Here is a 72,089-nt window from a genome sequence, read left to right as displayed (position 1 = left end):
GAAAGTCTCGAAAATTAATTCACAAAAATTCTCTAACTGAAAAAAAAAAAAAAAAACACACCCTAAGGATAGATTGTAATTCAGATATTGAACCTCCAAAGCAACTTGTAACCCTCGAGGCCGAGAGAGACTGATAAAAGGAAAGCTTCATTCTTGATGTCCCTCTGAGTAGTGAATCTTGCATCTGGAGTATCATAAAGAACTTCAATAGTGCTTGTAGAAAAATTTTCTTGGAATGATTTGGAAAAGAAACCCGTGTCTTGGTCCCCCACCCCACCCCAACCCCAACCAAAAAAAAAGAAAAAACTGAAGCCAAATCCTGGACTTATGCCCATAGAAAACGAAATTCTTTCCTGGTTCACATCCTGAAAAGAATTAGAAAATATCTCAGCTTGCAAAGCTTTAAGGTCAAGCTCTTTGGCTATTCACTCTATCAGGTATGAATCCATAATGCTCTTTATCAAACTTTTTCTAATCGAGCTCTAAGGCCATAAGTGTTTTACTGAGAACAAAGATAGGACACCACAGTAACTCCTAAGCTTTAAGCTTTCTGAACAACACCATCACATGAAGAATGCTCTGTCCAGAAGTAAACAAATTTGTAAGGCTTCTCGATAACTTCTTGAGTTGGACAAAGTTGCATGAGTCCAGCAATATGATCAGAAGTAATGCCAGGAGAGAGGATCTCCACCATGACATTTGGAAACTGAGAAAGCCAGGAATGAGATATCGAAATTCTATCTAGTGATCGAGCAACAAATCCGTCCTCCCTTTGATTGGACCACGCAAACAAGTTCGGGGCTATATGGATGATCAAACCATTCAGCACCCTCCTAAAGCAAACTACATTCATGCATATCAGCACTAGAAGAACCACCAGCATTACTTGTCTCAGCAGGGGTTCGAATAGATTAAAGTCAGCTGCAATTATCCAAGCCAAATTCCTCATTAGAGGAGGAAAGAGTGAACAATCTCTTGCCCAGACCTACTTTAAATCTCAGTACCTCCACCGTTGTTCTCTTTGTAGTTCAGTTTGCCATGTAAGTTAGAAAGTAGAAAGAAATCCAACCCTAATTCAATTTTTTTTTAAAAATGAAAAACCTCTTCATTTGCCTCAGCCTCGCTCTCCTGGTGGCTTGCCTTTTTTTTTCTTTTTTTTCACCCGCCTCTCTTTGCTTGCCTTACCGCTTGACTTTATCTGCTCGCCTCTAGCCTCTCCTTGCTTGCCTCACACGTTTGGCTTTTATAGTTTGTTGCTTTTAGCACGTGTGATATTTCTATGGTTAATTTATCTCACACTTATATATATGATATATACTGGTGTTCATAATTTGGTTGTTCAATGTCGCATGATTGATGGATATGTAATTTGCAATTTGTTCTTCAAAAAATACAAAAGTGGAATAACAAATAATTGATTTGTCCCGAATCGACCCTAGAACCGGACCAAACCCATAGGGTTGGTCTGGTTTTTGGTTTCAAGCTCAATAAGGTTAGTTCTCGTTCCCAAAATTGGTCCTTGGGGTAGGTGCTAAACCAGCCCAACCCGGACCATATAAGGGAGAGCCATAATGCTGGATACAAGTACATCCAAGAAGGAACTTAGCCTGAATAGCAGTAACATGACTCTGTCTGACTCTAGTTTCCATTCCAGCAGACATATAGCGTATTAGTGTTCCACTTACGCACCATACTTCTAACATCACTCTGCCTTGGGGTGTTATTAAAACTCCATTGTATGCCAAAGAAAATTCAACTAGTTAGAGCTTGCAACAGTGGAAGAACCCACCCTTACATTACTAGATGAAATGTTGAGCAAGTTCTTTGCATTTCGATTGTTCTGAGAACAACCGTCCAAGATATCGTTCGCAGTAACTGCAGCAGCCCTAGGGTTCTTAACATTCGAGCTATTGGAGGACCCCTCTTGGCAGAAACTTCTAGAGAAGCAACATCCTTACCAAAATCATCTGTTCCCAAGCAAATTAAGGAGACAAAAGAGTCCCTCACAGGTAAAACATCAGGCAGAGAAGCTTCATTAATCTCACAAGAAGTCATCACAAGAGAGTCAACCATTAGCTCCTGAGCAACCATTTCACATGTTTCACCGTGAAACACACGCCAACTCTATCTGGAACCATGGCAACTCCACGCTTCTTCCATCGATTTTGCAGGTTGAATTGGTTGACTTCTTTACTAGCATTCGAGAAGTTGCATGAGTCTTTCAGTGCATTCCAGAGAGGGTCTAGCGTGCAGTGCTGAATTCATTGTCCATAGTGTGTTATCGACCCGTTGCCTAGAAAATTAATTTCCTATAAGGAAATTTGAGAGTAAGTAGAAAGTAAGCATAGAGAAAATAACCAGGAAAAGAGTAAACCAAGGAACAACGGTATAAGTTACCCTTATCTCTTCTGGGCATTTCTTCAGCTCTACCGCTATCCTCTGGATCCAGTTTTCGGCAACAAGCAAGCCCTGTGGACCACCGAAACCTCGGAATGCTGTGTTACTAGGCAAATTAGTGAAGCAAACCCTTCCAATGACCATAATGTTGGGTATCTCATAGACATTATCAGAATGAAACATGGCATGATCAAGGACGGCGAGAGACAGGTCGAGAGAATTCCCAGCATTATTATAAAGTTCGAGATCCAGTGCCAGCACCTTTCCCTCCTTCGTAAATCCTACCTGTATCAAGTAATTTAACTGGTCACTGTGCTGTGCGTGCAGAGCAGAGATACATTTTTCCCTAAGCACACTTTTTTTTTTTCAGTCCTACTCTATGCCTACTCTACACTCACTCGCAGACTTGTGTCCTGCCTCTTGCAAGGCGTGGGAGTCGCAACCCACTCTCGAAACTTACGCGTCCCTACCCCTCATCCCCTGACAAAGTGAGGATTTGAACCCTAAGCACACTTAACATGCCGTAATGCAACAAGCCATGATGCTAATATCTAGATTTAGAATGTAAAAACAGCAATTTCCGATCGAAATTGATCAAAATGACTAAATTGGCAAATGCTAATCTTAGGCTATCCTCACTTTCTTCCATCCACCAGTCCCTTTCTCTAATACATCCTGCAAACACAACAAAAGAGTCAGGTCCTAGCCTGACGGACATTTTAGAAGGAAAGAACAGAAGATTACGCGCGAGAATGTTTTTTGAGACACTAATACGTTCCTCGAAATCTCTATGGTAGATGGAGAAGGGCCCAAAGCTTAGAGCACCCATGCTCGAATCCACACAGCAAATTAGGAGGGAGGGAGAAAAGCGAAAGCGAGAAATTACCTGGACGTTGGAGAGGACGACCGCGGACTCGAGGGAGGAGGTCGGGCGAGCGACCGGCGGGATCGTGATGCGGGCGGAACTGGAGATCGGCAGGCCGGTGGGAGAGAGGGGGTCAGGCGCGACCGTTCCACCGTATATGACGAGCCGGCGCCGGATCCAGAGCCGGAGGGGCGGCACGGTGGTTCGCCGTCGAAGAGAGGGAGGGCAGAGAGAGACGCGAGGAGAGAGAAAGAGCAAGGGATGGACGAGCAGGTCGGAGAGAGAGAGGGGCGCGAAGGAAGAGACTCACGGAAGAAAATTTTCCAAAATGGCGTCTGATTTTGGGCCCCAATCTGTCCAGAGTTTGGGTCCCACGAGAGGACACGTGTCGTCTTCTACAACCTTCTTATTTGTCACGCGCTGGAGCCTGGAACGTGAGGCTAGCCACTTCGCACTTCCTAGTGTGCATTGTCCGACGTTCGCGATTTTCGTCCTCGAAATGGCCGATTTCCCCCGGAGGAGAAAACGAGGCCGTCACCCACCACATTCCCATTCCCCTTCCCACCCCCCTTTTAATTCTCCTTCTCTTCGCAAACCTAAGCAACGCCGCCAGTCGCGATTTCCTCCTTCCCTCGCTTCTCGCTTCCGCTGTCCCATGGCTTCGTCTGGTATGTGTTCTTTTTGTTCCTCGTTCACAGAGAGAGAGAGAGAGAGAGAGAGATCGCATATGCGCTTTGTGTTTCTTCTCCATGACTGATTCTTATCTTACTGAGTTTTACATTATTTTTGTGAGTGAATTTGATGTTCTTGTGTCTTACTATTTCAAATCTGTCAAAAGTATTTCTTTGAAATTATAGTTTTGATATGTGCAAGTGTATTTGTGTAATGGACAAGGTAGTTTCACTAGTTGATAGAAATGATTCTGGAGGAGGTGTTGCTGGAGGAGTAGGGTATGGAGTTTATTCTTGACTCTCCACACTCGCACAAGAATGAGTACTAGCTATATCTATAGAGCCACCCCCCCGACTCTAGAAGTTTTACTGGCACTGAATAGTTTCCCGCTCAAATCTCAGCCATCGATTCTATCCATCAACCTTTTAGTTTCTCAAATAGTTAACCACTTAAATACTCAGAGCAATATCGTGTATCTCAAAATACCAAACCTCTAAAACCATAATGTGAATCCTTAATTAGCTCCAAGAGGACTAGGACTAGTTTGGCGCATTTCATATGTTCCAACATGGAAGTTTTGTGACTTTATTTATCATCTGAAGGGGCTCCTTCTGATATTAAATTTAACTCCCTTTCTCAGCCGCAACTTAATTCTCTCTCTTTTTATTCGTTGTTAAGTTGGCGTGTGCTCACATCTTATTCTTTAACACCACCAATGGAATTCTGTTTGGAGCCGCCTCTTCTGTGCTGGCATTTCACCAAGAAGTCACAGAACTTTGTAGTTACTATATTTTGGATAGAAAAAAGGTAATATTATCAGCTGCATCCGGAGCAGATAGGACCAATGCATGTGACCGTTGGTTTTATAGAAGAAATGACATGACAGTTTTCTCCCAAGTCTTTTTGACAATATCCTGTATTCACGTTGTCCACCAATTCCTAGAATTCATTATGAAATTTCCACAATTCAATTGGCTCTAAGTATAAACAAATTGTGCGTGGACACCTTTTTGTCATGATAATTTCACATGAAGTAGGTGTTGCCTAGACATTACAAACAACTTGCATGAGATGAGATTCTAGTTTCTGCTGTCGTACTAAGTACTTGTGGTTTTATCTACATTATCTTCTTTTGTTGGTCCACTCTTGTGGGAATTTGTTCATGAACGTATTGCACCATTAGAATATGTCTCATGTATTTATTCAGAATGTGAGGAGACAAAAGTGATAGGATTGTTGACAGATCTTTTACATGTGACATGAAACAGAGTGTTTGATCGGGAACGGCTCTTGTTCTCCCATATTACTGCTAGCCGAGAAGAGACGTGATGGCTGTGCTCCTTCCGAGGGCAGGCCCATAGAGGAACTGCGGCGAGTAATCCCACCGGGAAGTTCCATCAGTATAAAGTGTGGCGAGTACAACCTCAATGGAAAAAGCTGCAACGCGCAGATAGTGATATTTTTTGTTGCTGCTGGTGCTGATGTGGCAACAGCGGGACTGGCCTGTCTTCATAATAAACTGAAGGCCAAGGGTCAAATCTACCTTAGTTGTGCGGAAGGAGGGATGGTCACGGAGGTCACTGACGATGCCAGCATCGAAAAGATCAAAATGACCATAAACCAGAATACGAAAATGAAAGGGAGGTTTCCCTTTTCAGGTAATTAGTTTAAAAATCTGAAATGCCTTCTTGTCTTTTTTCATCTCTGCTGTTGCCATTTGAAAAGACCAGTTGCTGTTTTGACTGACTACCATAGTTCCCAGTCGATTCATCTGCGAATGAGTGGACAAGGAGGTTATTTATGGCAAGCTGTGGAGACTTCTTCACTGTATGCAAATAACTCAAGTACATTGTTAAACCTGAAAATCAAACTGATCCTTAGCTACAATATTTACCTCTCTGTGTATCGGTTTTGAGGTCCTACATATAGGTATTTAGAAATTATTAGTCAGCTGTTGACAGAATATGTTTTAGGTGGTATCTGATGAGAAGCTAAGGATCGAGATGTACGTCCACCCGGTGCATGTTTTTTCTGTAATGGTACCTGTATTTCGACTATTAGGTTTCTATTCCGATAGCATTCTAACAGCTTTGGAAATTTCTAGGCGTTGCTGGCCTTCCCCATTAACCACAAAAAAATTCTTAATTTTGATAAATATGTAGAACAACGATTCCAGATTTTGAGATTGATATGCTCAACAATTTATCAATACTCCGGAATATTATGTAGTATAGTCCTAGTCAAATTGCTTGGTGCTTTATTTACACTGTTTATTGTATGCTTGAGCGTTGGTTGGACAGTTTATTGAAGTGTTAACGCATCTAATGTTTCATATACGGCAAGTATTACACAACATTAGCTTATTTTCTTTTTTTTCTCTCTTTTTTTTTTCTCTTTTTTTTTTTTCAGGTCTGGTTGGCTTCTTGTTGAGGACGTTCTTCTGGCAATTTCTACTGGGCACGTTTCCGGCATTTTAGGTTGTAATTCATTTTTTCATAAGTTTGTTGAAAGATGATAGAACTATATATCCGTATCTTTTGTTTGCATGACCTTCTCGGCATTTTGAAGTTGTTCCTTTTACAAGAGATGATTAGTTCTTTACACGAATCAATGAGTTGGATCTCCCTATTTTTCGGTGATAATTGAATAGAAGATGATAGAACGATAAAAGTGAAAGTAGGCTTATTTATTTATTTTTAGTTTCGTTTTATACGACTTTCTCTGCATATGGTTGCGTATGACCATAAACATAGTCATGGCATGAGCCTTAGTACCTACACGGTTCTTTTGTTGGATCAATATTATGGCTCTGTCCTCTTCGGAAGTCAGCTATTCCCCTTCTGCCTTAAATTATACAAAACCGTGGTTGGTTCTGGCCTTAATCTAGAAGCGATGAGATAGTAGAATTACAAATGAATTCGCATTGAAGAATTTGTACCTTTTGGGGGCTATTGAACCGTAAATGCGGAATATAATATTTGTTTCCTGCTGATTGTTTTCATGAGGCAAATCCAAAAGGGCTTGCAGTGGAAAACTAACCCCCTTGTGGGCATTCCAAGTTGTGATCTGATTTGGTTGTATCACAGGAGCGCTTGTAGTGAGATCAGTCCTGCTTGTATGGATAGTATCATGCTTGCAACTTCTCCCAATTAGATAGATGTGCGGTTGGAAAAAGGCTTACGAAACTTTGAGACTAGATATTCTATGTTGAAGGCAGCCTTGCTTGATTGAGTGTTAGCACAACATTGTTTGCTCTCGCGACTTTAATACGCATCCTGCTAGTTTAAGAGTGCATGAGACTTATTTATCAGTGCGATAACTCAAACTCATGCCTCAGGGAATCAAAAAAGACGTTTTTGAAATCCAAAAGAAATCATGTGTTGACGGTCTCAAAAGAAGTGGATACATGTTTGTTTATTGATCATCGGTCGATCTCTTTTGCGCAACAAGTCCTACACATTACATGTATTGTTGAGAACAGTAAATCTGTGCGATGTAAGTAAATATTGTTGAGAATAGTAAATCTCGTTTCAAAGCGCGCTTCGAGAGGTAATTCGTTTAACTCCCTTTTGATATTTAGATTTTTGATTAAAACGCACGAACAACGCCTAAGGAAAATCATGTGTAATATTTATCTTTGTTTCCGCTGCGTTTATTCTGTTGATTTTTCTTATACATGATTCATGAAAACCCAACAGTGGTATCAGAGCCAACCTTAGGCGTTTTCGTGCGTTTAATTGATTTATAGTTCAAATATATTTTTGCGTTCTAATGGCCAATTTACTTTTGTTAAGAGAATCGGTTCTCTTGCTCTTATGTGGCCTATAGAAGTTGATTGATTTATGTGATAAATTTAATCAACTAAGCAAAAATTAGAACTAAATCAATTTTGAATAAAAAATCCATAACTTGTTGTACTTCGTGTTTATATTCTACAAATGATATGCATAATTTTATGCATGCCTTCCAAACTTTAAATTTTGAATTTATGGCTTGTAAGGAAGGGTGGTGATCATGGAAAAATCCTAATTGTTGTGATTGTTGTATGGATAAATGTATGATGATTACGGTATTCTTTTTGGGGATGTAATTATTAAATGGAGGCTGCGTCCTTCTTTTTATTTTACTTTAATTTTCTTGATATGTAATTTTTAGTATAGTTTAGTATTTCAATTGTTGATGTAAATACTACAAGAGAGGAGGAGCCATTGGAGGAGCCATTAAACCGGTGAGCTCTTTGGGCTCGGTCTTTGAAGAGTTCAAAGATTGAAGAAAAAGTGAAGAGCAGGTCCATATTATTAAAATATTAAAATGGCTAAATGGGTCTCTTTGGCTCGAGACCCATTGAACCATAATTCCATGATCACCACATAGGATAGATATTATGTGATATCTATTTATTTATTGTGTTTATGGTATCGTGCATGTTAAACCGGTTAATGTGCAAAGTGAGACCGTTAATAACGACCAAAATCTCCTTACAAAGAATATTAAGTCAAAACAGGTTTCGGACTCGTGGCCTTCCATCGTCGTGGTTTGATCCAATATTATAGTGGTTAACTAACCGGTTATGGATACATAGGGGTTAATTACCATTTATAATATTGGACCACTCCATTATGCACATGATGTTGTGGGGTTGGAGCCAAATGATTTCCAATAATTGTTAGGTGAGGGAATTATTTGTGTTTTCAATACTTGCATGAGACGATGGGCTAGACTTAACTATGATCATGATGCCAATAACTGTTAGGTGAGGCTTTCATGGTCTAGAGGCCGAAGTTATGATTGGGACTCGCATATGATGCGTTGAACAAGCTGGTTCACTCACTAAGTTCATAGGACACCAATAACTGTTAGGTGAGGTGGACTTTGGACTAGTGGGACTCCAATCCCCACTAGTAATCTTTACCCAACGAAGATTACCGCTTCCCATCTTAAGGAGTATGGGATTCGAATATAAATTTAGTGGGAGGATCTATTTCATTTAAAGGCCAAAATGAAATAGTTACTTTGAAAGATACAACGGCTAACAATTTATTTTCTGCAACAGATATATTATTACTCTGAAAAATGGTGACCACAAACCCACTCGCTTCTATACTTGACAAGAATTGTTTGATTTGGACCCAATTTCACCGATTTGGTGAGGAATTTGAGAATTGTTCTCAATTCAGAAAAAATTGGGTATGTGCTTGATGAAAAGATGCCAACCTCCTTTCCCCGAGGGTGGGACCCAAGATGAGCGTGTTACTTATGATAAGTGGCGTGATGATGACTTAAAAGTTAGGTCATATATGCTTGCTTCTATGAATAATGAATTACGAAGAAGTATGAATCTATGGAAGATGCTGGGTCGATCATTTTGCACTTAAAGGAATACTTTGATGAGAATGGTCAAACCTCTAGATATGAGATATCTAAGGCATTGTACCTTATGAGGATGGCTGAAGGATCATCTGTTAATGATCATGCTTTGAAAATGATCTGGCACATTGAAGAATTGGCTAGGCTGAATCTCGTTATGGACAATGAGTTAGCTATGGATTTGATCCTCCAATCTTTACCCGATTCCTTCTCTGGTTTTGTCCAAAACTTTCACATGCATAAGATAGAGAAAACTCTTGCTGAGTTACATAGCATGTTGGTAGTTTATGAGAAGGAAATGCATAACACGAGGCCAAATGTAGTGGCTATGGCTAAGGCTTCTTCTTCAGAGGGTAAGACCATTTTAAAGAAAAATAAATGGAAGAGGCCTGCCAAACCTGTTGTGCAACCAAAACCCATGATTGATAAAGGGAAATGTCATTACTGTGGTGTCAAAGGGCACTAGAGGAGGAACTGCAAGAGGTACCTCGCGAGCTTGAAGGTCAAGCCCAAGAACCGACCTTATGAAGGTATGGTGTCTATGCTTATTGAAACCAATCTTATGGTTTGTGCTGAATCCAGCTCATGGGTTCTAGATTCTGCTGCAACTTCACATATTTGTATGTCTTTGCAGAATTTGGAAATAAGCAGGATGCTAGGGCGAAATGAGATTGTCCTGACGTTTGCCAATGGAGCAAGAGTTGCTGCATTAGCTATAGGGACTTTTCGTTTATGTTTCCCTTAGGACATGTAATGGTTTTAAAGAACTGTTTGCATTATAAGAATGCTGTTAGGAACATCATCTCTGTACCTCGTTTGGGTAAAGAGAATTATGAATTTTCTTTTGCTGATGATGTATGTTCTATTTATCATAATAGAATATGTGTTGGTTCTAGCTTATTAACCAACAATCTTTATACCATTACAATGTTCAGTAATGCGATTACCAATGTCAATAAGCAAAATAGAATTGATATAAATGTCATAACTAATAAACGCCCTAGAGACGGTCCAAATAAAAAGTATGTTTGGCATCTCCGATTAGGTCATATTGGAGAAGACAGAATTAACAAGTTGAGTAATGATGGATACATTGATCCTTCAAATTTTGAGTCATACTCGACTTGTGAGGCATGTCTTCTAGGAAAAATGACCAAAGCGCCTTTTGTGAGACAAAGTGCGCGTCTGCGACATATTAGAATTAATACATACAGATGTATGTGGACCAATTAATGAAATTGCTAGAGGTGGTTATAATTACTTCATTACCTTCACCGATGATCGGTCACGGTATGGTTATTTATACCTCATGAAGTATAAATCTGAATCCTTTGAAAAGTTCAAGGAATTCAAGGCTGAAGTTGAGAAACAAACGGGAAATGTATTAAGGCTCTTCGATCGGATCGAGGAGGTGAATACCTTAGTACTGAATTCTGGACTTTCTTAAAGAGAATGTCATTTTATCACAATGGACACCTCACGGAACTCCCGAACATAATGGTGTATCCGAACGAAGAAATCGTACTTTATTAGATATGGTACGGTCTATGATGAGTTACACCGATTTGCCAATATCCCTTTGGGGATATGCCCTTGAGACTGCTGTATATATACTGAATAGAGTGCCGTCCAAATCTGTTCCAACTACGCCCTATGAGATATGGTATAGTAGGAAACCTAGTCTTAATCATATTAAGATTTGGGGTTGTCCAGCTTTCGTGAAAAAGCTGAAAATGGAAAAATTGGAGGCAAGATCTGAACAAGGTCGCTTCATTGGATATCCAAAGGAAACTCTTGGATATTATTTCTATTTTCATTCAAACCAAATAATTTTGGTATGCAAGCATGCTTCTTTTTTGGAGAATCGGTTCATCCAAGAAAGTGGTGCTTGGGCGGAAAATAGTCTTACAAGAAGAAAATAATGAAGTGCCAAACAACCGAGTTCGAGATACCAATCTCGATTCGGTGGGAGCTTCTGATACACAACCTCTTAGGAGAAGTGCGAGAACGTCTCGCCCACCTGCTCGTTATAGACACTCGGTTGATCATATTGAACCATTATTCATTGTGAATGATAGTGATCAACCCGATGATCCTAAAACCTATGAGGAGGCGATGTTGGACATCGATTCTGGTAAATGGCTAGAGGCCATGAAATCCGAAATGGATTCAATGTATTCCAATGAGGTTTGGACCTTGACCGACCGCCCGATGGTATTGTACCAATTGGCTGTAAATGGATCTTCAAGAGGAAGATGAATGTTGAAGGTCAAATTGGAATTTACAAAGCACGGCTAGTGGCGAAAGGATATCGTCAAAAAGAAGGAATTGATTATGACGAAACTTTCTCACCTGTGGCCATGCTAAAATCCATTCGGATTATGTTGGCTATAGCTGCACACCTTGATTATGAGATATTCCAGATGGATGTCAAAACGGCTTTTCTAAATGGTTTTCTCGAAGAGGACATCTATATGGAACAGCCACAGGGTTTTGAATCCAATAGTGAAAAACATAAGGTGTGTAAGCTTAAGAGATCCATTTATGGACTCAAACAAGCCTCCAGAAGTTGGAACATCCGTTTTGATGAGGTAGTCAAATCGTTTGGCTTCATCAAAAATCCGGATGAACCTTGTGTATATAAGAAGATCAGTGAGTGCAATTGCATTTCTGGTTTTGTATGTCGATGACATACTTTTGATTGGAAATGATGTACCAATGATATCATCGATAAAACTATTCTTGTCACAGAAATTCTCCATGAATGATTTAGGAGAGGCAACCTACATTTTAGGTATCAAGATCTATAGAGATAGATCAAGACGATTGATTGGCCTCTCACAATCTACGTACATAGACAAAGTGTTAACACGGTTTAACATGCAATGTTCCAAGAGAGGATTATTGCCTTTTAGGCAAGGGATCCGACTTTCTAAGGAGATGTGTCCCAACACTCCTGAAGAAAGAGAGTGGATGTCAAATATACCATATGCATCCGCTATTGGAAGCATAATGTATGCTATGCTATGTACTAGACACGATATTGCGCATCTTGTAAGTATTACTAGCGAGATATCAATCGATCCGAGGAGAAGATCACTGGATAACAATCAAGAATATTCTTAAGTACTTGCGAAGGACTAAAGATTTATTCTTGATATATGGAAAGGAGAATTTAAAGTTGTAGCTTATACGATTCCGATTTTCAATCGGATCTAATGATTATAAGTCTACATCTGAGTTTGTCTTTACATTCAATGGTGGTGCGGTTAGTTGGAAAAGTTCTAAACAAAGCATAACTGCCGATTCCACCACTGAGGCAGAGTATGTAGCTACTTCTGAAGCAACAAAGGAAGCCGCTTGGATGAAGAAGTTTATTTCTGAACTTGGAGTCGTTCCTTCAATTGAGCAACCGACACATTGTTTTGTGACAACAATGGGGCGATAGCTCAACTAAGGAACCAAGGTCTCACCAGAAGTCCAAGCATATTGAGAGACGCTTCCATCTCATCGGAAATTGTTGGGAGAGGTGATATCGCCTTGCAGAAAATTGCCTCGGCGCAGAAAACGTGGCGGATCCCTTCACTAAGGCCTTACCTCATCTTTTTTGAAAGACATATTGATAAAATGGGTTTGAGGTACCGGACAAGTTGGCTTTAGTGCAAGTGAGAAATTGTTAGATGCATGCCCTAAAGTTGCTATGTAATAGTTACATATTAGGGATTTCAGTTGTACTTTCATTATTATTATTTAATTAATGGCAATGACGTATTCATTCATTTGTCCAATTATTTTATATTGATGAATGATTCCATAAGATCAGTTGCAACTAGACCTATTCTTGAGGCGTCAAGAATATATGTGACGGGTTCATAATTAGACTGAATCTTTAAATTGTTCCTGGTCGATGGATTATTAAGTGGATATTAATAATCCTGTTGAGACCGGTGTGTTCTTAACTTCGCCATTAAGTATTGGATACTTAAGGGAATGATGAGTCACATGTCATTGGGTATTATGATGCCTGAGTTAGAACAGTGTTTGTATTAGACAAATTCACTGAACGTGACGCATATGGAACGATTAGTGACATGGAAGCTTTTAGCGTGGTCAATGTCTAATTGTTCATGCTTTGGTCTTGTGTAAATAATCCTTAGACTGAGGCACGGTGTTAACTTGTGTATCGAACAACTATGGTTCACGGGTGCACATAATGCCAAGTCGTCGATCCGTCTTTATACTTGATGGTCATAGTTTGTTCATATACGAAGTTACACGTGTGCGCAATATGGAATCTGTCTCCTTGTTATATGCAAGGTATGATAATGATGTCCTATGCGATCTAATTGTGACACTGCATTGAAATCCTCGGCCGGGGTTGTAATCGAGAATAAATTGTTTATGTCTCGAATAAAATGCATGTCAATTAGATTTGTGCATATGATCGAATTAATGACTTGACAAATATTCCATGGTCTTTGTTTGATCGGGACATAGTAAGACGGATGGATTGAATTACACGTAGCCAAAGCGACAGGTTCATTATGTTCTTAAAGCATTCACACTATCTAGGTAGCCATGACATATTGCTAGATGTCAATCGTGGCTTGTAGGACCTAAAAGATTAATCGGGACAATTAATTCTTTTGGAAGTACTAATGTGTTAGTACAAGTCTTACTATCACTTAGTGATGAACCTAGGGATGTCACACACCATAAACAACTAGGATGACGTGGAATAAGAGAAATATTATTGCAAATGTGTTTGCAATTACTACAATCGAATTGAGTCGATTTGAAATTAAATTAAATGAGATTTAATTTAATTTGTATCATAGTCACGAGCCTACTTGCATATGATGCACAAGCGTGCCCAAAGTGGATATATGTTAACATACCAAACAAGTTGGCTTTAGTGCAAGCGGGAGATTGTTAGTAGTATACCTAAAAACTTATTAAAAAATTAAAAATAAAGCTTCATGCATGTGCACGAATTCGTGCACATGCCTGGCATGTAATGGTCAGCGGTTGCTGACCATTATGCACGAAGCATGGATGGTCAGCAACCGCTGACCATCATGCCAAATCGTGCATGAGCGGTTGCTCATGCACGATTGTCCACTATGGACGATCAGCAACCGTTGCTGGTCATTTTTATTATAAAATGTTCGAGAGATTGAGTTAAAGAGTTGCTGTTGAAAAACAGAGAAAAAAAGTTAGTGTGGTTTTGGTTTTATTCGAGAGAAACACAAGCGAGAAATCAATGATGCTTTGCTGAAAATAGAAAGCAAATAGTGTGCGTGTTCTTGTGTCTTTGAGACGCAAGAAAGAAGATCATTATTTCGTTCGGGCCGTGGCTATAATACATTGAGGATACGTTGGATCATTTCCACGTGATTGCTAGCACAATCGAAGTGGAGAATATCCGAAGGTTCTCTCTTCCGTTCGACGTTCGTTGTTGGTGTGTCTGAACTAGAGGTCCGACGCTTGTGGGACTTGAATTGTAGAACATCCGAACCGACTCGTTTCAAAGCGCGCTTCGAGAGGTAATTCGTTTAACTCCCTTTTGATATTTAGATTTTTGATTAAAACGCACGAACAACGCCTAAGGAAAATCATGTGTAATATTTATCTTTGTTTCCGCTGCGTTTATTATGTTGATTTTTCTTATACATGATTCATGAAAACCCAACAGGCGTGAGGTGTTAGCCGAAGTGGGCATGGTTTGTTTGGCTTTGGCTCGATGAAGGAGATGATCGGCAAAGGAGGCATATGGTTTGGGTGAACTTCGGTGAAAATGTTGCAGAGAAGAGGGGACTCCGAAAAGGGGCTGAGAGTGGAGAAGAAAGGAATGAAATAGGATTAAAAAAAATAAAAAAGAAGAAGAGGAAAAAGCCAAAGCATAAAGAAAAACAAATAGAATGAAAGAAAAGAGAAAATGGGCTGTGGTTTGTCTGCTTGGGCTGGTCGATGGGCCGGTGTGATATGGGCTACCGTAAGTGGGTTAGAGGGCTGGGGGCCGTCCCTTTTTAAAAAAAAAGAATACTGCGTAGGCCTTTTCGTTTTTCCTAAGTGGGCTTTGAGGCCAGCCCGGTTTTAGCCCAACCCGAAGGCTCCGGGTCGGTTTAGACCGGTCCGAATTTTTTAATATTAAAAAATACAAAAAAATCCAGAAAATTCTAAAAAAATTAAACATTCAGAAAACCATAAAAAAATATTAAAAAATCATAAAAATTTTGAAAATTCAAAAATCCATAAAAATCCTTGGAAAATTAAAAAATTTAAAAATACAATTATCTTTTGAGAATTCAAAAATATTAACAATATAAATAAACCAAAAAATTCCTAAAAATCAAGAAAATTCTCAAGAAATTTCAATTTCTTGAAAATGGCTAAAGAATTCTTTTGGGTAGTCTTTTCTTTAAATATGTGAAAATCCTTGGTAAAAATTTTACTCAATTGAATGGGCCTCTAGGGCTTTACCATAGAGTTCTGATTACCCTTAGAGGAAGATACTCTTGATTGATTAGGACTTCCCTATAGCTTAGTTAGGAATGACACCTAATTATCTTTTAGTTGTTAGATGCTTCTTTTCCCTACACTTTATTCAATGCCTTATTTGGTTATTGTTTGTTATTTTAATAATTGTGCACTCACATGATCACTTCACGTGTTAGTAGAAAGGTCTAATATTTATTCAAATTGCCTGGCAAAAATCTTTTTGTAATGAACAAGATTAAGTGCCAAAAAGGCACTAATTACTTCATTAGTGTAATTAAGTTTTCGATCCTAGATTCTCTAGTTGTGTAGGAACTGAAGTGTAATTGGTTTCTAGCCAATTCCAATAGACTGGTAGCGACTCCTCATTAAAAGGTTTTTATGAACACCCCAACATTGTGCGTGGTATGGCCTTGAAATTCCAATAGACTAGTGGCGACTCCTCATTAAAAAGTTTTTATGAACACCCCAACATTGTGCGTGATATGGCCTTGAAAGAGTTCACACCTAATCATGAGTTATAGGCCCGTCTTTTAGGCAATATCTCTAAATCTATATTTTTTCCTCTATGAATGGAAAAGGTAGGTCGCCGCAGTGATATCCCTATGATTGTAACCTACTGATCAAAGGGTAGATGGAGGATGTTTCCTGCAATCAAAGTTAGGAAAAAAGAAAAAAGATGACCAATACCAATAGACAATTTCCCTCTCCACTTAATAGTCTAAATTGTTCGGTGCAATTTATGTGCTATAGCATTGCAGTGTTTCAATAGTATATATGACAGCGTCCTTCCTATCCTGTACTGCAATACAAGCACTATCAGAAACAAAGAATGATACTCTCGCTCCAAAACCAGACTTCATCTCTCACCCATTTGCTTATGAGACAGCAAAAATATTGCTCTTTACGGACTTACTGCCAATCAATCTCAATCTAGCATCACTAACTATGTTTCTGTATGCGGTGTCTACATCCAACACAGCTCCTTCCTTAGTAAATCTCCTGTTCTTAGCTTGTAAAAGCCGACAGGCAGGTTCCACACCAAGCGAGTTTAACCAGCATTGCCTGAAAAGAAGCACCCTTTGACATCTGTTTTATCCAATGAAACTCTGCAGTCCCCACATTGCGCTTCCTATTTATGCCAAAGAGATCCGGCACTCTCCTCCAGACTAAAGCTGAAAACCTACGTTCGAAGAATAGATGATCTCTACTCTCTCGTTCACAAGGCCACATATAGTGCAACTAGCTGAAGACATAGAACGCCACTTACCAATCCCATGTCTGACTGGCAAGCCTATTGAGAACAAGCAACCAAGAGATGAAACAATGCTTGGAATAGATGGCTGAACCAAATGCATTGTACCAATTAACATGCTGGCGCTTCACTCTAATAGTCTTCCGAGCACTAGCAGTAGTGTAAGAACCAGGTGAACATGGATTCCAAATCAATGTATCATCAACTGCTGCATTGGGGAAGAACACACCAGAAACAGCAGCATGAATCTGCAGCATAGTAGATCTTGCACAGGGCCAGCACCATCCAAGATCATTTATGACCTGAAACTCTTTGCAATTCGAAGATGGACCATAGTTAAAGATCACTCTTGGGAATTTATCTAACAGTGGCCCAAAAAAATGCCTTGCCTAAGAATTTTGGAAAGGTCATCAGTTGATGACTACTGGATGCCACAACGTACAACCCCCCTAGAAACGTGATACATCTGAATCAAGAATAACAAATGAGAGTTCGATTATATTTTTTCTGTTATAGGAACATAAATCTGAGTCTGAAGCCAGAACATCATAATAGAGTCTCCCGTCAAACAGGTCTCGTCAATAGGTTCTTTGTGACGACAATATCAGAAGAATTCTGTTGACCAAACATAAAGCGTGTTCATGTGGGAGAAACCAATGAATCAAAAACGGGAGCCAACATGATCAATCGTCTTGAGAATAAATTTGTAGAGATCGATGGCAGAAGTTGCATGAGATTTGAAGAACTTTCTTGTGATAAACCTGAAATTCACCAGAGTTGCGCTCATCATGGCCAACTTCTTGATTTCCGGAAGCTTCTCTATCATCCGAGGACGTGGTCCTGCGAGCAATCCAAGGGCTGAGTTTATAACGTGACCGTTCAAATGCCCAAGAAGCTACTTCAAAAAGATGCTTCAAAATCTTTCTTGAACTCTCCGAAACAATTTCAAGCACGTAGGGATTTGTCGCGGGTACAACACATGGGAAAGTCCCAATAATAAGCCACTTAATTGGAGACTCCACGTTGGAGTAAATTAGCATGCCAAGATGGCGGATGTCAGTAGCACAATCGTACAGTTGGATATGAGATGGAGCTCCAGCCGACAGTCCTTTGAATGATCCAAAGGTGAGCGCCAAAGTATAAAATCGACACTCCTCCAATAGCAATCAACATTGTCTCTCCAAATTTGACGAGAGATCCAGAGAGAGCAAGAAGCAACAGAAGCAAACTGGTAAAATGCTCATGGAAGGATTTGGAGAATTCCAGTCCTTGCTCATTCAATCTGTCAAAGCTTAGAGGAAGGACAATAACTTACTCTAAAAACGAGTAGAATGTAGATGTTAGGTATGATCGGGGTGGTTGTCTTCATTTTTTCGATTTTTACTTGTTCATCAAGCTTAAAAACCCTATAGATAGAGGTGTTCTCTTCAATTGTAATAAAACTTAGGAATCTATAAATTTGAGAATTCAAGAAGAATAAACAGAGCAAGAACCCTAATTGTGATTAGAAAATTCGAAGGAAGTTCTCCTTAAACGAAATCAATCAATTTGTAACCCTTGATCTCATGAATAATATATTCAAATTTAAACTAATTTCGTCAACATTTAACTTTTGAATTGGGATCACAAATTCTCAGCCCTCTTCTTCTTCTTTCTCCCAATTCCATCAACATTTGACCAATCGATCACAAATTCTCAGCCCTCTTCTTCTTCTTTCTCCCCTGATCTCTCGGTGGTCTTCGGTGCACTCTCTCTCTCTCTCTCCTTTATTGGACACACGCACGGAGCATAGCCCCGCTTTCTTTTTTCCTTTTTGACTTTTCTTCCTTTTTATTTCTTTTTGTTTTATGCTGGCTGAGTCCACCCTTAGTGCTAGTGCCAAGTCCGTCGCATATGGCGTAGATCGACGCCCCATTAAGCAATCTCATGGCCATCGAGACCGCCGCCTCCGGATCTCTGGAGGAGACGCCTCTAAATCTTGGAGGCGGGCATCAAGAGTTAACCACGATAGAGGAGCCTCCGAGTCCACGTTTGGGAGGCTAATATGAGAGAGAGAGAGAGAGAGAGAGAGGAGTTCACGATGGCCCGGCCTGAAAAAGTGGTGGTCGCCGACGGCTTTGCTAGTTGCGATTATGGAAGGCGGTGGACACAATCACTCCATGTGCCCAATTAAAATCAATTACACTAAATACATTACGCGATTATTTTGGCTTATCATCGTTTAGATGAACATATCCAAATCCAAATCATTCCATTTATCAAGTTGCTCTAATGTGCCCATGAGGTAACGCTGAATGCGGTACAAAATGGGAAATTATTTGATTTGTACTCTCCTAAACTCCACTCCAACGTAAAAGAATCATGCGATTGTATTCGTAATAAAGCAAGTCGCACCCCAAATAGCCGCTGGCCGATTTCCAGGAGGCGACAGTGATACTTGAAGTCAAAACAGACTGATGAATATAGAAGATCTGGATAGGAAGAAGAGACGGTTTTGATGAAGGCGTTACAAACAGCCAGAGCCATCATTAGCCTTCTGCAGTACATTCATGACCCGGCATGATTATTGAACGAGGAAACAAAAGATGACATGGGACAATTTGTTGAACGGCTTTGAGAGTAGAGGATCAACTAGGCTAACTCATCACCAAAGTTGCACTCGCCATGGCTAGCATCTCGATTCGCGGAGACTTTTCTCTCGCTCGACAGCATGGTCCAGAGGGCAATCCAGGATCGGCTGAGTTTACCACGCGATTGTTGGAATGCCCGACCAGATGCTCCAACAAGATGCCTCCAAGTCTAGCTCGTCCTATCCAAAACAGGTTGAAGCAAGTAGGGATTTGTTGCGGGAAAAACCCAAGGGAAGGTCCAGATGACTAGCCACTTGATCTGAGACTCGAGATTCGAGTAACTTAGCATGCCGAAGAAAACGGATGTCAATGGCACTACCGTCCAGTTGGGTTGGAGATGAAGAGAGCTCCTATCAATCGTCCTCTGGACGATCCAAAGGTGAGCGCCAAAGTATAAGATCGACAATTCTCCGATGGCAACCAACATTCTCTCTTCCACTTTGACGGAACACAGTGATTCAAAGAGAGCAATCGGCCTCAGCAACAAGCTGGAGAAATGCTTGTGAAAGGCTTGGGGGAAGTCGAGCCGTTGCTCATTTGATCTGTACAAAGTTTAGAGGAAGGAGGACATAACTAGGCCGGAGTATATTATAATTATAGTCTCTTTTTGTTGGCGAATGATGTAACTTAAGGGCGCGTTTGGTAACGATTCTGTTCCCGATAGTAGATTCTAATCGGGCCGATTCTTTTTTATTCCTTCCCCTGAAACCGATTCTAAGCATTTTAAGTTGTTTGGTAGAATCGTCCAAAATTTCCGATTTTGGAATAGAATTGCGTTTGATGTACTGTGTGTTCATTAATTGTTCCAAATCAATTTCTTCTAATTTTTAAATAATTTTTTTTTCTTTTTTTTTTTTTTTTTTTTTTTTTTTTTTCATTTTTCATTTCCTTTTCTTTTTCCTTTTTCTTTTCTTTTTCTCATCTTCTTCTTCTTCTTCGGCGGCGACCTCACTTGGAGCGTCGCCGGCCTCTCGAGGCCGGCCCTCGTCGGCCGAGCCTTGCTTGGCACCGGCGAGGCTCGCCTAGCCCGCCGGTGGCAGGGCCGGCCTCGTCGGGGTTGGCGAGGCCTACCAGCCATCGGCGGGGTTGGGCGAGCCTCGCCGGGCCACCGGTGGGGGGCGTCGCGAGCGGCTTGCCCAACCCCGACGAGGCCTCGCCCGGCCACGGCGAGCCCGCTGGCCACCAGCGAGGCTCGGCCTCGCCAAATCTGGGGAGGCCGAGCCTCGCCGGTGGCTGGGCAAGCCTCCGGCGAGCTCGCCGGACCGGCGGTCGGTGGCTAGGCAAGCCTCCGGCGAGCTCGCCGGACCCGGTGGCGGTGGCGTCGAACAGCGGCCGGCGGCGGCGGTGGCGGTGGACGGCGACGGCAGACGGCGAATGGTGGCGGGCGGTGGTGAACGGCGGTCGCAAGATTGGCCAAAGGGAAGAAGAAAATTTCTTGATTTTGATTCTCAAATTCATTCCCAGAAGAAGAATCAACTTTTTTTTTGTTCTTGATTCTATTCCCAATTTGTTCCGGGAATAAAAATTTTACCAAACGCGATTATAGGCCAAAACGATTCGGGAACAAAGAATCGGAATTTGGTCCTGTTTGTATGGTTACCAAACGGGGCCTAAGTAAATTTAGAAACAGACAAAAAGCAAGGAAAAGGTCAATAATTTTCTTCAACGCCAGTCGGAGGAAACCTTCCTCCAATCAGATATGAGTAGTGCATTATAGATATGAACATCGCCTTTATTCAAACTTAATTTAAAATAAATATGGATGATATCCATGTTTATGAATATAGTTAGCGAAACGAAGGATTTCATGAAAAGCTTCAATTTTGTACAAAAGCAGAAAGAACATTCGGTTGATTTAGTTGTTTATTTATTTTTATCCCATACTAGATATTAGATATCATTAAGATTTTTATATTTATTTATTAAGAATAAGTACACTAGAAATCTCAAAAACTCGTGGTTAAAGTGCAGTGGAGTCCTAAACTTTCAAAAACGCAATTAAGTCCGAAAATTTATCAAATTTGTGTAATTAAGTCCCTCTATTAATTATGTCTTATTTGGCTAACGAAAATGTTGAGGTGGCTATTTTTCCAAAAGAAGTGGCACTGATGTAGCGCCTACCAAGTGCCACATCACAAAAAAAAATTAAAAATTTAAAAAGGATAAAGGATAAAAGAAAGACACAAAAAAAAAAAAAAATAAAAAAGCTAAAAGTCTAAAACAACAACCAAAAGGCTCGGCCACCCGCCACTAGTGCTTTAGGCTCGCAGCAAAGGTTTCTCGAGCTTTGTCCAGCTTGGCCATGTCGCTGGAGCTTTGTCGAGCTCACGATCATGGCTGCTCAAGCTCTTTCGAGCTCCCAACCATGGCTGCTCTAGCTTCCAGGCTTCTTTAAGCTCCAGGCATGGACAGGCAATGATGGGGTACAGTGGTTGGAGCAGTCGTGGAGTCAAGCAACAACTGTGGATTTAACTGAAATACTTTATTGTACTTATTTAACAAGGTCTTAAGATATTCAGTGCACTCATCCCTAATTTTCAGTAGGATACCCTCAGAGATAGGAATAGTCTGGTTTCCTTTTATCATTTTCACTTGTTCATCTAAGAAAGGGTTTCACAAGAAAATCCGCACGTCTCTACCTCACAGAGAGGCACAGAGAGAACTAATGAGGAAGGCAAAAGAGGGAACAAAAATATAAGCTGTAGGTCAACAGGAACTGAGTTTGCTTACACTGCTAAACGTTGATCTGCAGCTCGAGGACGATGAAGGCTCGAATCGCTCTCGCACATCCTCATCACATGCTCTAAATGTACCGATCCTGTGGTAAAGTCGCCTGTAGGGCTAGAAGTGAACAGGCCTTCTTATATGGTTTTGGAAATGTCAGCCCCATGCAGTTGGTTTCATACGGCGGAACGCGAAGAACTTGATGGAGCCCCCGAGAATCAGTCCTTGTCCGTTGGGATAATAATGCTTAGCCCGACGAGACAAAATGTGCTCATTAGCTTCCTTGGGAAAACCTCCTTTCCCTAGCCTCGCTCGATGGGGCCAATCTGCCGCCACTGCCTGTCAACCTCATTCGTTTTTCCGTTGTAATAAATGCATCGTATATAATGCTAGGATTATGTCCACAAATATAACAAAGTAGAGAGTAAAAAGACAAAAAAAAAAAAATCAAGACACAAGATTTATCCTAATTCACCTTTAAATTAGAGTTACATTCAGCAAGGGATTCTATTATAAATTCCATTATAATGGCACCCCACAGATCTCTATCAAACCCCTCAATTATAAGAATAATATATTATATATTCCCAATAGCTATTCATAAACTCAAAAACCGAAATTACTAGTAAAATATAAGCTCAAATTAAAGAAACCCTCTAGCAGCTCAAGGAGTATGGACCACACTTCAGCATATAAATTGACCATTTTAATCTAGTCATGCCACGTTTAGACACGCTCAATCATACTAGTTAATTGACACATTATTTGCACCAATGGAACAATGTTTAGACGGATTATCTATGCTTTTTTTTTCTAATACATATTACATATTAGGACCAAACCCCAAAATGAAACCCAAATTTTTAAATCCGACAGAAAAATAACACAACCTTTTAAAGGTCCCAAAAATAAGCCCAATCTTTTGCACTTGGGACAAAATTGACACATTACAAAAATACGGTCGTTGACAAGAATAAAAGTTTTTGTATTAACATTTACTTTCATCTTTTTATTTGACCATTTTAGCACTGAACATCAAAAATTTTCACAACATAAGTACACATCAACACATGAATTCACATATAAATTTTTCACAATATTGAAAAATATGATCATATTCTAAGTTTCAACATTAAACGACCATAGTACTTTCCAATTATATCAACCTTAAATAATCTCTAAGATTGATGTTTATTAATTGACAGAAGTAGAAGCATTAAAATCTGCTGTGGGAAGCCAATAAAAATTCAGTTGATAAAAGAAGTAAACGAGCCGGAAATAGTCATTGCAATCAAATCAGGAGTACATATTAAACTTCTCTAAAAGGAACAATTTCCAAAATAGACTTGATATCTATCAACTAATAATTTAGTTTATGGAGATTTTGTGTGCTTGTTTCACTAAAAATGAATTTTTTTTTTTTTTAAATATCCTTAAAAAAGACTGATAAGATTGCATACAAAAATGAATAATCAAAAAATATTTTCATCATCCACAACAAAATTTAAACATAAATTATTATCAATAATCAAAACATTTTCCATTGACTAATTATTTTAAACGATATAAGATATTACTTTTAAAAAGAATTTTTTAAATTATTTATTTTTTGCAAAACAAATAAAGTCTGAAATGAACTCTAGAAATTTGAATTAGATCCAGTGAATCTAGAGGACAAAAGAGAGGGGGAACAATAATAATATAAGACATGTAGTTAAGATCATACTCTTCAGGTGGGGTCAATTCCTATCTATCGCAAAGGATTACGGTCCGTCAGAGTCGACAAAGCACATGATTTCTAAACGAAATAAAAGAAAGGAATGCGTATCATCTCTTGACTAGACAAAGTACATCAGCTTCTAAACCACTCAGATTAACCAAACTCAAAGCGTGATCAAGTGTGAGAAACCAATGAATCAAGCGCAGTGGTTAGCACGAATAGTTGTCCCGAGATTAACAAGTTTACATATTAGACATCACAGATGGAATTCGCATGAGATTTGACAAACATTTCTGTGACAAATTTGAAATTCACAAACTACTCTCAAGATACAAATCTAAAACTAAAGCAGCTGCTCTACTTGGTTCAACCCCACAATTCGCTTGCAAATAGTCTGACAAGCACATGAATATCGTCGCTTCTTCTTTGCTAGGCCTGTCAACAATTTACAAGAATAGCATAACCGGAAAAATGGCCTTCTAGCTCAATCCCAGACTCCATCATCTGTCCTGAACAATTGTACCTGACGAGTAACATATAAGCACTTTAAAACTGAATATCTTCCCGATACTATGACATGCGATCTGATCTAAAATATATATACAACATATATAGCACCTGGATGTTCCTTCTGCAAACCACTTATAAATGCTCAACTTTCAATGCCAACTAATGTCAGTTTTAAGAATTACCTGAATAAGAAACATCAAGCTGACTCTGATTCGATCATCACAAATGCTTGAATAAGAGACTGAGCTGCATGAGTTTGCTCAGGCGTCCCTGATATTATAATTACAGTGTCGGTGGCTCCAGGCTTTGGTTCCGTGATTGTAATCCTTGCATCAGAAATCTGTAAAAGGATCAGACAAAGGCAATTCAAGTTGGTGTCAACTAGTGCCGATAAGTCACCATGAACTTCAAAATTCTATTAATGATTTTGGCATCTCTCAATAGTCCCAAATATTGCTAACCTGGAACTTAAGATTATCAAAATGGGAAGCTGGGACCGATGTAATAAATAAACAAAGAAAGCAAAAGGTCATTAAGAGGAAAACAAAAATGTCAATATCACCAATTCTGCAAACTGAGAGAGGTGAAAATAAAGGCTCCCTCTATTTCCACACTTTAAATTACCATAGCAACCCCTAACTTAATAGAGTTGATGCAAATAACATCAAGAGAATCGATTGGTCAAAATCACAAAGTGGAAAGAGTGAAAGATGATATTTATTGAAAATACAAAAGCTGCATATTACCATGGATATATACAACTGTCTGCATTAGTCAAAACAATAGCGTTTTATTTCTCCACCTTCTGACATTTGCCATTCGTTTTTATACCTCTCTTATACTGACAAATGTGCTTAAGCTGAATTATATGAGGAATTTTGGTAATCTTTGTTAATCAACATATCTCATATCTAAATTGAAATCATATGGAGTTCACAACTGTAACCAAAGAATTCCACTAAAAAAGAACTTGAAACAAATATTTGTATATGACAAGGACTTATCAGAAATTGTACTTTAGAGAGCGTTTCCAATAAATGTTTTAGACATCACCACTCTATAATATTCTATTAAAATACAATTCCGATCATTAAACCTATTAAAATACTTGTATATTAGAGGATTCTTGTAAAAAAGCAACGAATCTGCAAAATTCTCTGATTTGATCACAAGATTATGAAACAACAGTTGAGACAAGATGTATAAAGATAATGAGATTGATTGATTTACATTAAAGGTATGTTTTTCCTCTTTCATCAATCTTGCCATTAATGAGGTCCCAATGAGGTTATTTTAGACCATTCAAATTTAAGGGTGTGTTTAAAGTTATTTGAGAGGTGGAAACAATGTGAACCAAAATATGATACAAGATGAAAGCGGAATGATAATAGTTTCGTAATCAATTTAGATAACATTTTGTGGACCTTGCAGGTGCTTTGAGTCGACTTATACAAGCAAGACATCCTTGGCAGTTGTTTCTAGTAAACAATATGGGCCAGCTGCATCCAGTATATGAATGCTTAAGCAATGCATAGTAGTTATCCATAAAGATTTTTAGCATGTCTAGGGTCTTGACAGATGATTCTTTTGAGTATCTGGTTAACTTCATTCACAATATTATCATCTGCCTCTTCATCTCCTGAACAACACTAAGAAATTCCGGAAGACATGGGAAGTCCAAACTTTCAAACATACAGAAAATACATTGTAAATGATAGATATCCCAACTTTGCTGGTGACAACCAACAATCCCTACAGCAAATATGTGGCTCAAGCCCAAGAAGTTGAAAATTATTCAACATTATCAATTTGTTCCGTATTTTACAGCCTTTACCTTCCTTGCTGCAAATAGAGTGGTATTTTTCATAAAAACTCCAGGTACTCAGATATAATCCCAAAACCATCATTTGCATCAGGCTCCACCAAGTTACCAGCAGGAGATGGATCTTTTTCAATGTGCTTCACCTTTATGAGACTGTAAACTACTTCTTCTAAACACTCTATGCACGGATTACATGGTCAAATTACTTCACTATCTTTCTTTTAACCTATAAAGCTTGATCCTTCTACTTGAGGGAGGTTTTGGATCCTGTGTTCTTTGAAGAGGCTCATGGGATTGACGTGAGGGAGTAGGTGTTCCCCGTGGCGAATATAGATAAAAATACCCCAGGGTATCCATCCAATATCTAGGGAAAATTCCATTTCTCTAGCAATATGGACCTTTTCTGTTTACATACCAAAAAGCCCGCCTGACCTAAACCTATTTGCACCAGCAGCCATCAAGCCCTCAACAGGTTGATCAGGCTGGCAGCATAATATGCACATAACATTGGAAAAACCATTCCCACCGTCTTTGACAGTCTTTAAAGCCTTTCACTATGCCTTTTAGATACCTATCAACATCAATCACAAGGCCAAAAAACTATGGTATCCTCAAGTAGTGATTAACATGCTTTTTTTTTTTCTTTTCTTTGTCAACACAAATAAATGACTAAATTAATCTGCAGATTCTCATAAACAAAACATTAATTCTGAAAAATTCAGCAGGCCAATATGCCACAAGCTATCATTCTTATGCCACCATCAGAAGCTAATACCATGTTCCCTACAAAAGATATACCAGTGAAGCATTTTGACTGACAAACAACCAATTGAAAATAATTTACCAGCTAAGAAAGAATGACTAGGTTTTAACCAGGTTGAAAAGAAAGCTGAAGGTCGATTGAAACTAGATCTTAAGGCCAAGATCTGCTTGAGGAAAAATGAAGAATACTTATATCATAATTCAACAGATGGTGGGTGCAGATACACCACCAATAGAAAGCAACTAGGCAAGTGTCACGGACTGTGGTTCTCACATACTCTCGTACCCCTGTGAGTGGGGCTTGGCATCATCGGGGTGAAGAGTGAGTGATGCAGTAAGAATGATATAACTAGTTCATGGGAGTGACATCAAAGCATTTAGGCTAGGAATTCTAGGATAGAATGGTTATATCTCTATAGAATTTTGAAGGAGGGGTTGGCCTCATGTGCACAAACTGATCGGGAGCTGATGCCGCTTTTCTGATGAGGGCATAACAAGCCAAAATGAGTTGTTTTTCCTAAGTGTTTTGTGTCTCACTAGAGGGACTGGATGTCCAAGCTAAGCTGAGCATGGTACTATCCAATACGAGGATGCTATTTGCTGTGCTGTTCTTAGGAACAACTATAGAAAAAAGGTTGCCTGATCTTCTCAATAGGCACCGCACGGGCTATTCCGTGGCCAAAGAACTGCCAGCCCATGACACAAGCATACAAGTAAATGAGAAGCATATCAATAGATGTGCATGGATTTCCATACATGTGCAAAAGCTTAAAGTCAGCCAGAATCATTTTAAATATAAAACTGATTTGTTGAGGGCTCTTATGTAGTAAGTTCTTTCAAATGAATCATAATTTGTTCCTCAAGTATCAACAATTATTTACAAGAAGTATATGTTTTCTAAAAGTATTTTACTAATGTGTTGAGTGGACCACAGGGGTAACTTCTAAAAAAGTTCTGCACAGTAAATGTTCAAAAAGACATTCCCTGGAAATGAAGTAGCGAAAGCCGAAAAATGGACCTCAAGATGCCTCAAGACCCTAACCCAAAAATTGCTTTAATATACTTATAGTTAATTTACTTAATTCACATTATTAATACATATAAAAGGAAAGGCTCAATTTCCACCTGCACAAGATTTGGCTAGACAAACTTGATAAAAATAAAGCGCAATGGAGTAAAAAAATCCACATAGCTGAAACGCTTAGGGTTTTGTTGTTGCATTAGAGTTGAGCAAATTAATATGTTTTTTCAAAGACAAAAGGCTGGAAACAGCATATATCTATAATTTAAGTGCTCAAAGAGAAAATTAGGAAGCAAAATGCACCTGACGGATCTGCTTCAAGCATCCACCTTCCTCTCCATATATTACGGGAACAAGAGAGCGAGGAACAACTACTTCAACAGTGGTATTTGTAATGATGGCTGGTTGACTGCCTCTCAACAAATCAAAAGATCTAGTTGGAAAAAATATTTAATCCCTATCATTTGTGATTAATTATACGGTTCATGGGAAGTCATTGATGACATCCCTCAAGTTTGAAACTTTCAACAAACAATAGACTCACCCTCCAAATCCTGGAATTCTTCTTGGGGGACCCGCAAAATCTGGAAAGTTCAAAGGGCCACCGCCTTCCATATGGCTCTGCAAGTAATTTTGAGATTTATGTATATAATTTTCATACATGACTAATAATCTGCATCCTTCAAATAATGTCTGAATATAACATTCACATTTCAAATGTAGACAAGCCCAGGGGCATCAAACATACGCCATGAAATTATTTTAAAGGCACAACCTACTTCAGAATCCAGAAAATGCAACTAAAAACATGTTATACAAGAATAGAGCAAAAAGTTGGTCCCACTACCTTAACAGGCCATTATTAGAAACTGTCATATAACCATTGTTGAAAACCTTTGACAATATAAAAGAACAAAACATATACAAAGGATAAACTCATAGAACAGAAAGATCAGAGATAGTGTGATACCTGACCCCATGGTCCTCTTTCAGGGATATGGGGGCGTAGACCAGGTCTAAATGGCCTTTGCAAAAAAGGAGGATCTTCGTGGGAATAAAATGCACCACGGGGACCACCTAGAGCATCAAACTTATGCATGGATGGACCAAAACTGGAAAACATGCCAGGGGGTGACAGTTCCCTCCTTCCCATAAATGAAGGAAAAGGAGGTGCTGCATCCAGAAAGGGTGGAATGGATGGATGATCCGCCCTTGGAAATACATCGCGGAAAAAGTGAAACTTCAACCTACTGGTTATCTGCAATAGAGCGTCCTGAACTGCCTCATATTCTCCGTTAATCTGTCATTTACAATATACACAGCATAAACAGCAAGCACTTAAAATAGAATGATGCCTTTCAGAAAGATAATACAGCATAAGCCAAACACCCAAGGATAAGAAACAATGGGAGGACAGCAAATGACTGCAAGTAAAGTCATTTATGTCACATTTGTTATGACCAAGTGAACAGAAACTTGCACCTGTTCCGTAGATGGTTGGAAGAGTTCTATACTTGACGTGTTACAGACAGAGAAAATTGCGATGCGTTGACTCAACCATGCATTTTCCCTTAATTTAGACAGAGAATTGTGCTGTCATCAACTTCATTTCTATGAGATTATTTCCAAATGTGTCAAGTTTAAGTACCTTTTCGAGATCTATTAAATACAAACCAGTCATTATATCAAAGCATAACAAGGCCTTTAAAGTGTTCATTATCCCGGATATAAGCTAACTAGCTGAGGAAAAAAAAAGGGTAGAGGAACAATGACTTGTCTGGAATCAGCTCCTCAAGTTAATCATCAGTAAATGCTTAATGTAAAATTCAACGTATACAATTAAGACTATTTCCATTATTTCAACCATCATTTAGCTCAGAAGACATCTCAACATAACAAACCTGCACAACTTCTTCATTTTCTGAAGCGCACGTAGGAATTTGATCCTTTCCCAAAATTCGAATATAAGCCCCAGAGGACTTCCGCATTTCAGCTATTACAGAGCCACCTTTGCCAAGAAGACAACCAATTTGATTAGACGAGACAAGCATCCTGGCTGTGCAGCCAGAGCTGTCCTCGCTGTCGGGTGTGGATCTAACAATCCTGTTTTGGACACGAAGAACCGCATCTTGGACAGCTGATACCCTCTCTTCTGGGTACTAAACATGCCAATCAAAATAAGCACCGTAAATAGCTAGATGAACCATAAACAACCATAATCTGAACTTTTACCATATATTAAGGAGAAGGAAGAGCATCAAAATCATACCGCTGGACCAGATATGGCAACAATACGATCCTCTGCATCAGAAAGACCTTCCACAACTTTGATCTCACATCCAGTATCCTGCTCAAGAGTCCTGACCACATTTCCGCCTTTACCAATGATGCCGCCAACTCTCTCACTGCTACATAGCAAGCGGAAACATAAAACTTCCTTAGGTGGCCTCATTTGACCTGCTAAACCGCCTTCATTGAATTTAGGCATCATAGGACGTGCAGTAGAACGAAAACCACGACCATCCCGTGTACCATAAGAAGATTTTGCAGGACCTTGAACAGCATCCGATCGATGAAGTGCATGACGAGATGAGTTAGATGGTTGCCCAGTCGTGTTAGCGGGGGATGTCTCATGATCTCGAGGTACAGTCTCACTAAGTTGTCCAGAAACCAACAAGAGAGCTTTTTTAACAGCCTCAATTTCTCCTGTAATCTGCAGCATCGATAGGTTATGTAAAGAAACTAATTGAATTAAAACATTAGGAATGTCAATAAATGATGCACATTTCATCAATTGCTGATATCCACTTATTGGATTAACACAGCATAGGTCTCCATTGCTCCACTATATCAAGCAACAAGCTACAAAAGAGCCATGTAGCAGCATCTGAGATCAATTAGATGCAATATGAAAAATACTTCAAGGCAATAAGGTTCCACTGAAGAACTCATGAAAAGTGCCTTCTTTGGTGATGACACGCACACTCACTATCATTGATAAATTGTCATCCAACAAAAGAAGTGGAGCCAATTTATTCATGCATGGTACAACATCCATATCATTTGCTGAATATATTACGAAGACACGGTGAAACCCTCCCCCGTCAGAAGCACTGTTTTTACACATATTACACATGCTCAAAATTGCAAAGTTCTAACAAAGATCCCTCCTCTAGTTAGCACAACAGAAAATATTGTTTTCCCTGTCACCTTCTCAAGGGAAAAACTGAAGAAGAGTAAAATTTACATGGTTTTGCTAAAGCACCTCACAGATAAGACTACCAGATAATCCTAGAGGCCTCAAGCTTCAAAGCCCACAGCGAACCAGGGGAAAAAAAGAAAAAAAAAAAAGGTTAATAATTTACTGATATGAGAGGTGTTTGGTTAGATTTGGTTGGTTACCAACAGAAGGAATCCATATTCTAACATACTTCTGAAAGTAAAGAGCCATACCCAGTGCAACCATATATACTAAGGTCTCTCCAGTGAAAAGGCAGATCCTAAGCCTCCAGGTTATAATCGAAAGAAGAAACATTACATAGCAATGTAATTTTGCTCAGTTAAACAAGCAGGTGATACACCGTAGAGAATCCACAAATCTACTATGTTTATATTTTTTTTGCCTTTTTGGTCAATGAATAAAATGTCAAAAGCATAATGTCCATTTTGTTTGCAACAAACTAAACAAAACTCACGATTGGAGTCACTGGACAATGTAATATCTTTGCTTTAAAAAAAGAAAAAAAAAGAGCTGCCTGCACACTCTGAATTACTGAAACTTACCTGCACTACTTCATCAGAAGATGATGTAGAGGAAGGAAGCTTATCCCAGGGAAGAATTTGAATCTGTGCCCCACTTTCATTCGACATTTGCTTGATTACACTTCCTCCTTTTCCCAAAATACGTCCTACTTGACTTGAGAGCACGAGCAACCTCAGTACGGACGAGGATGATTTCTTATCTTCTTCATCACCTACATCAGGCTCTGTTTCTCCTTCAACCAACCTCTCAAAAACAAGCAAGAGAGCTCTCTGTGCAGATGAAACTTCCTTTTCTTGTTTCAAATCTTCAACTTCAACAGGCTCCTTATCTTCATTGCTTTCACTCTGCTCCTTGGCATCTGCAACCTCTTTATCGGCAGTAGCCTCTTCTTTTCTATCTTCCTGATCCGTCTTAGATGCAGATTCCACCTCTCCAGAACCCAAAATAACTACTACTCTTTCATCGCATCCGGGGATACTTTCCTCCACTCTTACCTCCACGCCAGTTTCTTTGTGAATCTGAGAGATGAATATGCCACCATCTTCCAAGAAATTGCCACACTTTGCAGCAGGACAGAGCACACGGTAAACATGGGTCCCTGGAGAAGGTTGATTTTGCAATTTCCCAACAGTATTTTGCCTTTTCGCTTTGCCATTTGCCTCTAGTCCCTGATCACCGGGTCTCTTGGAGGGTGTCAATGGAAGAGACATGTCTTTTCAATGCAAGTCAAACCTAATCCATGGAAGATATGAACAATTAGACTTATAGACAATCAGTCAAGATCAGCTGTCCTATGTGTGTTAACTCCAACGCGGCTATATTGAATCAAAGCTCTAAAATATATGATTAACAAGGACTCCAAAATGCATTAGTAACCAGGGCTTTCTTAAAATTTTGCAAGATCAGATGTCTTTCAATGACAACTCCACAACCTCCTCGCCCCAGTTCTTAGCTATTGCGGGCATGTGGCCATGGACCCAGAAAATAGCCGGAACAGGAAAATGCATCAGTTGATGTATTCACCGCTTTATGCCCCGAAGATCTTTGGCTATTTTACATATACCACTACAGACCAGAGAAGTTGCCACCAAGTGACGCCACACAATCGAATTCGGACACACCAGACGGTTCGAATTAGCCACTCGACGGTGCCGGAACCGCAATGACCGACGCAATGTCATCCCTTCGTTCCATCACCAATGAAGAGCTCAAAACTTAGCCCCGACCAAAAGTGGAGGCAACCAAAACACGCGAAGCCCAGGGTGGATACAGGCATCCATCTATCTATCTATGCAAAATTATTCACAGATTTCCTTCGCACGAAAAAAGAAATGTCTTTGTAATAGCAAAGCAGCAACCCAACATCTGCAATTTCGAAAGAATCGAAATTTCGGGGGCAAAGAACGGAAAAAAGCTAAAAAGCAACCTGCGAGTGAGGGCGGCTGAGGAGGAGAGCTGTCGGGCTCGTGCTGCGGTTATCCTTGGGCCGGCCGAGTGAGATGCCGGAGGCGACGGGCGTCGGTCGTCCCTCACGAGAGACGAGGAGAGAGTGAGGGGCGGCGGGCGGCGGTCCGGCGTGGTGGCGCAGCCGCGGCTTCTCCAGTGAGGAAGAGAGAGAGAGAGGGAGAGAGAGCGTCAGCGTGAGATACTGAGAAGTATCTCCTTGAGATTTCGGGCCGGGCCGGGCCGGTATTGGGCTTTGTTTTCCAAGACCAAGCCCATTAACCAAACGATCGGGCTTTCCTGGTTTGGGCTTGAGGGCTACGGGCCGCATCTGTCTAGGCCAACCCACCCGTTTTCACTAACGTTTGCCTCGTGTCTTTTTATTTATTTATTTTTTAAAAAAAGGCTATTGGCAAGAAACGCAGTTGCCTCCCCTCAACATTATCATAATTCATAAATACTCCACACCATATCTATAATGTTTGGCAGAACCGTCAAGTGCAATATTTGCACGGCCCTTGTCGGAGTGCATTAGACTAACGGACTGACCTTCAAAAAAGGCCCTATAAGATCAATCATCCCGTTATCATAATACCACCAAAGTGTTAACAGATAAGTTCTCTAATTCCTATTGAATCTCTAACAGCCTTAAGCAAAATCCATTCAAGAGTTCTCCAACCGAACCAGCACATTGATAATCATTTGCTTCCTATATAATGAACTGTATTTCGCACAAGTCGTCTATATAATAGTTTGAGTGAATTTCCTTCTTGTGGAATATAACCAAAATTACAATTGGAACTTTGTTCTAGTAAATTGTTAATTCCCAAACATCTACTATATGTGCACAGGTAATAGGTGAAACAAAGTTGGTCGTCCTAATTCATTAGGAAAGTTCAAAGGAATATCATTGGATTTGGATGAGGGAAATATTTGTGATTGGACTGATTTTCATCATATAATGGAAAACAATGAGATCTCAAGGTCTTATGATCTCCCATGCCACGAAGAGGAACCCCATCAAAAATAAAATAAGAAGTCGCCCAATGTAATATTATATCATTTTCTCAACTTAGGTGATAAATAATATGTGAAGCTTGTCCTCAAATTAATATAATGACATGTTCACTTTAGATTTAAAAATTAAAAGATGTTTTGCAGAAAGGTTTTGTAATCCTACGAAAATAGTGATATAAACTCATACAAATAAATCAGTACGAAAAATCACTATTGTTGCGGTTATATCCGTTCGATTTGTACAACGAGCACAAGAGAATGTGCCTTGCATTTGAGTTTTGAAAATTGGAGATATCTCTTATTATTATTGTTAATTGCGAGAGATTTGGCTAGCTATTGAAGCGTGAGAGTGTTAAAGATGTTGCCAAAACACATTTGTGTTCTTTGCAAATTACACTTGGACATGGTGGTGTGAGTATCGCCCACCGCAACTTCACAAAAGCAAAGGAGGAAGAAGGGAGTTTCGAGGAAGGGAACGTACGAAACTTAAGGTGACGTATCAATCAGATACTTGATGGTGATTGGCGAAGAAACTTTCCCATAGTTGCTTCCCGATTCAACGCTGCCCCCACATACGTCGGTCTTACTTGGCGAAGAAACTTTTCCATCGTTGCTTCCCCGATTCAACGCTGCCCCCCACATACGTCGGTCTTATGGAATACTTTTTTTCCAAAGAGGCAAGCATCATAGTACGCTCCGAAGTTGGGCCACGTGGATCTTGGACCACAACAGGAACCTATGGGACATCTCTAGTATTCCAGATCATAATTTGGTTAATATTATAAAAAAAACTTTAAATCGATATTCATATGACAAATTTACCATGTGACATAGTATGTGGTAACCTAATGATAAAATGGTTATATTAATCGGAGGCATGGGCAAATACAAAATGACAATGATATGCACACATTGCACAATTTGACAAAAAACATATGCCCTTTTTTTGGTAAAAAATTTACGCTTCTTGGGATTGCAATCTGCGACTATAATGTGATGATTAGGATTGCAATTTAATTGAGTTTGTTTGTTCACGAATAAGCAAAAGCAAAAGGATAATTTATATACTATTTAATTTTTTAAAAGTTTACGAAAAAGTTGTATGTTAATTTATGTGTCATTATTATATATTATGAAAGTGTCAGGAATTCCAAATTTTAAAGAAATCAAAATATGTTATCTACATGGCTTTGATAGGCCAAGAAAAGTGGCGATATTGGTAAGCAAGTCTATGATGTCACTTGATTTGAGGTGTAATTTAGTGTCCAATATGAAAATTCAGGATGCAAAACAAATATTTTCCAAAATAGAGGGGCCAAAGTGGTAGACAAACAAAAGGTGAGAAGGATTTTTTTTTTTTTTATGTTTATTCTAAGAAAATGATGTTCCATTGTTGATGCAAGCTCACAGAAGTTACAAACATGGGGTGTAGCAAACAAACATTAGGGGATTGAGATGCTTATAGGGTCTTGAATAGTTGGATTTAATCCCTAGAAATAGTAGAAGAAAGGGGCAAAAAAGAAAAAGAGCCAATGGAATTAAATAAAATGCTCTTTGACCAAAAAAAATTAAATAAAATGCTTAGTGAATGGTATTTATAGGTGAATCACATACAAAAGACATACAACGATAAACTGACGCACTTTGACCCAAAAAAAGACGGATACACACTTATACAGAACACTACTAGAAAAATAAAAAGTCCTCCTTAGTCAATTTCCTGAATCAGAAGCATCACAAAGACAAACGCAGTAAATAGATACACAAAAATACAATAGGATTCAAGCCGCTTCAAAAATCGAACTGAACTTGCGAAAGTGGCATGTCGTCCAACGGCTGAACAAGCAGTCGAAACCGGTTGAAGCCCGCATGAGCAGACCGGAGGATGCCAAAGCAAACATTAGTAAGCAAAAATTGATGACCAACCACGTGATTAGAGAAAGACTCATCCAGAGAAGCAACTCGAAGCCAAGGGTCCCGGAAACGATGTATAAGTACCAGTACATCCGATTTGGGCTTGAGGCTCCAGTCACCTCGACTAATGATATTAGATAAATGACTTCACAGATGATGTACAATGATTGGAAATGGGCGATTGTCAGCAGCTTTAGCAAACCGAACACGATGTGGAACTTTCTAGCAGAGTCAAGCAATCCCTGTTGCTGTTGGTTCTGCGGCCGCTGATCGTCGTCCCTACATTAAATCGGAAACAAGTTGATCAAAAACGGATTAAGGAATGGACGAGTTGCTCGGCCCACCCTTTCGACTGTGATGGAAGTTTCCGAAGCGAAGTATTCGCGAGTGAAGTGCGCACCTTTCAATTTCGACTTGAAATGTTACGGCAGGATCCGCCATGTTCCTTGGGTTTTGCGTTGTGCTTCTGCTAGAAATCTGCAGTATGTTGGAGTTCTTCTGCGCTGTGGAGGGCAATGAACTCCGTCTCCGCGTCTTGTGGATGACAAAAGAGGATGATGAGAGAGCTTGAGCTGGTTTCGAAGTGCAAAGGCCCTAACATATACACGCGCATGAGAATACTTAACGGTTCCGGTGGAATAGGAGACGACGAATTATAAACGATTTTCCTTTTGATAGCGATACGACGAATTATAAACGATTTTCCTTTTGATAGCAACATGCAAATAAAATAAGCTAGACGACGAATTATAAACGATTTTCCTTTTGATAGCAACATGCAAAAAAATTTGCATGTTGCTATCAAAAGGAAAATCGTTTATAATTCGTCGTCTAGCTTATTTTATTTGCATGTTGCTATCAAAAGGAAAATCGTTTATAATTCGTCGTCTAGCAGATAGTTTATTTGCATGTCGCTATCAAAAGGAAAATCGTTTATAATTCGTCGTCTCCTATTCCACCGGAATCGTTAAGTATTCTCATGCGCGTGTATATGTTAGGGCCTTTGCACTTCGATGCAGATAAGTTTATCTGCATCTCGCTATCAAAGGAAAATCGTTTATAATTCGTCGTCTCCTATTGCACCGGTATCACAAAGTATTCTCATGCGCGTATATATGTCATGTCGCTATCAAAGGGAGCACACCCACCCCATGGACTCGTCAGACATGGCTAACCCTCACAATCGCAGCTTCAAAGTCCCCGTAGCCTCCAGCGAAGACCTCCACGTTAATCACAGGCCCGTCAAGAACAAGGCCTTGGCCACTGTTAGACCTGTCAAGTGGCTGAGTTAGGTTGGATTATAAATGGTCCGACTTCAAATTGACTCATTAGTATGTTTATAATTCATTTATTCATAATATAAATGTTTTGACCTATACCCAACCCATATTGGTACCATACCTTTATATTTAACCAAATTTAAGAAAAATTGTTTCTTATGGTTTTAAAATATATATATATATATATATATATATATATATATTTTTTCAAAATATTTTCATGCAATACAAATTTAATGGACAATTTTATAACCTTTTTTTTAAATGATACTCTATTTGTTTTGCAGAAAAGGTGACAATTCTAGAGATAGGAAGTCATTTTTTCAAGAAAATGATAGTACTTTACAATGTTTGGTTAAAATTTGAAAATGAACTAGAAAGCCTTTAAATGATGCAGTTCAAATAATGAAATCAAATTGCATTTTCATGTGTAGTGAAGTAATTATTTAACATCAATTTCTCTTTGATCTTACATTATGTGTATTGCGGATTGTATCCTGTTATCTTTTTCTTCTTGGATTTTTTTTTCTTGGAAGAGTTGATGATTTTTTACTGACAGTACACACACGGCTTTCTGCTTATGGGAATCTATATAAAATTTTCTATTCATAAGTGGTATTACATATATATGGATGAAAGCCATCATTAATTGAATATTTTAGTGAAAAAATTCTAGTTAGGCTTAATTTTGGAAATATATATTAACAACAGTCATCAAGAGCAAAATATTTTCTTGTCCAAATACTTATTTAGGTTCATATAGAAAAATTCATACACGAAGTTTACAAAATTTTAGATTGAGGATTTTTACTTTTTAACTTATTAATGACTAAATACGCTTTTGTGTATGTGAATTCATTCTATATTTTCGCACCAAAGGTTTTTTTTTTTTACTATATTTTGTTGTTGTTCAATCTAAATCCCAACTTTATCACTAATTAGGGTCTTGTGTCCAAGCCTTGTTGACAGTGTTTCAAGAGTAAAATCTCAAACGGACCATGCCGACATGGGGGAGTGCACCTTTAAGACCGCTTTGGAAAAGTGAACCAGTTGAGATCCGGCAATAATTGGCCTGGGCCCCATCTTATCTCTAATACCAAAGGAAAAGGAACATGGCAATTTCCCCACTTGACTTGCTAGCCCGGTGGTAAAAGGGTTACATTACCTTCCTCAAGGCCTCGTACAATAATGTCTCAAGGCATGAAAGTTTTGGAAATCTCATCTAAAACATCGAGTTTCTAACTGGGGAAGGTGATATGCACGCATTTGCAGAACTCAAAAGAAACATGTGATTGTTGCTTTTACCATCTACGACTATGATATGATGATCAGGAGAAGAAAATGGAACGCGTTTGGTCGGGCAAATTTTCTATTCCCGGTTCTCGAGAGCGACCCGTACGTATTAAAAGTCAAGATGGGTAGGCTTGCCTCAAAACGCAGCCTCCAGAGAAGACCACTTCATGAGGGAACAAAAATTTCCCTTATTAATGGACAAAAACACCCGTACATAAAACTTTCGTCCGTGCGAGTGAAACAACGACGTTCGTTGGCCTTTAGAATCAAGGATTTGTCTACCCCTAAATCGAAAGAGTTGGATTTCTTGAATCGAGTTTCTTTTTTGGGCCTGAATTGAAATATAGCATTGCGGATCTATGATGTTTAGCGTCTTCTTCGATTTGCATGGATAAAAACTGATGGGTGTTGTAATTCCTTAAGTAGAAGTTTGGGATTTCTCTTAGTCGTTTGAAAAGTGGAGATATTTCTGTCCTATTAATCATATAAATATCATAGAGATTTTATCTAATCAAATAAATAAAATGAGTTGGAGGATGCAATCACACAAATTAAGAGTTCAATGAATCAATTGCATCAAAAAAGATAAGAAAGAACAAAGTGTACATTTACGACGCATTTGGTAACGATTACATTCCTAGGGAGTAGATTTTGATAAAAAATGATTCTTTTTTATTCATTCCTAAGGCCCGATTTTAACATTTTAAGCCGTTTGTAACCTTCAAAATTTCTAATTCTTGAATAAAATTGCGTTCGATCGATCTTCATTAATTATGTTCCAAATTAATTTCTTTTAATTTTAAATAATTTTTTACTTTTTTCTTTTTTTTTTTTTTTTTTTTCCTTTTTCTCATCTTCTTCTTCTTCTTCTTGTGGCGGTCGCTAGACCTATACTAGCCCGGGCGAGGGCCGACGACCTCACCGGGCGTCGCCGGTCCTGTCATTGCTCAGCCTCGCCACCGGTGGGTGAGGCTCACCTAGCCCCACCGAGGCTCGCCCAGCCTGAGCCTCGCCAGGGCTGGGCAACCCTCCGGCGAGCTTGCCGGACCGGCGGTGGACGGCGGACAGCGGTGGCGGACGGTGGTGGGCAGTGGTGGATGGCGATCGTGAGATGGCCGAAGGGAAGAAGAAGAGTTCTTGGTTTTGATTCTCAAATTCGTTCTCGGAACAGAATCAACTTTTTTTTTTTCTTGATTCTATTCCCAATCGTGCAAGGAACAAAAATTTTCAAACGCAATTCCTAGGCCCAAACCGATTCTAGGAGCAAAGAATTAGGGAATTTGGCCCTGTTTGGATGGTTACCAAACAGGGCCTTATCTGTTTACACGTCAAAATCCCAAAAAAAAAAAAAAAGTCCAATCCTACATGACGTGATACCCTTAACTCATATATCGACTTGAAGCTACACATTGCAATAATTTTAGTCATTTAATTGGGCTTGTAAACGTTGGCCATTAAGCCAAAGCAAAAGTGATTTATATATTATTTAAATTTCAAAAATTACGAAAAATTTTGTATGGTAATTTACATGTCAACAATTATATATTGCGAAAGTTTTCGGCAATTCGAATTAAGAAAAGGTCAAAGTATGTTAGCTGCAAAATCTTGATTAAGCAAACCACAAAAAGTAAATGCCATTCTAGCTGTGTCCTCATAAAAAAGAAAAAGAGAACTCCAAATACCCTTTTCTCTAGCACTGCCTTCTCTGTTTTTTCTAAGAGAGCACTTCGGAAAAGCATCAAGCACAACCTAAACTCCTCCACCCAGCATCACTTGCCGTTGTCGAACGTTGTCCGACCACCACGAGCCACCTCTTTTTTCGTCGGGCTTCGTCACTGCACTCGGCTGCCACCTCTCTCTCCCTCTCTCCTGCCTACCATGCAAAACCTCAGTACCGTCCTAGTGCAACCTCTTGGTCACCCACTATGCACGACCTCAGATCGCCGCTGGTGGCAAAGCTCGATGCTATGTCGAGCTCCACCTCTTCTAGTAGAGCCATCTCATCTGAGTTGGAGGCGACAGCTCCCTTCATGGCCGTTGGAACTTGCGGGGTGGGGAGCAAGGGGGCTTGGTCATCACCAGCGGTTGCATCAGGCTGTAGTAGCAGCTGCGACTCGGTTATGATGGTGAGGATTTTTTTCAGTTGGGATCTTTTTGGAGGATTGGGGAAGTTTAGAACTATGAAAGGTGCAACTTGGTGAATAAAAGTGGCAATCTCGGTAAGTCTAAGATGTCGACTGATGTGAGCTGCAATTCAGTGCCAACATGAAAATTCATAAGAAAAATGATGTTCTACTGCTAATGCAAATTTACGAAAAGTTACAAACACGAGTATAACAAATGAGCACGTTGAGAGTGGGGGATTGAGATGTTTATAGGGTCTTAAATAGTTGCATTCGATCCCTAGAAATAGTAGAAGAAATAAAAGGGGCGAAGAAAAAGCCAGTGCAATTTAATAAAATGTCTGGTGAATGGTATATGTAGGTGAGCATCACCAACTACAGAACATGCATATGATTACATTCTTTTATCTTTTTTCTAAATCAAAAGCAGTGCAGAGGACATACACAGAAAATTCATACACACAAATACAGAGGATTCTAGGCGCTGCAAAAATCAAGCTGCACTTCCAAAAATAGCATGTCGTCGAATGGCTGAATAAGCTGTAGAAACTGGTCGGAACCTTGTGCAAGCAGACCAAATGATGCCAAAGCAAACATTAGCAAGCACAGATTGATAACCAGCCATGTGAATAGAGAAAGGTTTGTCCAGAGAAGCAGCTCAAGGCCAAGAGTCCTGAAAACGATGTACAAGTACCGGTAGACCCAATTCGGGCTTGTAGGTCTGGTCACCTCAATCAATGTGATATTAGGTAAATGACTTTGTAGATGATGTATAGCAAGTGGAAATACGTGGTTGTCAGCATTTTCAGTAAACTGAACACAGCATGGAGCTTTCCGGCCGAGTTGAGCCGTCCCTGTTGCTGTTGGCGTCGCTTCTGTTGCTGTTGGCGTCGCTTCTGTGGCTGCTGATCGTTGTTTCTGCATCGAATCAGAAAGAAATTAACAAAAAACAAATCAAGATCTGACTAGTCGCTCGACCCGGACTTCCAACTGTGACGGCAGTTTTCCGAAACAATGTATCTGCCGGCGGAGTGCATACCTTTCAATGTCAACTTGATTTGTCACGGTATGATCCAACATGTTCCTTGGCTCGTGTTGCGACTCTGTTTGAAATCTGCAGACGTTGGAGCTCTGCTCTGTGAAGCTTAATGAACCTTGTAGCTGGGCGAGAAGTTGCCACCATGTGATGCCACACGATCAAGTTCAGATACGCCAGACGGTTCAAATTAGCCATTCGACGGTGCCAGAACCGCAATCACCGACGCAATGTGTCATCCCTTCGTTCCATCAGCAATGAAGAGCTCAAAAGTTAGCCCCGACCAAAAGTGGAGGCAACCAAAACACGCGAAGCCCAGGGTGGACACAGGCATCCATCTATCTATCTATGCGAAATCCGTCACAGATATCCTTCACACGAAAAAAAGAAATGTCTTTCTAATGGCAAAGCAGCAACCCAACATCTGCAATTTCAAAAGAATCAAAATTTCAGGGGCGAAAAACAAAAAAATAAAGGCTAAAAGCAACCTGCGACTGCGAGTGTGGGCGGCTGAGGAGAGCTCTCGCTGTCGTGATGTGGTTATCCTTGGGCTGGCGGTATCTCCCTGAGCTTTCGGCCCGGGCCTGTATTTGACTTTGTTACCCAAGACAAAGCCCATTAACTGAACGATGGATCCGGCTTTCCGAGTTTGGGAGGGCAGCCTACGGGCCCAAGCTGTCTAGGCAAACCCACTCATTTTCACAAACGTTTTTTTTTTCCTTTGTCAATCCAACTCTAACTCTCAACACACTCCAGACTTTTGCCCTAATTTTTTATAGGGCATGGGAGTCAAAATCTACGCCTAAAGTTAATGGTCTTCATCTTAACTTTTATGAGAAGATGATGATTCAAATCCCCAACCTTCCCATTTCTATATAAAAAGAATGATCACTAAGGTAAACCCTAGTAATTTCTTTTTTCACAAATATTTGCTTCATGTCCCGTTTTATAAAAAAAGAAAAATTTGCTTAGAAGAAAGAATGGAGGACTGGCAAGAAGTGTAGTTGCCTCCCCTAAACATCATCTTTATTCATAAATACTATGCACCATATCATAGAATGGTCGGCAGACCTGTCAAGTGCGATGTTTGCCCGACCCCCATTGAAGTGCACAAAACCAAAGGATCGACCTTCACAAATGGTCTCTTGAGATCGGTCATCCCGCCATCATGAGACCCCCAAAGTGCTAACAGGAGAGGTTCTCAGGCTCCAAGATTTTTAATCTTTTACCATCTTAAGCAATATCCATTCAAGAGTATGTCTTATCAGACCAAGCCAGGACATTGACAGTCATTTGCTTCCTGTATTATGAATCGCATTTTGCACGCGTCACCTATTTAATAGTTTGCACGAATTTCCTGTTGCAACATATAGTGAAAATTATAATTGTAATTTTTCTTCTAGCATATTATTAATTCCCTAAAACCTACTCTATATGCACAGGTAATAGGTGATACAAAGTTGGCCGTATTAATTCCTCGCTAATTCCTCAGGAAAGTTCAAAGGAAAATCAATGGATTTGGATAAGGTAAATACTTGTGATTGGACTAATATTCATTATACAATGTAAAATAATAAGGTCTAAGGTCTTATGATCTCATGTGACGAAGAGGAAGAACCCTATCAAAAAGTAAAATGAAAAGAATATATACCACATGAAGTTTATCTTCTTGATAAATATAACGGCATCATCACCTTAGATTAAAAAAATTTAAAGATATTTGGCAGAAATTTTTTTAAAATCCATGGAAACTGTAATATAAACTCGTACAAATGAATTATTAGAAAAAATTACTATCGTACCACAAGAAACACAACGAAGGCATCATTCACAAGTGCTTACCACGGTTATATTTGTCCAATTTGTACGACGAGATCTACCTGGCATTGGAGTTCAAAAAATTGAAGAAACCTCTCCTCGTTACTAACTGCGAGAGGTTTAGCTATGCAACCGTGAGAGCATAAAAGCTGTTGCCTAAACACATCGTGTTCTTTGCAATCGCACTTGGAAATGGTGGTGTAAACACTCGCAAACCGCAACATGAAAAAAGCAAGAAGAAAAGACAAAAGGGGAACTTTCAAGGAACGCGAACGGACTAAAATGGACGGGACGTGCGAAACTTGTGTACGTATCAATCAAGATCCTCGAGGGCGATTGGCGCAGAACTTTCCCTTTTGTTGCTTCCTTAAATTCAACGGTGACCCACGCGTGTCGGTCTCACTTTGGATTGCATAAACTAATGACACTTTTCCAGAGAGGCATAACATCATGGTACGTCTCGAAAACGTGGGTGATTGATGGAGTGGCCTGGGGTTGTGCCCCGTGGATCTTGCACAGCAGAAGGAGCGTATGGGACGTCTCGAGGAATCGTTTGCAAGAAGCGGTTCACTTGACATTCAATACATAAAAAATCGGTTGATGTAATTAAGAAGAGTATGGTTGCATATGCTAATTAAGGTAGCTTTATTGAAAAATTTTGGGATTAGGATGATTTGATAAGGAAGATGACGGCCTTAGGTAGTAAAAGAGTTTGCCACGAAGTCACGAAGCAAGTGATAATCATCACCCCGCCAGTAAGATATATAGTGAAACGTAATCAATCTTAAGTTTATTGCTTTCCCATCAGGAGCAACAGTCCATATACTTATTTATGTTCTTATAGAAAAAGTTCATATGCGAAGTTTATAAAATTTTAGATCGAGGATTTTTACTTTTTAACTTGTAAATGACTAATATATGCTTAATGTATGTAGATGTGTTCTATATTTTTGTGCAAATTGTTTTTTTGATCATATTTCATCGGTATTCAACCTAAATCTTGACTCCGTCACTATTTATGGTCTTGAGTTTAGGTTTTATTGAGAGCATTCCAGATATAAAAATCCCAAAAGCAACATGCCGAAATGGGGGAGTGCATCCTAAAGATCGCCTAGCAAGGTGAGCTAGTTGAGATACTGCAAAAATTGGCTGAGACACCATCTTACCTCCAAAACAAAAGGAAAAGCAACATGACAATTTACTATATGACATGGTAATCAAATAGTAAAGGGGTTACATTATCTTCCATAGGGCCTCGTAATTTTATGTCCCAAAGCATGAAATTTTTTGCTAAATTATCTAAAACATCGAGTTTTTAATTGGGGGGCATGGACAAGCACAAAAAGACGGTGGATATGCACACACTGCCATTACAATTTGCACCTATAATATGATGATGATTAGGATAAGAAAATGGGACACGTTTATTCAGACAAATTTTTCATTCGCGATTCTCAAAACTAGCCCGTACGTATTAAACGTCCAAATGGTAGGTTTGTTGCAAACTCACGCTCGAAAGATGATTTCCTTGGGAGTGAACAAAAACAAAATGAAAAGGACAAGATAAAGTCAAAGACAATAAGACCTACCTTGCCTTTCCATCGGTCCCCCTCGAATCCGTTCTTTACCCATCATTTATTTTTGCTTGATTTTTTTAGCAAAGAAAAAAATTATTATGACACTAAGTGAAATTTTTTTAGTAAGTTATGACATTAAAGTTATGAAAAAATAAAAAATTATGATACTCAAGTGAACGCTGTATAAAAATTATAACACTTATGGTACTGTTCTCCCGATAAGTATGTATTTCATGAAAAAAAGGCTATACCATATTTTTTTTTTCCATTTTTCACCATTTTGTAACACTTAAAAAAGCTAATTGATGAAAAGTATTTGTATTATTACAAACTTATAGTCAAATCTTTGTAAAATTGATTTATAATTTGAGAAAATAAGAGACAATGTCAAGATGGTCCCTACATTTTGGGGCCAAATTTGGTCCTTAAATTTGAATTTTATTTGATCTGGTCCTTGTACTCTTTTGTGTCGAAGTGACCCAATCCTCCTAATTAATTTGGGACACCGGCATCTAATATCGATCCAATTTAGCCATGAGGCCAATATCTATTGGTATATCAAAGTCCACGCCAACTATAGACTATTTCTCACGTTTCCTTGAAAACTAAAATCACTTTGGAAAATTCACTTCAACCTCTATCGTAGTTATCAACCATTCCAATGTTCTCATGTCTCAATACCTTGACTCCAAGACACTTTGATGTTCAAATGTAAGTTCCTAGTGCTAGAATTACAGAATATGCCTCCAAACTGCCTATCTTCCTATGGTTGGGTTTTGGTAGTTTTTAGTATTTGATGTTGCACAATTGAGCTAGTGATCGCTCTCTGTCTCTCCCTCACGGCAAATGTCGTGAGGACCTCCATTGTTGACCAATGCACTCTTTTGTCGCTCTCTCTCCCTCTCTTGTTTAATTTTTGAGTTTTCCAAAGGAGAAGTCCAAAAAAGTTATTTTATTTTGGATAATTGTACTTCTCATTACTTGGGTAATTGACTGCGGCTACAAAAAGGTTAAAGTAAAAAAAAAGAAGAGCCCATAGGCTTCAGGGGACAACCAATCAAAGTTCAGGTATCTATCTTTGTGGGTTTTAACAAATCAATCTACAACCTTATTCGCATTCCTGCTGCAATGGGTCAGGAATAAATCATCAAAGCCCTTGAACTTCCTCTTAGTTACATTAATAAGCGCCTTCACATCCCAAGCAAATTGATATGCTTTTGTCACTACTCGTACCGTAACTAGGGAGTCTAACTCAAGTGAAGACATAGATAGCTTCGTGTATCGAGAAAATCTAGGGTTTCCACTAGAGCCTCCACTTCCGCCTGAACTACTAAAGTTACAAAGATTTCGTGAATATGCATACCAAAATAGTCCAAAATTTTTGTCCTTGTACTCTTTTGTATCGAACTAATCTATTGTCCGAATTGATTTGGGATGTTGGCATCTAATACAAAATCTGGTGTAGCCGCAGGCCAAAATCCGTTGGCATATTAGAAGCTACATCGGCAAGGGATTATTTTTCACAATCCTACCCAACAATAAAAAAATCATTTTGGAAAATTAATATATGTCATCTACATTCGCTTGTTTATCTACCTAAAGTTTTTTGGACAAAAATACGCTTAGCTTTCATTAAACATTTGAACATGACCCCCATGAGTTTCCAATCATAACATAACAAAGACCAGCGAAGAAGGGGGAGGTTTAGAAATCCAGTTTGGACTTAAGGAATTGGTATGATGGGCCTTTACCACTCAATCCGCGACCTGGTTGGTAATTCTGGGGCAAGGGGCTAAGGATGCCCCTTTTGTTAGGCCATCAATTTTCGGTGTTCTTCCACCACTGAGCTCACAGTCCACGGGCTTTCTTCTTGGCCCAAAACCCACCGCACGCATGCTTGGCCATCAACTGATCGACCTAATTGACATGGGATTTGTACGGAAGGACTTTCTAGGACACGTCTGCCGTGTCACGTATTGAAAGAAGCTGCCTCGTCCACTGTCAAACAAACGGGACGTCCCATTTCCTGGTGGAGCTGGGGACGCGCGTTGCGGTGGCTTTCTCGAGTTCTTTTTCACCTAACCTTGGACAATCAAATGCGGCATTTATTTTGAACTCGCACCTTGTCAATGGATCAGACCATCCAATTCTCATGTAACCTATCATTAAGGGCACGAATGATAATTATTATGGTCATAAATTAATTTCTGAAATATATAAAAAAATTCTATTTCTATTATTGAATAAATTTTTAAGTAAAAATACACATTTATTAACGACATAAAATTTCTCTCTTTCAAGCAGTGGTGAGTGGTGAACGGTAGTCAATGGCAACGACTTACGGTCGGCGGTGGTGGTGGGTGGGTGATGGCAACGGGTAGAAAAGACGAGTGATAATAAGAGTTTTTCTATCTTATTTCTGTTTCAAACTTATTTTTGAATTAAAAATTTACTTTATGAATAGTAAAAAAATTAAGTTGCTAGATGAATTACTATTCCGGAAACATGTTTGGAACTGAAAATAGTTTTGGAATAGAAATATAATTGTTGTCATGTGCGCTCTAAGATACAAGAGGAGGATAGGGCCAAGTAGACGAAAATTCTTACTTGGGGAGAAGGTCCATGCTATGGTAGCAATTCCATCTGGAAAATAATTGGTTATTCCTATAGCATCTGCTGCTCTTAAATGTTCCATGTAAATAAAAGTAATTTCTCACCGGTTGAAGAACAAATCGATCAATAGTTTTCATTATAATTGCTTTGCTTAGCGGCCATATCCTTTGATGGAAGGTGAGTTACGCCTTTGATCGAAATAGAAATTTGGACTGATAATTCTTACTTTCGATCTAGTTGTCAAGACAATTAAAAAGACATTACATTGTTTCAAAGCAGTTTATCTTTCCCTTAAAATCATTGGGCAATGCATACTATAGCTCGATTATTAAAATATCAAGTCTTACAGACATTCTAATGCTATTTTGTGCAAGTAAAGATGCTTTTTTCCTCTAGTAAAAAGTAGGCTCACGCGTTTAAAACTCGCATAAAAGGATAAAGTTTAAAACTCGCACAAAAGGATAAAGGAATTGAACGTCCTTCTGGAAAGAAAGAACAAATCAAATAATCAAAAGGGGAGTCGAATTGCTGGAGACCCCACAACATATGAGGAAACTGGTCAACAAGTCTTTGCTTGAAGTCTTTGATTTCAACTTGTCGGAAATTCTCTTCCTTTTATCTTTTTCTGGGTTTCTACTCCTATGTGAGACTATTCCTGACGAAGCGATCAAATTGATGTTTACGGAAACGGTATTAGATGCATAACATGTGTGCTAAAAAAGTCAGATTAACTTCTTAAGATGTAAATTTGTCGTTAATCATATTAAGTTTATGTACTCTCAACATGGAATACGTTTTTCCTATTTTTTGTGCAAATTTTATGACACATAGGCAAAAAGGGAAGTAACAGATGTCGATCAAATAGACAATGTCCTCCCCAGCTTCGCCTTTTTCACTACTAACTAGTTGAGTCGGAGGGTTGTTGTTCATAAATGATTATTCTCAGTCTGCAACACTGATTGTCATAAGAATTTCATAATCACGTTTGCTTTGAATGAACAAGTTGCTGAGTCTCGAAGAAGTTGCTCTACAGATGAACTTAGAAGATTTGTTTCATCTCTTGAAAGATTTGTTGGTAATTGGGATTGACAGCTATCATCCCACTAAATGTAGCATAGATATCCCACTTAATGTAAGAATTCAGCATGATCAAGTCGATTGCTATTCCAACAATGAGACATCTTAGTAGGAGAATTGCAAGATCAATGAATCATCCCAATTGCTTCGTGTTGTTTGTGAATTTTGTTCGTGATCATTTTCTGCTAGATTTCCTGCACATGTTTTGACTAGAGTTGGAAAGTAATATACAGCAAGCTACTGCTTGGATTGATGAAGCGGGTAGCTGTCGACATGAATGCTTTGATCTGCTGGAGCTTATGCATGAGAGGCCTTGCGAATCGAAGCTGCACCTGGGGGTTGATGTGAGTAGCATAGATCAATTTAAGCTAAAGGAATGTCGCAGGGAGTCGACCTCCCGATGAGCAAATCCAGAAACCTTGCAATGCACGCATGGTTCAGGAAGTTGGAAGATAACTGTGACAGGAAAAACCAAGTGAAATGGTCGAAACTGTCGGCGAGAACAAGCGGACGGAGGTAGAAGTCGCCTCTAGGATAAAACTTGATGGTGAAAATTGTATTCTGAGACAGGCGTGAGCCCTACTGGCATGGACATTCTTAATGTGCACTTGCTGCTCAGGTGAACCAATGCGAGATCGATTAGAGCTTTTCCAGAAGCAAATCAAAATCATTTCTCTAGTTTGTTTTCCTATGTTGGGGATAATTATGATATTTCTGTCAATTCTCCGAATCATTTTCCAGTACAGATAGAAATCATTTCCCTTTAATCGCTCTTCACTTGATTACAATGCCACAAATCTACAGAAGCAATACAAAAGACATACAGAACTAGATACATCTAAATACACCGTATTTGAAATCTCACTACAAATGACATACAAGACAAATTCATACACACAAACGCAGCAGGACTCTAGGCGCTTCAAACATCAAACTGAACTTCTGAAAATGGCGTGTCATCGAGTGGCTGTATAAGCTGTAGAAACCAGTTGGAGCCTTGTGCAAGCACACCAGATGATGCCAAAGCAAACACTGCTAAGAACAGATTGATGATCACCCACGTCACTAGAGAAAGGTTCGTCCAGAGAAGTAGCTCGAAGCCAAGAGCCCCAAAACTGATGTACAAGTACCAGTACACCCAATGTGGGCTCTCGGGTCCGGTCACCTCAATCAATGATATCAGATAAATAACTTCGCAGATGATGTACAACGAACCGAAATGCGTGATCATCAGCAGCTTCAGTAAGCCAAACCCAATGTGGAACTTCCTGGCAGAGTTGAGCCACCCCTGTTGCTGTTGGTGCTGGTGCAGTGGCTGTTGATTGTCGTCTCTGCTCCGGGACAGAAAGAAATCGATCAACCAAAGAAGAAAAATCAAGACCAGACCAGTTGCTCGATCTGCAGTCCCAGCCGCCACAGCAGTTTTAGAAACGAAGTTATCCGTGAGGGAATTAGCATACCTTTCGACTTCGGCTTGAATTGTTATGCCCATATGATCCGCCATGTTCCTCTGCTCTAGCGTTCCGACTCTCTGCTCGAACTCTGCAGGTGTTCCTGCCGTGCTCCACGGCGCTCTATGAACTTCTGTCCCTTGCGTCGGGAATGAGAGGAAGATGACAGAGCGTGCTTATATAGTCTCCGTTGGGTAATTTAAAGTTTCTCCGTTCTTTCCCATGGAACGAAACGGGTCGATCGGCAAATGAACGGGACGTCCCTGTTCTTTTCAATGTGCAGGGGAGGTGATTGGGATTGTCGGCTTTCTGAAGTTTTCCTTAGAAGGGCCGGTCCATGTAATTTCGCAGAAAGGGTCAACCAGATATGTCTTCGGCCAAACCATCTTTCAATACTGCATATACTCGGAGGAATATAAAGTTCCTTTGGTTCGAAAGTATACAATAAATAAACTAATGACCAATTAAAAAGTTATGGTACTTGAATTATCGATTGAGAAGTTATAAAGATAAAGTGAGCATCATGGCACGTGTGGCCTTTTTCCAGCCCACTACTGCATAGTTTTTGGCATAGGTTTGCCCTCATCAACTACCTCAACCCAACAAAGCTTAGCGGGAATTTTCAGGGCATTCATTGAGATATTTGCTGAAAGCCGATGCACGTCGCGAGAGCCTACCCAATCAACCATGCACTTTCATATCACATATTATGATACCACAATAGGAACCAATGCTTTCATTCAAAAGATTGCAAAGATAGAGCTCAAATTAGAGCTTTTAAAGAAATCGGGTCGGACTTCCTATTGTTAAAAACCTCAAGTCACTGAGTAGTAGGCCAATTGGAATATATCGATGGCTCTATACTGTGTGATTCTTCGATGTGGGTCTTTCGTCCTTGATCCTTCTCACACATGCCTCTCAATGAGCGATTTAATATAACTATTTTTAATCGGATTGCGCAATAATTTCGCTGTATCTCAGTGGCCCCATTTTTAAACCTTTAGATGCGCACCTTCTGAATGATCTAGACGTTCGGTACTTGGACAATATGTATATATATATAGCTTTTTCTTGTTTTCTTAACTTTTGGAGTCAAATCAGAGTATAGTTCTCTTGCGTTCGAAAGAGACAAACCCTTGTCGAGGACCGTGTCTGTTCACATGAGCGCCTCCCACCGTGGAAAGGATGTTCCATTCATCCCAAGTTTTTAAAGTATATTGACAAATTGAGATTTTCGGCCACTTAAATTGATAATTGAAATAATAAATTCGATAATTTAAAACAAAATAAGGAAGCTAACGTTACTTAATGCATGATAATCGATTATTTAAAAACAAACATGGATTAATTGCTTTTTTTATCAAGGAAATTATTCAGAAAATCATAAGCCTATTGCGTTGTTACTAATTCAATCCTAAACACTTTTAATTTTGCTATTTGAATCCATGTGGCTAACTTTGATTGGAAATTATTGACGTAGATCACAATCATCCTATATGGCACGATTGGCATTAATGTAAGAATGTTTTGATAATATTTAATTTTTTTCATTTTTTTAACTTTCTTTTGCCCTTTGTTGGCGGGACCATGGGCAAGGGCGACCACCACGAAGGTCGTTGGCAACCCTCACCAGCAAAAAAAAAGGAATAGGGAAAACAGAACAATAAAAATATTAAAAAATATTAAAAAATATTAAAATATTATTAAAAATATCTACGTCGACTTGGTTGTCCTACATATATATATATGAAAGTTGGCTGAATGGACTATTGGCAAAGTGTGCAAATGTTTAAAACTAAGGGTTAATACATTGAAAAACCCTAAATTGGAAATTTACCCAAAACTAATTTTTTATCATAAAAAAACCCTAAACCCTAAACTAATACACTTATGATAAATTTATTCTCTATTAATTCCTATTAAATTTTACTATTAAATTATTAAGTTGGATGACACGCGACAGTTGATTGATGTACCAATCTATGATTTTACTCTCTATTTGTTACAATTGTACCTTTTTTAAATATTAATTCAATTTAGCGGAGGGTATGTATTAGGTAAAGTTTTTGGTAGTCAGATAAATTAGTTTGGGGGTAAATTTGTTACAATTATACCAATTTAGAGTTTTTTGTGGTTATATTTGGTAAATTTCTCACATGTGTACCGGTTTGGAGGTTTTTTAAAGTATTAACCCTAAGAATAAATTGGCAAAATTGAATGGTTTATGACTAAAATTTGGTAAAAGTACAATATGTTTATGAATTTTTTTTGATAATTTCTCTAATTTTTTTTGTAACTTCACTAAATAAGGAAGGACTACTTTTTGTTCTAGAACGGCTATGGAAGACCTTCTCTCCATTCTTCACTATTTAGTCTTGCTTAAAAAGAGTTAGTTGATGACAAATATTTTTATAATAAATACATTTATAATCTAATGTTTGAAAAGTTATTTTTTTTATTTTTTTATTTTTTTGTAAATACTAATGTCTGAAAAGTTGATTTCCAATTTGAAAAGGAAAAAAAGGAGACAATGTAAAAAATGGTCCTTGTACTTTTGGATAATTTCAAATTTGGTCCTCACATTGTAGTTTTGTTCAATCTAGTCCTTGCCCTCTTTTATGTCAAACTAATCGAATCCTGCTAATTAAATTGGGATGTTGGCATCTGATATGCAATCTAAGTGGGACCAATATTTGTTGGCATACCATAAGAAACACTAACAAGAGACTATTTCTCATCCATCCCCGCAAAATGAAAATCACTGGAAAATTCACTTCGATAAAGTTATCAACCATTCCAATCTTTCAAACTCATGTCTAGATACCTTGGCTCCAAGACACCTTGATGTTAACATGAATTTCCAGTGCCTGGACTAGGGAGTCCCTATCCGAATTGCCTATCAGATCGATAGTTGGATTTTGTTACTTTTTGGTGTTTGATGTTGTACTCTCTCTCTCTCTTTCTAAGGTCGTGAGGACCTCCATTGTTAACCAATGTACTCTCTGTGTCACACACTCTCCCTCTCAATTGTTTTTGTTTTGTTGTTTTTTTAAAATAATAAGTACACTAAAAGTCATAAAACTTTAAAAAAATTACAATTAAATCCCAAAACTTGTCAAATTGATTTGAATCAAGTCCTATAACTTTAGTACATAGATTGCACTTTTCAAGAATTTTAGGATTTAATTGCACACTTTTGTGATAAGTTTTAGGATTTTCAATGCATTTATTCCTTTATTAAATTCTCCAAAGGAGGAGTTTGAAATGTTGAATCCTTGTACTCTTTTGAATCAAACTAATCTAATCCTCCTAATTGAATCGGGATGTTGGCATCAGAAACACAATCTAGTTTAATTGCAAGGAAATTTTTTGTAGTAGGCACATCAGAAGCCATCCTAAAGAGACTGTTTTTCATATTCCCTCGAAACATAAAGATCATTTTTTAAAAAGATTAAAGTCTCTAGTCTGGATTTATTTATTCATCTAACTAATAAACATGGGATTGTTAAAAAGGAAGTCTCTAAGACACATCTTCTGTGCCAATATTGAGAGAGACTGCGGAGTCGAACGACAAATGAACGGGACGTCCCGTTTCTTGGCTATTCAAATAGCTTCTTCAGTCCTCTTTTTGACCTACGCGTCTTTATGCCTCATTTATATTCTGTATTTGTCTTCTTAAACTCTTCAGACACCACTTGCGAAGTGAAAATACAAAAGTCAAATAGGCGTAGAATATTCTTTTCCATTAAATAGAGACAAATGAAGACGGCCAGCGGGATAACGAACGGGACGTGTGAAACTTGTGAGGTATCAATCAAATTCCTCGAGGGCGATTGGCGCAGAACTTTCCCATTGCTGCTTCCTAAATTCAACGCTGACCCACACGTGTCGGTCTCACTTTGGATTTGCATAAACTAATGACACTTTTCCAAAGAGGCAGAACTTTTTTAAAACGGATGGTGGATTGAGGAGGGGCCTGAAGTTGGGCCCCGTGGATCTTGGACAGCAAAAGGAGCGTATGGGACGTCTCGAGGAATCGTTTGCAAGAAGCAGTTCACTTGACATTCAACACATAAAAATTTGGTTTATGTGTGGTTACATATGCTAATCAAGGGTAGCTTTATTGAGAACTTTTGGAATTAGATGATTTAATGAGGAAGATGGCAACCTTAGATAGTAAAAGAGTTTGCAACGGCATCACCAAGCAAGCGATAGTCATCACCCCTGACCTGTAAGATATATAGTGAAATGTAATTAATCATAAGTTTATCATCTTCCCTTCATGAGCAACCGTCTATGTACTTATTTAGGTTCTTATAGAAAAAGTTTATACATGAAGTTTTAAAAAATTTCAGATCTAGGATTTTTACTTTTTAACAAATTAATGACTAATTTATGCTTTAATGTATGTAAATGTGTTATGTATTTTAGTGCAATGGTTTTTTCACTATTTTTCATTGGTATTCAACTTAAATCCTGATTGACCAAAAAAAAAACTTAAATCCTGGCTTCGTCTGCATTTATGGTTTTGAGTTCAAACTTTATTGAAGCATTCCAAAAATAAAATCCTGAATGCACTATGTTGACGTGAGGGAATCCGTCCTCAAGATCACTTAGAAAGGTAAACTAGTTGAGCTATTGTGAAATTTAGCTGAAACGCCATCTTACCTTCCCAACAAAAGGAAAAGCAACATGACAATTTACTATATGATGAGGTAATCCAATGGTAAAAGGGGTTACGTTATCTTTCTTGGGGAGTTGTTACTTTATGTCTGAAGGCATGAAATTTTTGCTAAGTCATCTAAAACATTGAGTTTTTAATTGGAGGCATGGGCAAGTACAAAAGGACCGTGGATATGCACGCACTGCCATTACAATTTGCGACTAAAATATGATGATGAATGGGAGAAGAAAATGGAACAAGTTTACTTGGACAAGTTTTTTCATTCGCGGTTCTCAAAATCAACCCGTCTGAATTAAACGCCAAAACGGTAAGTTTGTCTCGAAGGCGGGCTCAAAAGATCACCTATTTTTCTGTTCTGGTAAATATAAGGTACAAAACTAACAAAAATTAAGATGGAAAGATCACCTTTTGAGTGAACAAATGCGAAATGAAAAGGACAAGATAAAGTCAGAGAAGAAGACCTATCTTGTCTTTCCATTGGTCACCCGAATCCTTTTTTACCCATCATTTATTTTTGTTTGATTTTTTTAGCAAAGAAAAAAATGTTATTCAAACACTAAATTTGGAAAATTTTTATCCCTCAACTCCTGAAAAACGAATAGATTAGTCCCTCCATTGTTTCCGCCGTTAATATAAGGTGGGATTGTAATAGAATTTGGTATTAGCTAGATGCACAAAAATAAAAAAGTCACTAGATGGCAATAGCTCTGTTTTCCGAACGACCCAAAAAAGTACACAAACTTTTACTTGATGGACAAAAACGGTGGTGCCTTAAAACTTACATCCGTGCAAGCGAAACAACTTCGTTTATTAGTCTTTTGAAGCAAGGACTTGTCTACCCTAAAATAGAAAGAGTTTGATTTTTCATACCGATTTTTTTTTTTTTTTTTTTTGCCCGAATTGAAAAAGAGCATTGCGGATCTATGATGTTGAGCGTCTTCTTCAATTTGCATGAATAGAAAACTGATGGTGATGTTATCTCCCAGGTAAAACTTTATGATTTCTTTGGGACATTTAAGAATTCTCCCCTCTTTCGTATTGAAAGAAATTGGGTTGGAGCGTCAAATGAATGGGACGTTGCATTGTGCAAGGTAGGTATTTCCCGTTGTTTTATTGAAGTTCTTTTTCCTTAAGAATTACTTGTCCAATTAATTTCGTAGAAAAAAGGGGCCAACTAGATGTCTTATTAAGTGCTATGACTTCTAAAAGAATATTCACTTGAGTGTCATGAATTTTTAAAAAAAAAATCGTTCAATTGAGTGTCACTTTGTTACGTGAGAACCGCAATGCCAGACTTTTTCCCCATTTTTCACTGTTTTGCATTGCTTTTAAAAAGCTAATTGATGAAAAGTATGGGTATAATCAATACAAACTTATCGTAAAATATTTGTAAAATTGATTTACAATTTGAGAAAATGAGAGGCAATGTCAAGATGGTCCCTACACTTCAGGACAATTCCAAATTTGGTCCTTATATTTGAATTTTGTTTGATCTGATCCTTGTACTCTTGTGTCGAACTAACCCAATCTTAATCAATTTGGGACATTGGCATCTGATATATGATCTAGTTTAGCAGTGAGGCAAATATCTATTGGTATATCAGAATCCAAACCAGCAAGACACTGTTTCTCTTGTTTCCCTGGAAAGCTGAATTTATTTTAGAAAATTTACTTTGACCTGTACCAGCGAAGAAGGGGGGGTTTAGAAATCCAGTTTGGACTTAAGGAATCGGTATGATGGGCCTTTGCCACTCAATTCGCGACCTGGTTGGTAATTCTGGGGGAAGGGGCTAAGGATACCCCTTTTGTTAGGCCATCAATTTTCGGTTCTCTTTCACTACCGAGCTCACGGTCCACGGGCTTTCTTCTTGGCCCAAAACCCGCCCCACGCATGCTTGGCCATCAACATTGTCTACCTAATTGACGTGGGATTTGTACGGGAGGACTTTCTAAGACACGTCTGCCCGTGTCACGTATTGAAGGAAGCTGCCTCGTCCACCGTCAAACTAACGGGACGTCCCGTTTCCTGGTGGAGCTGGGGACGCACGTTGCAGTAGCTTTCTTGAGTTCCTTTTCACCTAACCTTGGACAATCAAATGCGGCATTTATTTTGAACTCGCACGTTGTCAATGGATTGGATAGTCCAATTCCCATGTAACCTATCATTAATGGCGTAAATGATAACCATTTTGATCAGAAATTAATTTTTGAAATATAAATATATTTTTTGATTTCTATTTTTAAATGAGTTTTTAAGTAAAAATACATATTTATGAATGACATAAAATTTCTCCCTTTCGAGCAGTGGTGGGGTGGTGAACAGTAGTCGATGGCGACGACTTGCGATTGGTGGTGGCAGCAAGTGGGCGATGGAAGTGGGTAGCAAAGATGAGTGATAATAAGAGTTTTTATTCCTTATTTCTGTTTCGAACTTATTTCTGGATTAAAAATTTGCTCAAGATAAAAATAAAATTACGTTATCGACGGATTTATATTCTAGAAATAAATTTCGAATAGAAAAATAGCTTTGGAATAGAAATATAATTGTTGTCATGTGCACTCTAAGATACAAGAGAGGATAGGGTTAAGGTTATGAAAATTCTTGCCCGGGGAGAAGGTCCATGCTATGGTAGCGATTCCATCTGGAAAATAATTGGTTATTCCTATAGCATCTCCTTTTCTGCTGCTCTTAAATGTTCCATGTAAATAAAAGTAATTTCTCACAGGTTAAGAACAAATGGATCAATAGTTTTCATTATAATTGCTTTGCTTAGTGGACATATCCTTTGATGGAAGGTGAGTTTTCGCCTTTGATCGAAATAGAAATTTGGACTGCTAATTCTTACTTTCGATCTAGTTGTCAAGACAATTAAAAAGACATTACCTTGTTTCAAAGCATTTTATCTTTACCTTAAAATCATTGGGCGATACATATTATAACTCAATTATTAAAATATCAAGTCTTACAGACATTCTAATGCTATTTTGTGCAAGTAAAGATGCTTTTTTCCTCAAGTAAAAAGTAGGCCCACGCGTTTAAAACTTGCACAAAAGGATAAAGGAATTGAACGTCCTTCTGGAAAGAAAGAACAAATCAAATAATCAAAAGGGGAGTCGAATTGTTGGAGACCCCACAACATATGGGGAAACTGGTCAACAAGTCTTTGCTCGAAGTCTTTGATTTCAACTTGTTGAAATTCTCTTTCTTTTATCTTTTTCTAGATTTCTACTCCTATATGAGATTATTCCTGACGAAGCGATCAAATTGATGTTTACGGAAACGGTATTAGATGCATAACATGTGTGCTAAAAAAGTCAGATTAACTTCTTAAGATGTAAATTTGTCATTAATCATATTAAGCTTATGTACTCTCAACATGGAATACGTTTTTCCTGTCTTTTGTGCAAATTTTATGACACATAGGCAAAAAGGGAAGCAACAAATGTCGATCAAATAGACAATGTCATGTCCTCCCCAGCTTCGCCTTCTTCACTATCAACTAGTTGAGTCGGAGGGTTGTCGTTCATAAATGATTCTTCTCAGTCTGCGACGCTGATTGTCATAAGAATTTCAATCACGTTTGCTTTGAATGAACAAGTTGCTGAGTCTTCAAGAAGTTGCTCTATAGATGAACTTCAAGATTTGTTTCATCTCTTGAAAAATTTGTTGGTATTGACAGCTACCATCCCACTAAATGTAGCCTAGATATCCCACTTAATGCAAGAATTCAGCATGATCAAGTTGATCACTATTCCAACAGTGAGACATCTTAGTAGGAGAATTGCAAGATCAATGAATCATCCCAATTGCTTCGTGTTGTTTCTGAATTTTGTTCGTGATCATTTTCTGCTAAATTTCCTGCACATGTTTTGACAAGACTTGGAAGTAATATACAGCAACCTACTGCTTGGATTGATGAAGCGGGTAGCTGTCGACATGAATGCTTTGATCTGCTGGAGCTTATGCATGAGAGGCCTCGCGAATCGAAGCTGCACCTAGGGGTTGATGTGAGTAGCATAGATCAATTTAAGCTAAAGGAATGTCGCGGGGAGTCGACCTCCCGACAAGCAAATCCAGAAACCTGGCAATGAACGCATGGTTTAGGAAGTTGGAAGATAACTGTGACAAGAAAAACCAAGTGAAATTGGTCGAAACTGTCGGCAAGAACAAGTGGACGGAGGTAGAAATCGCCTCTAGGATAAAACTTGATGGTGAAAATTGTATTCTGAGACAGGGGTGAGCCCTACTGGCATGGACATTCTTAATGTGCACCTGCTGCTCAGGTGAACCAATGCGAGATCGATCAGAGCTTTTCCAGAAGCAAATCAAAATCATTTTTCTGGTTTGTTTTCTTATGTTGGGGATAATTATGATATTTCTGTCAATTCCCCGTATCATTTTCCAGGAGCAAATAGAAATCATTTCCCTTTGATCGCTCTTCACTTGATTACAATGTCACAAATCTACAGAAGCAATACAAAAGACATACAGAACTAGATACATCTATATACACCGTATTTGAAATCTCACTACAAAAGACATACAAGACAAATTCATACACACAAACACAGCAGGACTCTAGGCGCTTCAAACATCAAACTGAACTTCCGAAAATGGCGTGTCATCGAGTGGCTGTATAAGCTGTAGAAACCAGTTGGAGCCTTGTGCAAGCACACCAGATGATGCCAAAGCAAACACTGCTAGGAACAGATTGATGATCAGCCACATCACTAGAGAAAGGTTCGTCCAGAGAAGTAGCTCAAAGCCAAGAGTCCCAAAACCGATGTACAAGTACCAGTACACCCAATGTGGGCTCTCGGGTCCGGTCACCTCGATCAAAGATATTAGATAAATAACTTCACAGATGATGAACAACGAGCCGAAATGCGTGATCATCAGCAGCTTCAGTAAGCCAAACGCAATGTGGAACTTCCTGGCAGAGTTGAGCCACCCCTGTCGCTGTTGGTGCTGGTGCAGTGGCTGCTGATTGCCGTCTCTGCTCCGGGACAGAAAGAAATCGATCAACCAAAGAAGAAAATCAAGACCAGACTAGTTGCTCGATCTGCAGTCCCGGCCGCCACAGCAGTTTTAGAAACGAAGTTATCCGTGAGGGAATTAGCATACCTTTCGACTTCGGCTTGAATTGTTATGCCCATATGATCCGCCATGTTCCTCGGCTCTAGCGTTCCGACTCTCTGCTCGAACTCTGCGGATGTTCGAGCTGCGCTCCACGGCGCTCTATGAACTTCTGTCTCTTGCGTCGCGAATGAGAGGAAGATGACAGAGCGTGCTTATATAGTCTACGTTGGGTAATTTAAAGTTTCTCCGTTCTTTCCCATGGAACGAAACGGGTCGATCGGCAAATGAACGGGACGTCCCTGTTCTTTTCAATGTGCAGGGGAGGTGATTGGGATTGTCGGCTTTCTGAAGTTTTGCTTAAAAGGGCCGGTCCATGTAATTTCGCAGAAATGGGGTCAACCAGATATGTCTTCGGCAAAAACGTCTTTCAATACTGCATGTACTCGGAAGAATATAAAGTTCCTTTGGTGCGAAAGTATACAATAAATAAACTAATGATCAATTAAAAAGTTATGGTACTTAAATTATCGATTGAGAAGTTATAAAAACAAAGTGAGCATCACGGCACATGTGGTCTTTTTCCAGCACACTACTGCATAGTTTTTGGCGTATGTTTGCCCTCATCAACTACCTCGGCCCAACAGAGCTTAGCGGGAATTTTCAGGGCATTCATTGAAATATTTGCTAAATGCCGATGCACGTCGCGAGAGATCGCACAATCAACCATGCACTTTGATATCACTTGTTATGATACTGCAATAGAAGCCTAATACTTTCATTCAAAAGATTACAAAGATAGAGCTCAAGTTAGAGCTTTTAAAGAAATCAGGTCGGACTTGCTTTCATTAAAAACCTCAAGCCACTGGGTAGTAGACCAATTGGAATATATCGATGGCTCTATACCGTGTGATTCTTCGACGTGGTTCTTCCATCCTTGATCCTTCTCACGCATGCCTCTAGATGAGCGATTTAATATGACCATTTTTAATCGAATTGGGCAATAGTTTCGCTGTATCTCAGTGGCCCCATTTTTAAACCTTTAGATGCGCACCTTCTGAATGATCTAGACGTTCGGTACTTGGAATATTTATTTTATTTAGTTTTTTCTTGCTTTCTTAACTTTAGGAGTCAAATCAGAGTATAGTTCTCTTACCTTCGAAAGAGACAAACCCTTGTGGAGGACCGTGTCTGTTCACATGAACGCCTCCCACCGTGGAAAGGACGTTCCATTCGTCCCAAGTTTTTTAAGTATATTGACAAATTGAGATTTTCGGCCACTTAAATTGATAATTGAAATAATAAATTCGATTGTTTAAAAGAAAATAAGGAAGTTAACGTTACTTAATGTGTGATAATCGATTATTTAAAAAGAAACCTAGGTTAATTGCTTTTGTATCGGGAAATTGTTCAAAAATCATAAATCCATTGCACTTTTATTAATTCAATCTTAAACACTTTTAATTTTGCTATTCGAGTCTATCAGACCAATTTTGACTAAAAATCATTGACATAATTCCCAACCATCATTTATGGCATGATTGGCATTGACGTGAGCATGTTTTAATAATATTTTAATTTTTTTCGATTTTTAATTTTTAACTTCCTTTTGCCCTTTGTTGGTGTGACCACGGGCAAAGGCGACCACCACGAAAGTCGTTGGTGACCCTCACTAGCACAAAAAAAGAACAGCAAAAACCAAAAATAAAAATAAAATGTTCAAAAAAATAAAAAAATTCAAAAAATATTAAAATACTATTAAAAATGTTCACGTTAAGACCGATCGTACTATATAGGATGGTAGGTATCAATGTCAAAGTTGGCCGAGTGGACTATTGGCAAAGTTTGCAAATGTTTAAAACTAAGGGTTAATATATTGAAAATTTTAAATTGGTACATTTATGATAAATTTACTAAAAATTAATTTTTTTAGCACAAAAAATCTACCCCAAACTAGTACAATTATAATAAATTTATTCTCTATTAATTTCCGTTAAATTTTACTATTAAATTGTCGAGTTAGATGACACGTGACGGTTGACCTGTATATCAATTTAGGATTTTACTCTTTATTTGTCCCAGTTGTACCATTTTTTTTTTTTAGTATTAATTCAATTTAATGTTGAGTATATTTGTCACAGATGTATTAGGTAGATTTTTTTGTAATCAAATAAATTAGTTTAGGGTAAATTTGTCTCAATTGTAACGGTTTGGAGAATTATGTAAATTTTTTTACATGTGCACCGGTTTGAGGTTTTTCAAAGTATTAACCCTAAGAATAAAGTGGTAAAATTGAATGGTTTAGGACCAAAATTTGGTAAAAGTGTAATATGTTTATGATTTTTTGGATAATTTCTCTAATTATTTTGTAACTTTACTAAATAAGGAAGGACTACCTTTTGTTCTAGAATGGCTATGGAAGACCTTTTCTCCATTCTTCACTGTTTAGTCTCGCTTAAAGGAGTTAGTTAATGACCAATATATATAATACATTTATAATCTAATCTTTGAAAAGTTGATTACCAATTTGAAAAGAAAAAAAAAGGAGACAATGTTAAAAATGGTCCTTGTACTTTTGGATAATTTTATATTTGGTCCTTACATTGTAGTTTTGTTCAATGTCCTCGCACTCTTTGATGTCAAACTAATCGAATCTTGCTAATTAAATTGGGATGTTGGCATCTGATATGCAATCTAATGGGACCAATATTTGTTGGCACACCATAAGAAACACTAACAAGAGACTGTTTCTTGTGCTTCCCCACAAAATGAAAATCACTGGAAAATTCACTTCAACAAAGTTATCAACCATTCCAATCTTTAAAACTCCTGTCTAGATCTTCGGGAAAAAAAAAAAAAAAAAACTCCTGTCTAGATACCATGGCTCCAAGACACCTTGATGTTAACGTGAATTTCTAGTGCCTGGACTAGGGAATCCCTATCCGAATTGCCTATCATATCGATAGTTGGATTTGGTTACTTTTTGGTGTTTGATGTTGTACTCTCAAAGGTCGCAAGGACCTCCATTGTTAACCAATGTACTCTCTGGGTCACACTCTCTCCCTCTCAATTGTTTTTGTTTTGTTGTTTTTTTAAAAGAATAAGTGTACTGAAAGTTATAAAACTTTTAAAAAAACTGTAATTAAATCCTAAAATTTGTCAAATTGATTTGATCAAGTCCTAAAACTTTAGTACATGAATTGCACTTTTTAAGAATTTTATGATTCAATTGCACGCTTTCGCGGCAATTTTAGGATTTTCAATGTATTTATTCCTTTATTAAATTCTCCAGAGGAGGAGTTTGAAATGTTGAATGCTTGTACTCTTTTGCATCAAACTAATCTAATCCTCCTAATTGAATCAGGATGTTGGCATCAGAAACACAATCTAGTTTAGTTGCGAGGAAAGACTTGTAGTAGGCACATCAGAAGCCATCCTAAAGAGACTGTTTTTTATATTTCCTCAAAACATAAAGATCATTTTTGAAAAAAAAAATTAAGGTCTCTAGTCTGGATTTATTTATTCATCTAACTAATACACATGGGATTGTTAAAAAGGAAGTCTCTAAGACACTTCTTCTGTGCCAATATTGAGAGAAGCTGCGGAGTCGAACGTCAAATGAACGGGACGTCCCGTTTCTTGGCTATTCAAATAGCTTCTTCAGTTCTCTTTTTGACCTACGCGTCTTTATGCCTCATTTATGTTCTGTATTTGCTTTGTCAAACTCTTCAGACACCACTTGCGAAGTGAAAATACAAAAGTCAAATAGGCGTAGAATCTTCTTTTTTTATTAAAAGAGACAAATGAAGACAGCCAGCGGGATAACGAACGGGACGTGCGAAACTTGTGAGGTATCAATCAAAATCCTCGAGAGCTATTGGCGCAGAACATTCCCATTGCCGCTTCCTAAATTCAACGCTGACCCACACGTGTCGGTCTCACTTTGGATTTGCATAAACTAATGACACTTTTCCAAAGAAGCAGAGCTTTTCCAAAACGGATGGTGGATTGATGGAGGGGCCTGAAGTTGGGCCCCGTGGATCTTGACAGCAAAAGGAGCGTATGGGACATCTCGAGGAATCGTTTGCAAGAAGCGGTTCACTTGACATTCGGTACATAAAAATTTGGTTTTATGTAATGAGGAAGACTATGGTTGCATATGCTAATTAAGGGTAGCTTTATTGAGAACTTTGGAATTGGATGATTTGATAAGGAAGATGACAACCTTAGATAGTAATAGAGTTTGCAATGGAGTCACGGAGCAAGCGACGGCTATCACCCTTCGCCATGTACTTATTTAGGTTCTTATAGAAAAAGTTCATATGTGAAGTTTTACAAAATTTCAGATCCAGGACTTTTACTTTTTAACTTATTAATGACTAATTTATGCTTTAACATAAGTAAATGTGTTCTATATATTTGTGCAAAATGTTTTTTTTTCACTATTTTTCATCGATATTCAACTTAAATCCTGGTTCCGTCAGTATTCATGGTTTTGAGTTCAAACTTTATTGAAAGCATTCTAGAAATAAAATGCTGAATGCGCTATGCTGACATGAGGGAATTTGTCCTCAAGATCACTTAGAAAGGTAAACTAGTTGAGCTACCGTGAAATTTAGCTGAGACACCGTCTTACCTCCAAAACAAAAGGAAAAACATGACAATTTACTATATGATGAGGTAGTCCAATGGTAAAAGGGGTTATGTTATCTTCCTTGAGGAGTTGTTACGTTATGTCTGAAGGCACCAAAGTTTTGCTAAGTCATCTAAAACATCGAGTTTTTAATTGGAGGCATGGACAAGCACAAAAGGACTGCGGAAATGCACGCACTGCCATTACAATTTGCGACTAAAATATGATGATGAATGGGAGAAGAAAATGGAATAAGTTTACTTGGACAAGTTTTTCATTTGCGGTTCTCAAAATCAACCTGTCCGAATTAAACGCCAAAATGGTAAGTTTGTCTCGAATGCGGGTTCAAATTATCACCTATTTTTTTCTTTTTTGGTAAATATAAGATTCAAAACTAACGAAAATTAACATGAAAGATCGCCTTTTGAGTGAACAAATGCGAAATGAAAAGGACACGATAAAGTCAGAGAAGAAGACCTATCTTGTCTTTCCATTGGTTCCCGAATCCTTTTTTTACCCATCATTCATTTTTGTTTGATTTTTTTTAGCAAAGAAAAAAATGTTATTCGAACACTAAATTTGGAAAAATTTATCCCTCAACTCCTGAAAAACGAATAGATTAGTCCCTCCATCGTTTCCACCGTTAATATAAAGTGGGCTTGTCATAGAATTTGGTATTAGCTAGATGAACAAAAATAAAAAGTCACTAGATGGCAATAGCTCTGTTTTCCGAACGACCCAAAAAAGTACACAAACTTCTACTTAATTGACAAAAACAGTAGTGCCTTAAAACTTACATCCGGGCGAAACAACGTTGTTTATTAGTCCTTTGAATCAAGGACTTCTCTACCCCAAAATAGAAAGAGTTAGATTTTTCAAACTGATTTTTTTTTTAGCCTGAATTGAAAAAGAGCATTGCGGATCTATGATGTTGAGCGTCTTCTTCAATTTGCATGGATAGAAAATTGATGGGTGATGTTATCTCCCAAGTAAAACTTAATGATTTCTTTGGGACGTTTAATAATTCTCCCCTCTTTTGTTTTGAAAGAAATAGGTCGGAGCACCACCCACTGCGATAGCGTTGTTGGCTTGAGCTTTGTGCCTCCCACGAAAGGTGCAAAGTTCGAATTCCAACGGTGTTATTTGGTGACTTAACCATTGGCATGAGTGTGGTGGCCAGCAAGGCGTCGCCCTGGCTTCTTCCCGCCGGCTGTCGACTTTCGGGTTTCCTAGGTCATCAAAAAAGAAAAAAAGAAACTTGGTCGGAGCGTCAAATGAAACTTGGTTGGAGCGTCAAATGAATGGGACGTCGCATTGTGCAGGGGAGGTATTAGGCGTTGTCTTATTGAAGTTCTTTTTCCTTAAGAATTACTTGTCCAATTAATTTCGAAGAAAAAAGGACCAACTAGATGTCTTATTAAGTGCCATGACTTCTAAAAGAATGTTCGCTTGAGTGTCATGACTTTTAAACAAAAATTGTTCAATTGCATGTCACTTTGTTACATGAGAACCGCAATGCCAGACTTTTTCCCCATTTTTCACTGTTTTGCATTGCTTTTATAAAGCTAATTGATGAAAAGTATGTGTATAGTCAATATTTGCAAAATTGATTTACTATTTGAGAAAATGAGAGGCAATGTCAAGATGGTCCCTACGCTTCAAGACAATTCCAAATTTGGTCCTTATATTTGAATTTTGTTTGATCTGATTCTTGTACTCTTGTCTCGAACTAACCCAATCCTCCTAATCAATTTGGGACATTGGCATCTGATATGTGATCCAATTTAGCAGTGAAGCGAATATCTATTGGTATATCAAAATCCAAACCAGTAAAACACTGTTTCTCATGTTTTCCGGAAAAACTGAATTTATTTTGGAAAGTTCACTTTTATCTATACCATAATTATTAACCATTTCAATCATTCAGACTCATGTCTCGATACCTGGACTCCAAGACACCCCAGTATTCGAATATAAGCTCCTAGTGTCGGAACTTGGGAATCTGCCATCTCCCCGATGGTCGGGTTTTGGTAGTTTTTAGTGTTTGATGTTGCACAATTGAGCTTTAGATCTCTCTCCATCTCTCCATCACGGCAAAGGTCACCAGGACACCCACTCACCCATTGTTGACCAAATGCACCCCTCTCTTGTTTTATTTTTATTTTTTAAGTTTTCCGAAGGAGTGGTCCCGGAAGTTGAGTCCTTGTTCTCTTTTGTACCGAACTAATCCAATCCAGTGGGATTTGTCGGAAAGGACTTTCCAAGACACGTCTGCCGAGTCACATTGAAAGAAGCTGCCTCGTCACGTCGACCGTCAAACAAACGGGACGTCCCGTTTCTTGGCGGAGCTGGGGACGCACGTTGCAATGACTTTTTTGAGTTCTCTTTCCCTCTTAGCCTTGGACAATCAATGCGGCAATTTATTTTTGGACTCGCACCCGTCAACGAATCGGATCGTCCTATTCCCATAGGACCCATCACCAAGATCTGAGAGGCGGATAGGGCTAAGTGATTCCATCCAGAAAGTAATCGGTTAATCCTACAGCACCTCCTTTTGCGCTGCTCTTAAATGTTCATGTAAATAAAAGTATTTTCTCACCGGTTGAAGAGAAAATCGATCAATAGTTTTCATTATAATTGCTTTGCTCAGGGACCATATCCTTTGATGACAGGCGAGTCATGCCTTCGATCGAAATAGAAATTTGGATTCCTCATTCTTACTTTTGATCCATTTGCTGAGACAAATAAAAAGACATTACCTTGTTTGAAAGTAGTTTATCTTTACCTTAAAATCACTGGGCTATGCATATTTTACAATGAGGGTGGTGGTTTAATTATTAAAGTATCAAGTCTTACAGACATTCTAATGCTATTTTGTGCAAGTAGATATTTCTTTTTTCCTCTAGTAAGGTAGGCCCGGCGTTTAGAACTTGCACAAAAGGGTAAAGGAATTGAACGTTCTTTTGGAAATAAAGAATAAATCAAATAATCAAAAAGGGAGTCGAATTGCTGGAGACCCCACAACATGTGAGAAACAGACCAAGAAGTCTGCTCAAAATCTCTGATTTCAACTTGGGTTTTCTACTCCAATGTGAGACTATTACTGACGATGCGATGAAATTGGTGTTTACAGAAACGGTATTAGATTCATAACATGTGTAGTAAACCAGTCAGATTAACTTCCTAAGACGTAAATTTATCATTAATCAGATTAACTTTTAAGTGCTCTCAACATGTAATATGCCTTTCCCTTTTTTTTGTGTGGAAGTTTTATAAGACAAAGGCAAAAAGAGAAGTAAAAGGTGTTGAATTCCATCACGCGATCAACTAGACAATAATGTCCTCCCCGATTTCGCCTTTCTCACTGCCAACTGGTTGAGTTACAGCAACCTATTGCTTGGATTGATGAAGCTGGTAGCTGCTTTTTTTCAAGAAAACTTTGCCAAGAATTGCTGTCGACATGAATGTCTTGACCTGCTGGAGCTTATGCACGAGGATTGCCATGTGCGTTGCGAATTAAAGCTGCGCCTTGAGGTTGATATGAGCGGCATAGATCAATTTAAGCTAATGGAATGTGGCGGGGAGTCGACCACTCCTCACGAGCATATACAGAAACCTGTCAATGACTGGATGGTTATAGAAGTTGGAAGATAGCAGTTACGGGAAACACCAAGTGAAATTGGTCGAAACTATCAGCGAGAACAAGCAGATGGGGTTGGCCTCCAGGATAAAACTCGATGGTGGGATATTGGATTCTGAAACAGGCGCGAGACCTCCTGGTGTGGACATTCTTAATGTGTATTGCTGCTCTGGCGAACCAATGTGAGATCCACTAGAGCTTTTCCAGAAGTAAATCAAAACCATTTCCCTAGGTTGATTTCCTAGAGATAATTAGGATATTTCTGTCAATTCTCCATAACATTTTCCAGAAGCAAATTGAAATCATTTCCCTTTGATCGCTCTTCATTTGATTACATTGTCACAAGTCTAGAGAAGCATTACAAAAGACATACAGAACAAGATACGTCTAAATATACTCTGTATTCGATTACATTGTCACAAGTCTCAGTACAAATGACATACACAACAAATTCATACACACAAATGTAGCAGGATTCTTGGCACTTCAAACATCAAACTGAACTTCCGAAAATGGTGTGTCATCGAATGGCTGAATAAGCTGTAGAAACCGGTCAGAGCCTCGCACGAGCCAACCAGATGATGCCAAAGCAAACACTGCTAAGAACAGATTGATGACCAGCCATGTCACTAGAGAAAGATTTGTCCAGAGAAGCAACTCGAAGCCAAGAGTCCCAAAACCGATGTACAAGTACCAATACACCCAATTTGGGCTCTCGGGTCCGGTTACCTCGATCAATGATATTAGATAAATGACTTCACAGATGATGTACAGCGAACCGAAATGCGTGATTATCAGCAGCTTCAGTAACCCGAACGCAACGTGGAACTTTCGGGCAGAGTCCAGCCTCCCCTGTTGCTGCTGGTGTTGTTGCTGTGGTTGCTGGTCGTTGTCCCTGCACCGGGACAGAAAGAAATTGATCAACCAAAGAAGAATAATCAAGATCGGACCAGCTGCTCAACCCGCCGTCCCAACCGTCGCAGCAGTTTTAGAAACGATGTATCCACAAGCAAGTTAGCATACCTTTCGATTCCGACTTGAATTGTTACGCCCATATGATCCGCCATGTTCCCCCAGCTCTGGCGTTGCCACTCTCTGCTTGAACTCTGCAGATGTTCGAGCTCTGCTCCGTGGCGCGTAATGAACTTCTGTCTCTTGAGTTGCGAATGAGAGGGAGATGATGGAGCGTGCTTATATAGTCTCCGTTCGGGACTTTAAAATTTCCCCTGCTCGTTCCTTTTGAAAGAAACGGGTCGATCGGCAAAGAAACGGGACGTCCCTGTTTTTTTTTTTTTTTTTTTCAATATGCAGGGGAGGTACTTGTGGGTGTAGTCTTTCCGAAGTTTTCTTTGAAAATGGCGGTCCAAATAATTTCGCAGAAAATGGGGTCAACCAGATATGTCTTCAGCCAAAACATCTTTCAATACCGCGTATCCTTGATTAAAAAGAAAAAATTACCAAAAAAATTTAAAACTTATTGTAATTGTGCCAATTCAGTCATAAACTTATTTTTTGACCAATTAAGCTCTAATTTTTTTGTAATTATGTTAGTTGATCCAGCTAAAATTGGTTGGCGACAATTTTCTAATAAGATTTTACTTTTTAGAATTATATTATTAATTTTTATCTTTCTTTTTTCCTTTTTTTTTTTTTCTCCTCACTCTTCCTCTTTCATTCTTCATTTGGCTCCAGTGATTGACTAGAGAGGAGGGCTAGCCGTTCATCGAATTGAGCGGTCGAGCAAGCTCGCCTCACTAGTCGGCGAACTCGCCTCGTGGTTGTTGGGTGAACTCGCCCTCGCCAAATCCAACAAGGTTCACCCTACCACCTCGTTCGATGATCGCTTAGCCCTCCCTTTGGCCGATCACCGAAGCCAAAGGAAGAAGAAGGGAGGAGTGAGGAGAAAAAAGATAAAAAATTAATAATATAATTCCAAAAATAAAATATTATTAAAAAATTTCGTCAACGCTAGCTAGTCAATTTTAGCTAGATAGGGACTGAACTCAAGCACAATCACAAAATGTTTATGACTCAATTAGTAAAAAAATAGTTTATGACTGAATTTGTACAATTATAATAGATTTAACATTCTTTGATAATTTTCCCTCAAGAAATATACAGTTCCTTCAAGCGAGAAAATATTCAATAAATAAATTAATGATTGATTAAAAAGTTGTGATATTCAAATTATCAATCTAAGAAGTTAGGGAATTTGATAAGATATTTGTCGAAAATTGATGCACGTCATAATAGAAACCAAATACCTTCGTCCAAAAGATTGCAAAGATAGAGCCCCAACCAGAGCATTTAAGCAAGTCGGGTCAGACTCGCTTTGAAAAGAAAAAAAACCTTAAGCCAGCTTCATACCATGAAATTCTTCCATGTGGGCCTTCCTTCCCCAATCCTTGACACATGCACCTAAATAAGCGATTTAATATAACTATTTTTATTGGATTGCACAATAAATTCGCGGTATCTTTTTTTTTTTGAATATTTTTGAACAATATATTTCATTTTTTTTTTGGTTCTTTTTGTGCCGATAAGGTTTATTGCTGACCTTCACAGTAGCTGCCGCCCTCGCCTAGAGCCAACGAGTCCGCAAAGGCCCTTGCTTGCAGCCATGTCGATAGAGGGCGAGGCCTTCGCAGGCGATGAGGGTTGCTCACAAAAAAGAGCAATTAAAAAAAGCAAGTAAAAAAATAAAAATAAATAAATAAATTATTAAAAATTATCTACGTTAATGTTGTATGTGCTATGTAGGACGGTCGATCTCCACATCGGCGATTTGAAGACTCAATTGTTGATTGAATCAATTTGACTGATTTAATTGCACTTTTTGAAACTTTTTAAAACTTAATTGTTCTTTTTTTTTTTGGTAAAAACTTAATTATTATTTCGTAAAGAATTTTAGCACTTTTAGTGTGCTTATTATTATTTTAAATTCTCCAAAGGAGGAGTTTAACATGATAGGTTCTTGTACTCTATCGCATCGAACTAATCTAATCCTCCTCATTAAATCAGGATGTTGGCACCAGATACGCAATTTAATTTAGCTGTGGGGCCAATGCTCGCAGAGCACACTTTTCTCCATCAGAAGCCATGCTACAGAGACTGCTTTTCATCTTTCCCTCGAAAAATGAAAATCATTTTGGAAAAAATAAAATCTCTCGTCTGGATTTGTTTATTCATTTGAGAGATAAACTTGGGATCGGTAAAAGGGACGTCTCCAAGACACGTCTGCTGCGTCATGCGTTCGGAGAATCTGTCTAATCGACCGTGGAATGAACGGGACGTCCCGTTTTTTGGTTACGCAATAACTTTTTTGCGTTCCTTTCTTTGACCCACGCGTCTTCATCCCTCATTTAAATTCTGTCTTTGCTTCCTTAAACTCTTCAGACACCACTGGC

The 72,089-nt window shown here is 38.7% G+C and overlaps 1 protein-coding gene across 2 annotated transcripts; it reads right to left on the bottom strand.

The window, feature by feature from the left end:
• Positions 1–24,242: 24,242 nt before the first annotated feature.
• Positions 24,243–33,629, bottom strand: LOC104444474 (KH domain-containing protein HEN4). Of its 2 annotated transcripts, none has more exons than XM_010058143.3 (9): positions 33,433–33,629; positions 32,027–32,738; positions 30,513–30,956; positions 30,145–30,402; positions 29,214–29,543; positions 28,788–28,864; positions 28,547–28,676; positions 24,821–24,978; positions 24,243–24,651 (listed from the first exon to the last, which is right to left on the bottom strand). In XM_010058143.3, the coding sequence occupies exons 2-8, from the start codon at positions 32,714–32,716 to the stop codon at positions 24,835–24,837; spliced, it is 2,073 nt and encodes a 690-aa protein (XP_010056445.2). In that variant the 5' UTR covers positions 32,717–32,738; positions 33,433–33,629; the 3' UTR covers positions 24,243–24,651; positions 24,821–24,834. The 2 variants fall into 2 exon arrangements, with proteins under 2 accessions (XP_010056445.2, XP_010056447.2); XM_010058145.3 differs by having other exon boundaries at positions 24,389–24,651; positions 28,547–28,652.
• Between the last annotated feature and the right edge of the window lie 38,460 nt (positions 33,630–72,089).

This window comes from Eucalyptus grandis, chromosome 5, assembly GCF_016545825.1.
Source record: "Eucalyptus grandis isolate ANBG69807.140 chromosome 5, ASM1654582v1, whole genome shotgun sequence".
Lineage (NCBI taxonomy): Eukaryota > Viridiplantae > Streptophyta > Magnoliopsida > Myrtales > Myrtaceae > Eucalyptus > Eucalyptus grandis.
This window is presented reverse-complemented; position numbering and strand designations above follow the sequence as displayed.

Coding starts and splice junctions, on each gene's coding strand:
- LOC104444474 (XM_010058143.3), bottom strand. CDS start 32,716: ATGTCTCTTCCATTGACACCCTCCAAGAGACCCGGTGATCAGGGACTA. Junction 28,865..29,213: donor AAAGAGGACCATGGGGTCAG/GTATCACACTAT, acceptor AATTACTTGCAG/AGCCATATGGAAGGCGGTGG. Junction 28,677..28,787: donor AGAATTCCAGGATTTGGAGG/GTGAGTCTATTG, acceptor TTTTCCAACTAG/ATCTTTTGATTTGTTGAGAG.